Here is a 72,089-nt window from a genome sequence, read left to right as displayed (position 1 = left end):
ATACTGCTATTGGAGTAGAAGTAGCTATATAAGGCGATCGGCTATATATGTGTGCCACATCCTATAAGTTAGCGCTCGCATTCGCAGAAAGAACAATACGCCTTTGAATGAAATATTGAATCGTCGCAAATAAGAAGCTCGCGCCTATAGTATTATACGCAGTACCTTAGACAGAAGACCAGGCACCATTGGATTAATGAGAAACCCGCACTTACATCGTTTGTCGGTAGATAAACGGATGAATACGATGAGCCAAGCAGCGTCGTGACCAATCCAGCTTCTAGTCCTCCCGGCACCACTCCGATAAGGCACAAGAACAACAGCGATGCCATATGGCGCCGGCCATCGCAGCGGTCTTCCTTTTGTGAGCTCTCGTTAGATTCTCCCTGCGGAGCGCGAGAGACTTGCATATCAGGTACTTCGCAGAAATATGCAGTTGACTGCCGCTATCACTGGCTGTTAGCGCTGCCGTTTTCCATCTGACACAACCGAAGGCATGTTACTACGCTTGAATGCGTACATAGAGATGGAGCTACGCAAGCGTTGGATGGTTTGCGATCATGTTAATTTGACGTCCCTGCTCACCAAAACTGTGAACCTGTTCGTATAACGCCATGAAATGGCAGCGCCCACGAATCGAGAACAAAGCGCTTCAGTTGCACTCAGTTGTTTAGCTTTCAGTTGTTTACAGCTAAATCGAAGAAGTACACACACAGTAGCTATAACGACGACCAGCGTTGAAAAAGCTCTAACTTTAAGGCTAAGAATGAACTTGAACTGGTAAATTACGGTATTTAAAAATTATTTTCGCGTTTCGAGCTAGCATATCTTTTTCTTAGAATATTCTTAGGATAGCATATTCTTAAGATACTTCACGCACTTTCCGTTGCCTATAATTCTACCTTGTTTGTCTCGCTGTTCTGCTCGCCAATTGCTTTGGCTACCAGCTTGGGCCACTAGGCTGTCGATGGTCTAATTGGTACAGTATGTTGCTGTGCATGGAAACGCCGGTTCAAGATGCTCCAACTTGGGTGGAATGAGTATTTGATCCAACGTTTGTGCCGCTGCTCAATGAGTTTCTTAATGACCCATTGGGTCGGTGGGTACGTGCCACTAGGTATGCCTCCCTCCTCAATGCACCTTCTCGGCACCGACTTGAGTCACTGGGCATGTGCTAAAGCTTATGTGTCTCTCGTCATAGTAAAAAAAATATTTAAAACTTCTCCGGTGCTGGGGGCAATCAAACCCTTGTTATATACGGGGTATCATAACTACCATGCACCAAGAATTAAACATATGCAGATGCCACGTAGCTGGACAGAACCAAGGTGAAGTTGTTTGCCAGCGCTTGGAGATACTGATTATTTTTCGCATTCCGCTTATCTAATTAGCCTTCATAATTTAATCAACTTCTCAAACATAAGAATTAGATTAAAAGTTTCAATGAGAAAATTGTAGAGCAACATGAAAATCTCCCGATACAGCTTTCTGTTGCTCAATATGTGCTACATTCAGTGTTTTTCCAAGCCAAACAAATAAAATTGCCGCGTGACTGCCCGCTCGAGGCACATATTCCGTGTAGTCGTGGGCTTGTTTCACGCTCGAAAAAAAATTCTTATTATAGGTTGCAGATGGATCATATCAGTAGGGCAAACTTTCCTAAGTGGCACATTACCAGCGGCTTGCCGACGTCGTCGGCAGACGCTCGACCCGGTAGGCCTAGCTCAAGGCTGCCGATGCAGCAGCCGACGGCGCTGGAGATGGGAACTCTGCTGTAGGCACTGACCGTTTATTTTCGTGAGAATTTGAGCGCCTGGACAATTATGACATGGTCAAACGGTTCTCTCTATACTCTGTCGGTAGCGAAGAGCAAACCAGCTAGGTGAGCCGCGTCGCATGGTCGTCGCTGCGCGTTGGCCGTCTGCGAAACCAAGTGTGCTCACTCGGCGACAGATGACTAGTGAGTTTCGATGCCATACATTCCCCTCTTTATCAAAGGAGTGCACGTCGCTCGCACCAATCTTGTGCTGGCATCATCAATCTCCAAATCCAAATTCATGATATTCTTAACGTACTCCTGCATCTGCAGAGCCAAACCTCGATGACCCTGGAGAAGAGTGGTAGTTTTAGGCAAAGCAGATACCGCCACAGTTGAGGATCCGTGTCAAGCACGCTAAAGGGAACGAAGTGATGCTGTCCTTAGTTGTTTTTGCCGCAATGAAGAACAGACGGCGCTCCCGCGGCAGAAGAAACTCCGGAAACGCAAATCACTTTCCAACCACAAACGCTCGCACGCAGACCATAGGAACTTCGTTTGTTGTACGACAGGTGGCGCTCACTATTTCACAAATCGTCAATTACTGCAGGGAACAACCGTCAACGACATCCGTGGGAGTTGCGTCAGCCCCTGCTACCGGACGACCCCCTGACTCCTACGTCAGAGGCGGGCATATCACATCAGGAGTCCACCGAGATGGTGGGATACTGTGGGCTCTGGGCTATGAGCAGTTCGGCCATTCCGCTTGTGCGGCATAAGGATAATGAGTTTTATCGTCTAACAACCAAGAGAAAATAATATGTCTAAATGACCTCATCTTTGGGTATCGTGTGCGGTGCGTGCTATATGACGCGTAACGTGCTCTGACATGTAATGCGTTTTGATTCAGTTATGTAGACTTCTGTGACGCAGTGTGCTCCCATAACAATGGAGTTGTGTACTGTAATACCACTTGTAGATATGTAAAGTAAACACGTTCATGCATCAGCAACTTGTCGGCCTAATCGCCTAACCTGCATGCAAATCTCAGCGATTGAGATAGACAATGGCCTGGGGCCGCTTGGTGAACTTAGTACAAAGTCCCGTTACATAGCGCACGCCAGCAACCGGGTTTAAGCTCCTGATGGTGTTGCCATGCCAAGCGGACATCTGTGTGACGCCCGACTCCTAACTACAAATCTAGAACAAAAGCACTAAAGCCACAAAATTCGTTGGCTTCGCGTTTTACGAGACCAAACCTCTGTAATAGAGGTAAAATGTTGCCACAGTGTTTAGTACGCCAGTAAGCAGGTGTACCTTGCAATGTGTGAATGAATTACCCCGTTGCCATGTGCGAATGACAGCCACTTTGGCAGTTGCGACGGTGGCCCACCTCATTACCTACTTCTTGTTCTGTGTGGCAAGGGTTTTCTTTACGATAAATAAAGGTTTCGGCACGTGTTCGGCCTCTCGGGCTGCTTGAGGTTGATTTCTTTCATTTTTAGCCGTAGCTAACTACCTAGGTTCCGCTGCAAGTTGTTCTTCCTCAGCTTGTCTTATTTTCTTGTAATTCCAATGCATTATACGCTCCATTACGCGAAAATCCGACGTTGTAGTCGGCGACCAGACCAAATGATGGTGCAAAAAAAATGGCCGACGGCTAAGAGTGGAACCGCCTCAGAGATACTCGAATTGACGTCACATTTCACACCGAGGATCCTCCAAACAGAGCAAATTAATGCCTTTGAAAAAAATATTTGGTAACATTTGGTCTGGGTTGCAATGTAACCCTCGCCTCCTGGGCCCGTGACAAGCACGCTTCCCCGAAGCCACGGCGGCTCCATGGTTTTATTCGACTACAGATGTGCCTAGTGCTTGCGTCATTGCGCACGTGACGTCGCCACCATCTGGCCACACTCTAGACCACACTAAACGTGTGGTCTAGAGCGTGCGTTGTTGGCCACGTGACGGCGCAGCAAACGGGTAGGAGGTGGCACCACGTCATGATTGTAATCAATGAGTGTATAAAATAAAAACATTATAATATCCAATTGAGTGCCGCTGACCGGCCCTTCGAGTCATGAACTCCTACAGGGCAGGGCGAACAAGCGATTTGAGACGCTTGGCGTGTTTTCCTTTGCCCTTAGCGATGCGCAGGTGCAAATTTGGGGGTCGCTCAAGCTTCCCCGTTAAAAGCGGAACGCGACAGCATTCAAAGATTTGTGGCTGCTTCTCACACTTGCCGTCAACATGCTGCTTGTGTAACCGCAATGTTTGCCGGGAAACGCGGCAGTGAACGCTGTGCACGAAGGCGAGATTCCTGGTAGAAACGCGGCCTTTTGCGTGGGCCGCGGATGCGCGGAGGCGAGCGCCATCTAGACGGTGTTGCAAGTAACTGAGAGCGCAGCTCTATAAATGGTAGAAACGCTGCAAAGGGGATTTTGTTTGAGTTTCCGCGTAACAGAACTACGTTTTCTCGCATATTCAAATTACAATCTCGTACTATCATGCCTGTAGCTTGCGTGTTGGGCGTGTAAATCTTACTTCACGATTTTTTTCTGAGGCGTTTACTTTGAGACCCTCAATTGGTTCAGCAACGTCTCCCTGCCACACGGAAGACCTGCGTGGTTGGGAACGCGTGGTTCGAGTGATTTTTCTATCACAAGACTATCGGCCCAGGGCGCGTGACGCCGATGCCGGATTTTCTGGGACATGAAGCCCTTTACGCTCTTGCGTGAAAATGCAGCCGAAAGCTTGCGCGGACAAGGAACGCGCAGAAAAAGAAGACATTTCACCGAAGCGACTGTAATGCTTTGGCATTTCCAAACATAAGCAGTCCAGAGTGCCACTGCCGAATTACTTTCTTTAGAATACCCATTCCTTTTCCTCTACAACTGCTGTTTTTCCCCTTAGAAAACCCACTGCAGCCGTTTCTCTGCGGTTTCCACAAAACATATTAATCTTTTCGTGGAAACGGCAGGAAGCGCGAGCAAGCCTAAATTCAGTTGTTGGGTTTTGCGTGCCAAAACCACGATTTGATTATGAGGCACACCGTATTCGGGGGTCCCGGAATAATTTGGACCACCTGGCATTCTCTAAGTGCACCTAAGTCTTAGCACACGGGTGTCTTCGCATTTTACCCCACTGAAATGCGGCCGCCGTGATAGAGATTTGATCCCGCGGCTTCGTACTGACCGACATCATAGCCACTAAGCAACCACCGTGGGTCACGTGTAAGGTGCAAAGCTGCGACACAGAATTGGAATATTGACAAGAACTTTCGTTTTTTTTTTTTTTTTCATGTTCTACCTCTACATGCTTTGCGTGCTGGTGATTCTTTATCCTTTGTTGGGTCTGCACCAAATCATCAGTTGTGTACGAGCGCCCGTCTTGTCTTCCTTTCGTGTGGTTCTCGCTTGTGCGCGACCATAAAGATACGTCCTCGCATGTGGTTCTCGATAGAAGAAAGCTCTTGCTCAAACATACTTAGGTATAGAGACATTATTTAAATGGGAAACGATGTTATTTACCGCTATCCGTGTGCACAGTATCAAATGAGTTGTCTCACGACGGGAGCGAAATGAGCGGCCGACGCATATCTTAGGTGCGCCTAAAATGCCCGTACAACATGCAGGGTAATCACATTTAGGTTTTACAGCTTTCTTTTTTAAATCGCTTGTTCGTGATAACATAACTCTAGTCCCTGAGCTACACTTTTCCGACAGACGGATAATACTTGCGCGAGAACTAAAAAAAAACAACACATATTCAAATAAACGAAAATTTCGGCAAACACACTTAACAATACTTACGTGTAGAATGCGTCAGCATTGTAGTCGCGTTGGTGAAATGTTTTCGCTTAAGTATTCATCTGCATGTCACCGTACACGTCGTTATAAGCTTGCACGGCGTTCCTTTTGAGACATGATGGTGGTGGTACGCACCTCATTTTATACACTCATGATTTGGCGTGGAGACTGTTGTTGTTGTTGTTGTTGTTGTTGTCGTCGTCGTCGTCGTCGTCGTCGTCGTCGTCGTCGTCGTTGTTGTTGTTGTTGTTGTTGTTGTTGTTGTTGTTGTTGTTGTTGTTGTTGTTGTTGTTGTTGTTGTTGTTGTTGTTGTTGTTGTTGTTTCATGTCACGCATGTGGCTCATACCCACTATCCAGGGAAGACACGGGGAACGCGGGAGATGGAAATACAAGACGATGACCAAAATGATAAAGTAAAGCGGGAGCCGACGCTTCGGCAAGTGAAACTGAAAAAGTCAAGTCCGCTAGTCGAGATTGTTGACTCTTGCTTTTACCTTGCTCTCGTTTTGCTCATCGTCCTACCCACTATGGAGCAAAGTACAACAAATAGATTCGCAGAGCGCAGCGGTGGCATTTCGTATTTCGGCTTTAATTTCGTATTGAAGCATCACTAGCGCGTGATAGTAAATGAGAACGACAGTGAATCGCACGCCATCAAAAGTGTTGCGTGAGCTTTCGCATACAAGGAAGACATGCTGCCGGCTTCTGTGAGACACTGCACATTTGACTTCAATCCGAGAATTTCGCGACATGTTTCTACTCTTTGCGCCGTCGGTCATTTTGGTACCACGCCGTCACTGGATTTTAGCAAAATGAGGCAATAATCGTTTCTCATAATTAACAAAAATTCACTCATATCATTAGAAGCCAACAAACACTGACACCAAGGACAACATAGGGGAAATTACTTGCTCTTAATAAATGAGATAAAGGAACTATAGGTTAAAGGTAATTAAAGTGGATGAAAAAACAACTTGCCGCAGGTGGGAACCGAACCCACAGCCTTCCCATTTCGCGTGCAATGCTCTACTAATTGAGCTACCGCGGCGCTGTTCTCCCATCCATTTTCTTGGGTATTTATGTGTCCTAGTAGAACCCTGGGAGTGTTAGCAGCGCCACCACTCACAGACCTTGGGGGCGGACGTGGAACTTCATTTTTGCCGCAGGCGTCACGAGAACGTGATCTTTTTGGGTAAAGGCACTGGTCAATAAACCCACATATGCTACCTGAAGGCATCAATGTTGCCGGAGTCGAGACTCTTGTTATGTTATAAACGAGAAGAAAGGGGGTTAACCGAGGGGCTCGATTTTTATTAGTCATATTATAAGAAGTCAATAAACACTGACACCAAGGACAACATAGGGGAAATTACTTGCGCTTAATAAATGAAGTAAAGAAACAATAAGTTAAAGGTAATTAAAGTGGATGAAAAAGCAACTTCCCTTTCTCCTTGTTTATTACATAACGAGAGAGAAAAAAACAATAACGCCGTCAAGATAAGAAAGAAAGGTGGTCCCTTTGTAGCCTACCAGAAGTGAGTATATCATACGTTCAAATGTCGTAGGAGCCTTGCACAGGTCAAAACGCATGACTTTGAACTGATATGAGCCATCAGGTCTGATGAAGGCCGTATTATCGCGGTCCATTTCGTCAACTGAAATTTGGGAGTAGCCGGATCGAAGAACAATGGACAAGAAGTATTTAGCTGCGTGCAAGTAGTCCAAGGCGTCATCCATGCGTGGTACTGGGTAAACGTCTTTTCGCGTGAGCTTACTTAAACGCCGATAATCGACGTAAGAACGCAAGGTACCATTTTTTTTTGCAAGGACGACAGGAGAAGCGCAATGGCTGGCGCATGGTTCGATGACCCCTTTGCGGGGCATTTCGTTCACTTCTAATTGGATTACTATACGTTCAGCATGCGATACACGATAGGGACGCCGACGAATACGATTCGTGTCTCCAGTGTTTATATGGTGGTGAAGAACAGTTGACTGACCTAAAAGCCTGTCGCCGAAATCAAAGACGTCACTGTACCATTCGAGCAGGAGACGTATGTCCGTCGCCTGTGCAGAGGTGAGGTCAGGTGCACTCAGCGTCGAGAAGTGTTCCATTAAGGAACCAGAGCTGTGAGCTGCAATTCGCGCTGAAAAACCACTCTTGGCCTTCAAACTCTGAATGTCAAATTCGGAAGTGCTAGAACCACTGGCCAAGAACATGCCGGCCGGAACCATTTGAGGGCACAGGCTGAAATTCAGAAGCGGAAGAACGACGCCGTAGTTAGTAACCATGACCAGTGTATGCGGAAGAGCAACGTTCCGGTTCAAAAGCATGTCGACGATGGGGCGAAGCACATATTCAAGGTCAGGTTTCTGTGGCTGTGTGGTGAAAGCGACGGAAGTGACTGCCTCGGGTGACAGACGCACATCTTGAAGCGAGTACAAGTTCGGTGGGGCCGTGCTCGGAGCATCGGCAAGGTTAGGCAGTTTCAAGTAAAGAACGCCGGTTGCACTGTCGATGAGAGCAAAATGGTGGGATAAAAAGTGCAATCCAAGGATAACGTCGTGAGGGCAGTTGTCGATCGCAGCAAATAGAACAGATTTAGGGTGGCCGGCTATACTTAAAGGCGCAGTATTCCAAGAACAACCAGCACGTCACCGTCGGCCACACGGAGCACTTGTGCAGCTGCTGGGATGAGGAACTTCTTTATACGTCTACTTAGGCTAGCACTCATCACAGATACGTGGGCTCCAGTGTCGACGAGTGCTTCGACAAGTACGCCGTCTATTTTAACGTCTATTACACTTCTCTTTGTGGGCATAGACCGAGGATTTGCTGCAGTAGTAGGCAATGCAGCCCCACTTCCGAGGGCTGCATTTTTTTGCTTTCCGAAAGGGTGCGGCAGAAAGCCACAGGGGACGTAAGGCGACGTGTTTGCGGCGAACGGGACTGGTGACCGCGCGGCGATGGTGAGCGGCTGCACCACATGTACCTAGCAGAGTTGTTGGTACTGTTAGCCTGCTCGATTGGCGAATCATTGCGGGTATTTCAATCAAAAGGGCTCAGGTTGGTCTGCGTGCGAGGTCTTGAGGGCCACTAGTTGCGACAGTATCGGGCGACATGACCGACGCGGTGACAAAGGAAACATATCGGCTGGTCGTCCGCTGTTCTCTACTCATTCGGGTTGTGATAACACAGAGAAAAGCGTCGAGGTGGAGGGAAAATAGATGAATGGTGTTCGTTAGCTCTGGTATTGGCGACATCACACATAGACTGTAAGCCAATGTTTACGAGCTCCTGGCGAACGATGGCTTGTACGAGGGGAACTGAAAATGTGGTAGCATCAGGGCTACGCGAACAGAAAGCTACGGGCGCCATCGCATCCTGTTAACGTCTAACGATTCGCTCCGCGTCCTCTGATGGCAACGCATGCTGCTGTGCGGGTTGATCTTCACCTGTCGACGTTGCTGCAGCATTGGGAAGTCTGGCAAATGGTTGCGGCACGCGTCGCCTTTTGGCCTGCTCGAATTGTCGGCACTCTTTAACGATTGAGTCAACTGTAGAGCAGCTCTTGCACATGAGAAGATTAAAGGCGTTGTCAGCAGTGCCCTCAAAAACGTGCCCGACCTTCTCAGCTTCTGTCATGTCGTGGTCGGCTTTACGACAAAGTGCCAACATGTCCTGGATGTACGAGACATGGGACTCCGTGAGGGATTGGGCACAGGAGGCCGGTTCCTGCTTTGCGGCAATGTTACAGCCGGCTGCTTTGCCAAAGAACTCTTAACTTCTCTTTGCATTGGTCCCAGCTGGTTAGCTTCTCTTCGTGGTTTTCGTACCACACTTTTGCCATGCCTCTTAGGTTAAACAACAGGTTAGCTAGCATAAGCGTAGGGTCCCATCTCTTGATTCCACTCACGCGTTCGTGCATAGCCACCCGCATTTCAACATCGGCGCGATCGGTCGCGTAGGAAGTTCCGGGATCTTTGGGTTGCACAACCACAACCGAAAGGGGCAGAGACATAGCTGGCGACGGTGACGTTGGAGAAGGCAACGACGTTGATCCCGCGTGCTCAACGTCATTCATGTTGAGGACGGCGATTCGACGTCCACTGCGGAGCTTCGTTTCCAGGCGTGCTAACACGCACCTCCACCAATATGTTACGGTGATGTTGGGAGTATAGACAGAGTGTATTTACGATCTATGTACAAGCAGAGTAAATGTGGTTAAGATTAATGACGAGCAACAACACGCAGCAGCCAGCACTTCGCGATCTTCATCCTTACTGTTCTTGTATCCTGTATATATATATATATATATATATATATATATATATATATATATATATATATATATATATATAAACGAACGAGAAGAAAGGGGGTTAACCAATGCGCCCGATTTTTAATAATCATATCATAAGAAGCCAACAAACAATGACACCAAGCACAGCACAGGGGAAATTACTTGTACATACATACTAATTGAAATAAATCAATTATAAATTACTGGAACTATATGTGGATTAAAACACAAATTGCCGAGGTGGGGAACGATCCCACACCTTCGCATTACGCGTGCAATGCTATCTATCTATCTATCTATCTATCTATCTATCTATCTATCTATCTATCTATCTATCTATCTATCTATCTATCTATCTATCTATCTATCTATCTATTTATCTATCTATCTATCTATCTATCTATCTATCTATCTATCTATCTATCTATCTATCTATCTATCTATCTATCTATCTATCTATCTATCTATCTATCTATCTATCTATCACGTTAGTAGAAAGGTAAGCAACGCAGTTTTGTAAAAATGCTTTTGTTGTTAGTACGGTGAGTATGAAAACTTTGCACTTACCCCGTTTTTCGCTGGAGAGGCTGATGACTACGAGTAGCTAAGCAGCGCCGTCACCAGTCCAGCTACTAGTCCTCTATGGCGCCACTCCGATAAGGCACAAGAACAACAGCGATGCCATATAGCGCTGGTCATCGCCGCGGTCTTCCTTTTGTGAGCTCCTATTAGACTCACCCTGCGGTGAGCGGAAGAATTGCGTATCAACTATTTTGCAGAAGCATACAATTGAGTGCCATTATCATGGGCTGGTAGCACGACCGCTTTCCAACTGAAGCAACCTAATGCATTTTACTATGTCCGATTGTGCAAATGAAGGGGCTTCATCGCACAAATTCGATGCTTTATGTCCATGATAATTTGAGGTCACTATTCATAAAATACAGAACTTGCTCGTAAACAGCGAAAAGTATAGGCGCCTTTCAATGCAGAATAATGTTATCCATGGAATACAGCATCATTCGGTTGTTGTCCCGTAAACAGAAGAAGCCTACAGACAGAAGCAATAAAGACGGAACCGCAGAAGAAAGCTCTAATAAATAAGCACAAAGGATGAACAGTAAATTCATTTCAATTGAAAAATTACGCATTTCAACGTTCTCTTCGCGTTAATTTTTGAATGACATATTGATTACTTGAAGAAAAATAAGACGTGACACTTTCCTTCTTCATATTTGTGCCAAAACACCAGATTTCGGGTTTATTATAAAGATACCTTTCTTATGAAAGTTCACGCACTTCCCGCTGTCTGTTTTTCTACTTGTCTAACCCGCCGTGGTTGCTCAGTGGCTATGGTGTTGGGCTGCTGAGCACGAGGTCGCGGGATCGAATCCCGGCCACGGCGGCCGCATTTCGATGGGGGCGAGATGCGAAAACACCCGTGTGCTTAGATTTAGGTGCACGTTAAAGAACCCCAGGTGGTCGAAATTTCCGGAGTCCTCCACTACGGCGTGCCTCATAATCAGAAAGTGGTTTTGGCACGTAAAACCCCAAATATTATTATTATTATTATCTACTTGTCTATCTTTCTGTCTGCATCTATAACCATCTTCCCAGTAGCTTCGCTCGCTAGCAAGTGTACGGTGTATAGGTACACTGGGGATGCGGTACTTGGTGACCTCAATCCAAAACCAACCGTCGGACCAATTTTGATGACTAGGTATGTGACACAGCTTAAGCGCTGCTGTTCAATCAACCTCATTTATGCCAACTTGGGTCACTGAATACGTGCCGTTGGGTATGGATCACTCTTCAAGTTAAAAAGAAAAAGAAAGAACTTTAATCTTATCCGGTGTTAGGCTAGTGTAACTCGCGTTTTATGTAGCAATATCATCTTGTCCGATTATATATTCACAACCGTGCCTCGCACCCACTTCGACGCGGCGCCACTGTATAATACAGCGTATCAAGAGGGAAGCGTGACGGCGCTTTTATGCTGATAAACAACCACGGTCAAGCAAAATAGCCCACAACGTCGCGACGGCTTGATGATGTCAAGGCGGTGTCACCCTCCGTCATTGTTTATTGTTTCTTTTGTAGATTACCCGGCCTCCTCTCAAGGCCAGAGCTGTTTTTCATGCGGAAGAGTTCATTGGCCTCTTCCCTGCATTTTTCGGGCGCTTGCTGGTGTTGTCTTACGGGTCTGGCCAATAATTTCCATAGTAAAAAGCCGCCACTGGATAAATGGCGAAGCGAGGCATCCTCTGGTCGCAGGTGCTGTACATAAAAGCAACGATAGCTCCAGTGCAATGAAGCGTGATATTAGGCGGTGTCGTACGAGTCTTGTAAAATGGCACATTTGATGCTGTAGCTGTCAGTCCTCAGATAAGCAAACAGGAACACTGGCAACTCATGTAGCATGTGCGACGCTAATCTCAAGGTGTGACGGCTGACGCTGGTGGAGGCGCGCCTCATCAAGCCACCATTGCGAGACGCCTCGTATTTAGACGTCAAGGCGCTGCTTCAGCTGCGCAGCTGTTGCTGCGTCGCGTTCTCTGCGTTGCCACCGTGTTGTCACCCGCACTGTTAAACACTTTATTCAAAAATGTTGATAGAGGAGGCTGATAGAGAGCGAAAAAACGTTCACAGAGGTGAAAGAGTTTTCGACGCCGAATCAGGCGCTAATTGCTCAATGCCGCGGTCCAAGCAAAAATGCGTGACCAAGTGCTCGTTGTAGTGCGCTTGCCATTGGTTAGAGCGCCGAAGGCTATTCGGCATAATTTTTACTACAACGAGAAACAAAATCTTCAATTTGAGCAACTTGGCGCCACTCAGCAAACTACAAAAATCATAAGACTATGGATAATTATGACAAAAAAAGCATACGAAAAGTTATATGCGACTTTTAACTGTAGTTTAGAAATGATACTCTAAGTGCAAATGAAAGTGGACGAAAAAGCTAACTGACAATGGCGAGGGCCGAACGCGCAACCTACGAAATTGAGCGCCTCGAGAGAAAGGTGCTGCCGGGCGCCCCTTATAATACATTTTATGTAACTGCCGCGAATGCTTTCATTGAGGCTAGCTCATTGGGACTCAGATGATCATCGCCAGCAACACGTAGACCCCGAAAACGTGATCCAACCGCTGTCGTTCTGGCTACTGATACGTGCGCTACCCTTCAAACTACGCGACAGTCTCCCATGACATTCGATGACATAACAAACCACGTACAGGTTAAAAATACCAGAAGCCTCACTCCAACAGTTACATGCAACGAACGCGATCAGTTTGCTGGTGGCTTCAATGCCAATCACGAGCAGGTTTCTGAAGGGAGCTCAAACGTAGTCCCACCCGCTCCTACTGTGCAATATCCAAGGAAAAAAAATCACACAAAAATGAAGAAAAAAAAAATAGATTCCCATCCATTCTATGTATGTGGTTGGAGAGCGAAGCTGAATATGGCATCTAGAACGATTATCCATTGCGACGTGGCTTGAAATTATTCACATGGCGACATTCACATGCATGTAACCTAATTATTAGCCTAACGTGTTTCAAAGCCTCGAGACTAGGCTTGCGCCGCTGCTTCGTGGACCTACAAATAAGTGGATCTGAGGGGAGAGAAATGCACTTAACTAAATTTTCACTGCAACTCGTACAGCCCTCACTATATGTGGCCTCTCCAAAGCACTGTCAAAACGCATATCAATTGCTAGACGGGTTCTTCTGGGTACTAGAAGTGCAGTTACACCACTTCCTACTTTGTACGCTGCGTACATTTGCCGCCTCCCAGCAACTGCAGCCTATGCAACCGTAAGCTTTAGCAGGAAGCGTTGGCAGCGATCGCTTTGCGCGAAGGCGAGCTATCTGGTTCTTTTTTTCTCACGCCAGGTTGGCACCGCTCCTCCCGCGGATGCGCGGAGACCAGCGCCATCTGCTTGGGCTGCAAGGAACCCAGAGGCTCACGCGGCACGAGCCCCCCAAGCTTTTGCCTACGGACATGACAAACCAATTATAGCTCCCGCTCTAAAAATAAAACGAAGAAAAAGGAAAGCACGGTACCGGTCAGCAGTGCCGGTGGCTATAAATAGCGATTAGATTTACACGCGTACCACACATCCGATGCGTTCACGCTCGCAGAGCAAGCAGGCACTCACCGAGTGAAAAATTGAATATTCGCAAATCAGAAGGTAATACTTAGCACAACACGTGGTTCACTGGAAAGCAGACTTTCATCATTAAGTCCATGAAAATCCGCACTTACGTCGTCTGTCGGTAGATAAACGGATGACTACGATGGGCTAAGCAGCGTCGTGACCAATCCAGCTCCTAGTCCTCCCGGCACCACTCCGACAAGGCACAAGAGCAACGGCGATGTCCTATAGCGCCAAACAACTCTGCGGTCTTCCTTTTGTGAGCTCCTGTTAGATTCTGCCTGTGGGGCGCGGGAGACTATTATGTCACCACATAATTTCTCAATTCAAATTCGATATATTAGGTTGTACACAGTATGATTTGCCCCACTAATTATTCTTTTTATTCAGATAATATATTTCAGAAAAACTGCAAATAAACCACGAATTTCGCCAATTTTTCAATGTGGCGATCCGAGTAAAAGTGTGTTACGAAGTGCTCGTTGTACTGCATGTGCCAATGCTTTACCGGACGAAATTTAATCGGATAAATTTTTGTTTAAAGCAAAACAATTAAATCTTCAGGTTGAGCAACATATATGCAGTGCACTACATCAATCTTAATCAACTGACGATTAAGTCAGGAAGAGCGCAAGGGAAATTTTTGTAGCGTTATTGGAAGGGTAGAAATAATACGCCGGATGTAAACGAAAAAGAACGAAAAATGATGCGCATTGCCATGCCCTGTGGCAACAGTGCAGTTTTCTATGCTATTTGCTTTGATTCACGATAATTAGCGGTGACCTTCACGATGACTGTTTAGTTTCTTCACCACTTAGTACAACATGAGAGTGCTGAGTTAATCCTACCCGTTACCTTGCGTGCGATACTGCTTTTGTCTGAACGAGAAGAAAGGGAGTTAACCGAGGGGCCCGATATTTGTTAATCATATCATGAGAAGCCCCGAAACAATAACACCAAGGAACACATAGGAGAAATTACTTCTACTTGCTAATTGAATTTAAGAAATGATAAATTAATGGCAATGAAAGTGGATGAAAAAACAACTTGCCGCATGTGGGGAACGATCCCACGTCTTCAGTTACGCGTGTGATGTTCTAACCAACTCAGCTAACGCGGCGCGGTTTCCCTATCCACGTTCTTGGGTATTCATGTGTTACTAGTAGAACTAATCTTGGAAGTGGTAGCCAGCGCCACCACTCACAAACCTTGGCGGCGGATGTGGAACATCCTTTCTGCCGCAGGCGTCACGAGAACGTGATCTTTCTATGTGAAGGCAACTGGTCAATACATGCGCACATGCTACCTGAAGGTATCAATGTTTCCTCATTCGAGACCCTTGTTATGGAAGAACGAAAAGAATGGGGGGCAACTGAGGGTCCCGATGTTTATTAAACAAACCATGAGAAGCAAACAAACAAAGAGATCAAGGTTCGCTAGCTTCTTATGATTATATATATAGAAATATATATATATATATATATATATATATATATATATATATATATATATATATATATATATATATATATATATATATATATATATTTTGGTGCTTTGCCCAGCCGGAGCTGACGCGACTGCGTTTCCTCTTCTTTAAGAAATCTGCTCGGGATTTGCGTAGAAGTGTCCCGCCGCTTGAGTGCAATTATATCTGATTTACCTGTAGTTTATAAATGATACGCTAAGTGTAAATGAAAGCGCACGAAAAAAAAATTGACGATGACGGAGCCGAACGCGCAACCTCCGAAGTTGAGCGCCTCGCGAAAAAGGTGATGCCGGGCGCCCCTTCTACTGCATTCAATGTAGTTGCCGCACATGTCTTCATTGACGCTGACTTGGACATAGATGATCATCGCCAGTTACAATTAGACCCCTAAAACTTCGTCCCACCGCTGTCGTTTTGGCAACTGATATTTTTGCTACCCTTAAAACTACACGACATTCGCCGATGACACTCGCTGACATAGCAAAACACCAGGAGTTTAATATACTAGACGCTTGCATCCAACAGTTAGATGCACAGAACGCGATGAATTTGCTGGCTGCCTCAACGCAAATCACGACCGTCTTTCTGATGCGAGCTTAAACGTAGTCCCATCCACTCCTACTCTGCCACGCCACAGCACAAAAAGAAAGGAAAAAGACATCACAAAAAAAAATTGGCCTCCAATCCATGCTGTATATGTGATTGCACAGAGAAGCTGTAAACGGCCACTAGAACCATTACCCATTGCGCCGTAGCTTGAAATTATTCAGATGACGACATTCACATGCATTTTACGTGATTATTAGCCTAAGAAGTTTCAAAGGCAGGCGACTGGGCTCGCGCCGCGGCTTTACCCACGTACAAAGAGTGGATCGTAGAGGATAGAATTGCACTTAAGCAAACTTTCACCGTGACTCGATATAGCCCTCACTATACGTGGCATCTGCAGAGCACTGTCGCAACACATATCAATTGCTAGACGTGTCCTTTTACGCAAGAAAAGTGCAGTTACGTCACTCCCTCCTTCGTACGCTACGTACTGTTGCTGCCTTCCAGCAACTGCAGCTTATGCAACCGTAATCTCTATCGGGAAACGCTTGCGGCGAACTCTATGGGGGAAGGCGAGCTTTCTGGTTCTTTTTTTTTTCTTGCCTCCCCGCTGCCGGCGCCGCTTCTGCCACGGATGCGTGGAGACGATCGCCATCAGTTGGTGCGGCAAGAAACCCAGAGACGCACGCTTCGCGTGCCTCCCGAAATTTTGCCTATGGACACTACAGACCCATTGAAAGGTGGAGCTATACAGCACCTGCTCTAAAAAGAAAACAAAGAAAAAAGGAAAGCACGCTACCGGTCAGTAGTAGCGGTGGCTATAAATAACGATTAGATATACACGCGTACCAGATTCCAGGCGTTCATGTTCGCAGACCAAGCAAGCAGCCATTGAATGAAGAACTGAATATTCACAAATCAGAAGCTATTCCATAGTACGACATGTGTCAGACTGGATGGCGGGCCGGCACCATTAGGACCACGAAAAATTCGCACCTACGTCGTTTGTCGCCTGATAAACGGATGACTACGATCAGCTAAGCAGCGCCGTCACCAATCCAGCTCCTAGTCCTCCGGGCGCCACTCCGATAAGGCACAAGAACAACAGCGATGCCTTATAGCGCCGGACGACGTCGCGGTTTTCCCTTTGTGAGCTCATGTGAGATTCTGCCTGCGGAGCGCGGAAGACTTGCGTATCAGGTACTTTGCAGAAGTATGCAGCTGGTTCCTGCTACCACGGGCTGTTGGCAATGCCGTTTTCCATCTCAAACAATCTAACGTATTTTGTTACACTCGATTGTGTACAAGAAGATGGTTCTTCGCATGCGTTTGGTGCTTTACGAGCATGCGTTTTGGTGTCACTGCTCACAAAACTAAGAACATTTTCGTTAACAGCAATAAATAGCGGCGCCCATAAGTCGACAATAAAGCGCTCCAGAGAACACTGCAGCATTCGACTGTTGACCGATGAAAAGAGGAAACACAGAGACAACAGCAATAATGAAAGCACCAGCGAACACGGTATAATTTCTATGGTAGACGAATGATAAAGAAAAATTTAATTGAACTAGAAAATTACGGTATTTCAAAAGTCGGCTACCGTTTACTTCGTGATAGCATAATTTTTACAGGAGTACAAATAAAGCACGCAAGTTTCAATTTTTCGTCTTGCTGCTAAAATGCCAGCGCCGGCGCGTCCGTGCAGCGCCATAGACTTCCAGGTGAAGTTACCATTCCTAAGATACTCCACGCGCTTTCAGGCTATTCTAATACCGGTATCACACGTACGCTTCTGATCGCGATGGGGGCCGATACCGATGGTATATCTTGATCACGTTCAACAGCGGTCGCTGCTACAGGATCCAACGATCCGGATCAAGTTATCGTCTGCTGATCGTCAGGAACTCTCAGAACTGCATACTGTATTGGCTACAAATTCAGATTTGCAAAAGTGGTTAAAATGGGATAGTATTTCAATTTAGCAGCTTTTTATTGGTGGTAAAATGTTTCTTAAAGATTTATTTTTTTTCTATTCAGCTGCAATCGCTTCATGCTTTTGCGCTTTCAGAATACGGCGCTAGAGGGCGCCGACGTCAGCCTGCTATCGCGATAAGGCGCCTGATCGCGATTCATGGATCGCGATCGCCCAAATCTGGATCCCGCAGGATCGCGATCGCAAACGACAGTGACACCCGATCCGGGTCAAGCTTGATCTGGATCGGCCCCCAACACAATCAGAACTGCACCTGTGACACAAGCATAAATGTACAACGCCTGACGCAGCTGATGGCGCTCCACCTGGAGCCACTATTGAGAGACGCCAATTATGTAGATATCAAGTCGCTGAGTCTGCGGCGCAGCCTTTTCGGCCTCGCGTGCTACGTCTTAACAACAGGCCCCGCGATTTATTGAAGCCTGATCAAAATCGATTCATACAAGAGGTTCATAGAAAATTGCTGCGAGGTTTACAGCGGTCAAAGAGGTTCATAGAAGAGCTCGAATTTTCCTTTTCGAAGTGCCTTTGCTTTCGTCCGTGTTCTTAGCGTTGTTCGCACGCGAATTAAGATGAACAACCAACTGACCGATGCTATCACGATAATGGTCTTTAACACCAAGCGAAGTGCTTCACCTAAGGCAACCTTGCGCTTCGCTAGGTGACAGGAGCATTGAACGCCGGGTGTGTCTCAGAAAGCGTCTCACGCCCTCTCGCTATTGCGTCTCAATACCGCGAGATAATTTTTTTTTGTACCTCCTGCAAAGCAACCGTTTCACCGTCGCCAGCCTAGGCGAAAGTGAGTTCAACGTACGTCCTCGCGCCCGGAGCTGACTATTGACTGGAAAAGAAAGACACGGGTTTTTATGTGAAAGCAACCATCCCAGTCTGTAGAAGCGGTAAAGGCCGTCGGGGCCTCACTCCTGAAATCCCTAACAAGCCAACTTTCACAGAGCGTCCACTAATATCAGCAACGAGCCAATGTGAGCGACATCCGCATGAACGGTGTGAGCCCCTGCTTCCGGATTACCTCGAGATTGCACCGATATGTGAAAGCTGGAGACCACCGAAATTGCTGCACATTGTGGGTGGGGTGCTGCGACCAATCAAACCGTTCCGATTGTCCGGAATAAGGACATTCAGTTCCCTCGCTAGTGACTAAGGGAAAACGAAAGCTTCAATCCGGTAAAGTTGGGCTGCCGCGTGCGTTGTGTACTAAAACCTGTGAAGTGCTTCGACATTTAGTGGGATTCACTCTTGTGGGCGGCTGAGATTTCCATCACTCATTAGACTCCCATAAGTGACGAAAATGTTAAGGCCCGCCATAACCAAGAAGCTGTGCACTGTAATGCCACTACTAGATGTGTCAAATAAACCTGCTCATATATCATCAATATCCCGACTTCATCTCCTCACCAACAAGCAACTCTCACCGATAGAGATGAATGATGGCGGGGCTCTGCAGAGTCATCTTAGTGCAACGACCTGGTATATAGTACAGAGCAGCTGCCACATTAAGGCGCTCTAGTGGTGGCGCGCGACTCCGAACCACAAACCCCGATACAAAGCACTAACACCGCGTAAATTGATTTGCGTGCCGTTTGGGCGAGAACGTGCCCCAATAATACGTCCAAAATGTTGTCACAGTGTTTAATTTGCTAGTAAGCACGCGTACTTTGTAATTTGCGAATGAATTCCTCCGTTGCCATGTGTGAATGACTGGCACCGCGGCAGTGGCGGCGGCGTTGCATCTCATGAATTACTGCTCATTCTGCATCGCAAGAATTTTGTTCATGAATAATTAGGGCTTCCCGTGTGCTCTATATCTCGGCAGGTTGAATGTTCCATTTATTATTTTTTCGACCCGTATCTAAATGCCTAGACTGTAGCCACAATATTTCTTTCTTGCTTTTTCGTCTTCTATCTCTCTGCTTTGCGTGTGTTCGTTGCTTTTTCCACATTAGGTCCGCACACAATCGGCAGTTCTGCACGAGCGCTTGTCGTTTCTTCCCTGCACAGAGACATTACTGAACTAAGTTAATTCCTCAAATTAGGATACGTGAGAAAAATTGTAAAGTACAACCTAAACACAACCTACAGACGTGATAGCATAACACTGTAATTTTAATATACCAGAAAACATAATTCCCTTACGCGGCAACTCAAACATAAACCCCTTTTCCACCATTTCTGCCCCTCATAAACCTTACGGTTACATAAGCTGCAGCTGCCGGGAAGTGTGAGACGCAGTCAATGATCTTTTAATGCTATGTCGTTCCACTTTTAAAGGCGAAGCTTATGTGTAGCCCAATCTTTTTTCCGTTTCATAGGGCGATTGCGCCTTAAAACCACGGCGCTGCAAGTTTGCTTTCTTTTCCCTCCCTCTTCTCCGCCCTTAAACTGGCTCTCTTAACTACTACACGCAGAGGCAAGAAACAGCGCGCGCTTTAGATACTATATATGAGATGAATATTTACAATTATTATTAGGGTTATAATTATATTCGAGTGCTGATTGCCGTGTTATAGTTTGTTAACGGAACTACCCCTCAATTCTAAACACTTTAAGGCAGTTTTCCTAGTCTCTAAAGCCGCTCGAGTTCACGCTGCTCCTCTGGCGGCCATTTTTCCAAGAAATTATGCCTTCCAACCACTCAAAATCGACTGTCGCGGACAACACCAGCCCCTTTCCACATAAGTATGAGGCTCGGAGCAGGAGCTATAGCGCTTGAAAGTAACCGCTGGCTTGACGAACCAACCGACTGAGCTACCTTTCCGGGCAACATTGAAGGATCACGAGTTCAAATCACGTTTTTTTTTTAAAGGTATTTTCCTTCCTTTTATCACTGTACGGAAACCCTCCTAAAAAAAAATTATATATCCTCAATTATGTGTGGCCACACATGTGCAGGTCATAAATACCAGGTTCTCTAGCCGAGTGCCATCCATGCGGTATAACCGAGCTCAGATTGGTCCACCTTGACTGATCAAATAGGGCGCCACTGTAGGTTAAATGAGGCGTACAACTCCTGCGGGACCCGCCGTGGTTGCTCAGCGGTCATGGTGTTAGACTGCTGAGCACGAGGTCGCGGGATCGGACCCCGGCCACGGCGGCCGCATTTCGATGGGGGCGAAATGCGAAAACGCCCGTGTACTTAGAATTAGGTGCACGTTAAAGAACCCCAGGTGGTCGAAATTTTCGGAGTCCTCCACTACGGCGTGCATAATCAGAAAGTGGTTTTTGTCACGCAAAACACCATAATTCAATTTTTAATTTAACTCCTGCGGGGACGGTAGAGTATCCGTCTCCAGTGCAAGAGGACCGTGATTCAAATCCCGGTGCCGCGCAATTCTCCTCCGGGAAATACAAAAAAAAAAAAAACGTGTGTTGAGAAATTGCACAAACAGGCCTGGAGTGCGGCCTGATCCCGGTGACCAGAACCGGTAACGCACTCTCTCACCAGAGCAGGATTGGCCACCCTGGTGCAGTACTTGGCCACAACCTCCTATATGAATACAACAATCAAACCCCGGCCCTCAGTCCCCAGCAGCCGCGAAGCAACTGACCACGGCGGCGGTCAGATCTGTAACGCTGCAGAGGGTGCTAAGAATACCTGGCTCCGGACAGGCCGCCATTGAAATCTGAACCTGGCAACGTTTAACGTTAGAACGCTATCTAGTGAGGCGAGTCTAGCAGTATTATTGGAGGAATTAGAGGGTAGTAAACGGGATATAATAGGGCTCAGTGAGGTTAGGAGGACAAAAGAAGCATATACAGTGCTAAAAAGCGGGCATGTATTGTGTTACCGGGGCTTAGCGGAGAGACGAGAACTAGGAGTCGGATTCCTGATTAATAAGGAAATAGCTGGTAACATACAGGAATTCTATAGCATTAACGAGAGGGTGGCAGGTCTTGTTGTGAAACTTAATAAGAGGTACAAATTGAAGGTGGTACAAGTCTATGCCCCTACATGCAGTCATGATGACCAGGAAGTCGAAAGCTTTTATGAAGACGTGGAATCGGCGATGGGTAAAGTCAAAACAAAATACACTATACTGATGGGCGACTTCAATGCCAGGGTAGGCAAGAAGCAGGCTGGAGACAAGTCAGTGGGGGAATATGGCATAGGCTCTAGGAATAGCAGAGGAGAATTATTAGTAGAGTTTGCAGAACAGAATAATATGCGGATAATGAACACCTTTTTCCGCAAGCGGGTTAGTCGAAAGTGGATGTGGAGGAGCCCGAATGGTGAGACTAGAAATGAAATCGACTTCATACTCTGCGGGAACCCTGGCATCATACAAGATGTAGACGTACTCGGCAAGGTACGCTGCAGTGACCATAGGATGGTAATAACTCGAATTAGCCTAGACTTGAGGAGGGAACGGAAGAAACTGGTACACAAGAAGCCAATCAATCAATTAGCGGTAAGAGGGAAACTAGAGGAATTCCGGATCAAGCTACAGAACAGGTATTCGGCTTTAACTCAGGAAGAGGACCTTAGTGTTGAAGCAATGAACGACTATCTCATGGGAACCATTAAGGAGTGCGCAATAGAAGTCGGTGGTAACTCCGTTACACAGGAAACCAGTAAGCTATCGCAGGAGACGAAAGATCTGATCAAGAAACGCCAATGTATGAAAGCCTCTAACCCTACAGCTAGAATAGAACTGGCAGAACTTTCTAAGTTAATCAACAAGCGTAAGACAGCGGACATCAGGAACTATAATATGGATAGAATTGAACAGGCTCTCAGGAACGGAGGAAGCCTAAAAAACAGTGAAGAAGAAACTAGGAATAGGCAAGAATCAGATGTGTGCGTTAAGAGACAAAGCCGGCAATATCGTTACTAATATGGATGAGATAGTTCAAGTGGCTGAGGAGTTCTATAGAGATTTATACAGTACCAGTGGCACCCACGACGATAGTGGAAGAGAGAATAGCCTAGAGGAATTCGAAATCCCACAGGTAACGCCAGAAGAAGTAAAGAAAGCCTTAGGAGCTATGCAAAGGGGGAAGGCAGCCGGGGAGGATCAGGTAACAGCAGATTTGTTGAAGGATGGTGGTCAGATTGTTCTAGAGAAACTGGCCACCCTGTATACGCAATGCCTCATAACCTCGAGCGTACCGGAATCTTGGAAGAACACTAACATAATCCTAATCCATAAGAAAGGGGACGCCAAAGACTTGAAAAATTATAGACCGATCAGCTTACTGTCCGTTGCCTACAAAGTATTTACTAAGGTAATCGCAAATAGAATCAGGAACACCTTAGACCTCTGTCAACCAAAGGACCAGGCAGGATTCCGTAAAGGCTACTCAACAATAGACCATATTCACACTATCAATCAAGTGATAGAGAAATGTGCAGAATATAACCAACCGTTATATATAGCTTTCATTGATTACGAGAAAGTGTTTGATTCAGTCGAAACCTCAGCAGTCATGGAGGCATTACGGAATCAGGGTGTAGATGAGCCATATGTAAAGATACTGGAAGATATCTATAGCGGCTCCACAGCCACCGTAGTCCTCCACAAAGAAAGCAACAAAATCCCTATGAAGAAAGGCGTCAGACAGGGAGATACGATATCCCCAATGCTATTCACAGCATGTTTACAGGAGGTATTCAGAGGCCTGGAGTGGGAAGAATTGCGGATAAAAGTTGATGGAGAATACCTTAGCAACTTGCGATTCGCTGATGATATTACCTTGCTTAGTAACTCAGGAGACCAATTGCAATGCATGCTCGCTGACCTGGAGAGGCAAAGCAGAAGGGTGGGTCTGAAAATTAATCTGCAGAAAACTAAAGTAATGTTTAACAGGCTCGGAAGAGAACAGCAGTTTACGATAGGTAGCGAAGCACTGGAAGGGGTAAGGGACTACATCTACTTAGGGCAGGTAGTGACCACGGATCCGGATCATGAGACTGAAATAACCAGAAGAATAAGAATGGGCTGGGGTGCGTTTGGCAGGCATTCTCAAATCATGAACAGCAGGTTGCCACTATCCCTCAAAAGGAAAGTGTATAACAGCTGTGTGTTACCAGTACTCACATATGGGGCAGAAACCTGGAGACTTACGAAAAGGGTTCTGCTGAAATTGAGGACGACGCAACGAGCTATGGAGAGAAGAATGATGGGTGTGACGTTAAGGGATAAGAAAAGAGCAGATTGTGTGAGGCAACAAACGCGGGTAAACGACATCTTAGTTCAAATCAATAAAAAGAAATGGGCATGGGCCGGACTTGTAATGAGGAGGGAAGATAACCGATGGTCAGTAAGGGTTACGGACTGGATTCCAAGGGAAGGGATGCGTAGCAGGGGGCGGCAGAAAGTTAGGTGGGCGGATGACATTAAGACGTTTGCAGGGACAACATGGCCACAATTAGTACATGACCGGGGTAGTTGGAGAAGTATGGGAGAGGCCTTTGCCCTACAGTGGGCGTAACTAGGCTGATGATGATGATGATGATAGGGCCAATAATTATGTCGCCATAGTATAAACACGCACGGCGCCTATTGCCTCCCCATACAATCACGGTACCAATGCCACACCTGGGGCCCGCATGGAGGATTAGGTCTCCAAAGACGCCCAGTGCTTTGGCTGCAAAACGGGTGAAACCAAGTGGGCGCATCGTCAAGGCTCCGCTCACACATCGCTTCGAACTAGCCACGACAGCGTTTATTATTATTATGCTTGCCTTGCGGATCGCACTTGACGGGATCAAAGCGTCCGCTGTCGAGCTAGATAACGGGTCGAACGCAATTGAACATTTAAAACAAACTTTAATTACACTAATAAGGTCAGAAAAGCAAGTCAAAAATACACAATACGTTCCGTTTTAGCCCGTAAAAAAGTGGCCCGGTCTCTAGGGCCGGTGGGGCGAGTCTGCCCGTCCCGCGCTTTTCCAACCGCGGTTTTTATCCCCGTCGCCGCCCCCAGGCCCGGGAAACAACACCTGACACCCCGAAGCCTTGTCACTGGGACACTTCCAGGAACCGAACGGTGGGAGCGGGCCCTTTCTTTCGCGCACAGCTCGGAGTCCGCGGGGGGTCAGTGAAAGAGAAAGCAATAAAAGTAACGAAGGCTCGCTTCCCTCTTGAAGGAAAATTCTGGCCGTGCATTCGCGATGCGCGCAGAACAATTATAGATACACATTTCTTGCTGCTGGCGCGAGCATTTCGCGCGCTAACAATGGAGTTCCTGGTGTGCAGATGTATGCATGCTGCATCACTGCACTTGCAGCGGGCTGCTTCGACGGACGGTACACTTCAAGGCTTCAGACGCTAACGGTTTTCAGTAACCCTCGTCTCGTGGATCGTGGACCGTTGAGGTGCGTCGCCTGCAACGCCGGCGGTAGCACTTAGCATCCTGCTCGTTCTAGCAGACCCTCACAGCTGACAAGACGCCGGTATAACGTCCGACTATTCTAGCTGTTTTGATTCCAAATTGGCCATGAGCCCTCTACGATAGGTAAAAATGGTTCGGGGTTAGCCCATATGGGTGTGGCAACCGCCCATACGGGCTCAACCCGAACCATCCTGACCTATCATGCAAGGCTAATGGCCGATTTAGCACAAAAACAAATTGGGATAGTTTCACGTTTTAGGGCCCTAGCCGTCATCGCGTGTGCTTTGTCTACCAGCATGTGGCCCCACAAATGCTTAGAACATCGTCTGAGGATACGCAGTTGAACGCCAAAGCTTGCTGTCACTCTTTTATCGGGATCATTTCATAATATCACACACAATTTTCTCGGAAGTAGCGAATTAAAGAAGTATAAAACTGTCATGCAATTTCTGGGATAACTTACCGCCGCCGTTGAAGATTGCGATGAAGGCTCTGGCTTCATAATGATGTTCTCTCGTTGCCTCAACGCTGCTGTAGCTGGTTTCTTCTTCTCTTGCTTCTTCGATTGCTTCATTGCCGACTGCAGAAGGTCACGCGAGCGAAGAGGATAACGAGGACGATGATGCGCACATATTGCACGTAGTTAATGCGGGATATCAACTAAGAATCGTGGGAAGGAGTTTACCTAGCAGAAATTCTTAATCTGAGAGGAGGATCGAGAAAGAAAGCAGACAGAAAAAAATAACAAATATAGTAAGTGAATGAGCACTCAGGCTAACCAACTGCGCCTTCTGAGTTACTAATGGAGGAGGCATTGCTCCAACATTAATTAGATAGTACTGCCGGAGATAATTAAGGCATCATTATGCGTGAATGTTTAGTATTCGTTTCAGTGAAATCAATAACCATGGAAAGTCAAAGCGCTAACAAAAATGTTTGTCCTGCAAAAAAGAAGCCCTTGCCATCGACCTGCGTACGTGCCACGGGCAGCGCATCAGTGAATCAGTCAAACAAAAACGATTAAATGCTTCAATGGTATCCCATCAGAAGCATCCACAAGTGTTTGCAATAACCAGCTGCGACATATTTAGGCAAAAAGTACACCATCTCTATCCGGAAAAAAAAGACGTTCGATAATTACGATACTGCCTAATTCGCAATTTGAGCGCAACTTCATCTGCGTTTTTATTTCTCGATATACTGATACAAATAATTTCAGACCCAAATAACCGCATCGTCTGGCACAGGGCCAGTGTCGTCTGCTTTTTCGTAGAGCGAAAAGCAGTATGGGGGGGGGGGGAACTCTGGCAAGACGAGCGGCATCGCGGCCAGCATTTGAAGAAGACGATGAGGAACGCGAGAGCAGTGGCACGAGTGAGTGAGTTAGAACTTTATTTAGGTCCTGAGGGGAAATCAATCCGGCGGCTCCACCCAGGTGGGGGCCGGTAGACAGAGTCCTTCGGCGACGGCCCGGGCCCTCTGGACAGCCTTGAGCTGAGCGATGAGCTCTGTGCTGAGCGCTGATTCCCAAGAAGACTGGTCGGGAAAGTCCGTGCTCGCGTTGGCAGTGCACAGCCAGAGCATGTGTTCAGCAGTGGCACGAACGCGTTCGCGCTATAGGGTGCCTACATGTTAGCGCTGTTGTAGGGTGGTCACAACAATAAAACTTTGGTCGTTATTTACCGCCAAATTTGGTGAGTACATATTTTAGTCCACAATCTCGATAGAAGTCACAGCAGATTCCTGCATTCTTTTTTTGTCACGTGCTGATGTACCCATGTTGGCACGCGATCTACTAAATTTCTTTAATTTTGTTTTACACCAACGAGCCCACGAAACCTGCGTACGTCGCTAATACACAAAAGGGGTCTTCCTTTTCTTTTACCACATCGAAATTCTTTTTTTTTTCTATTGCATGTCTTGCGACACGTATGCAGCAACAAGTTGTAAGGCACGGTGGGCCGTTCGTGGCAGTATTATCTCACGCCAAGAACTGAAATAAACGTGGTTTCATTCATTCTTTCACGCCACGAAATTGAACTGCATTAAGCATTGTTGTTGCCCTCCGGTTTGAAGGGTGTTTCTTCGGAGTGTGCTGTAATAAAGACTGCGCTTACATAGGCTGTTCAACTAAAACATAGACGTGCCGTGTACGGCGCTCAGACACGCTATACGTATGTGGCCGCTGACGCCAAAGCTTATTAAAGGAAGTTAGTTTCACGTGACCTAGGGTTGTGGGAAACGTGGCCTGTCGGCTGGTATTTCGCCCATTTGTCTCCCACACCTTATAATTTGTCGAAAAGTTTCACCCGCCGATTCGGCTGACCGCGGCAAGTACCCTCAGAAAGGCTGTCACCACCCTTAAAGAGCGCTTCCAGGTAGGCTGACGCGCAACCCGGTGAACGGTGTCCTAAGAGATGCGGTCTAAAATTACCCCACCATGCTGCTCTGAAATTGTCACACAAATGTTTCATAATGCATGATAATTGTTTTGGAACGACGAAAACTTCAACTAAAACACATGAAACACCGTAACCACCATGCACAAAACTACATAATAAAGATGTTGCATAATTAGGTGAAGTGATTGCATGCTCGATTTGCTAAAATAGAGAAATATTCATTACTAGTTCTACTTCCCAAACTACGTCCCGAACATTTATTTATTGTCTATCAGCAGCGTTCATTGACTGATTAAAGCATAAACCACTGTAGAACTACTTCAATTACTGTCTTTACATTGGAGAAGGCAAACAGCAATCTGAAAACTGGGATCATAACAAACATGTTGTCCCGTGTGATGCGAAAGAAACTTTTTCCGTACTTCCTTTGCATACTGACACTGTTATGACGCCACGGCACGCAGCAGCGCCTACCATTTTAGTCGGATGGCAGCAGCTGCAAAACGTAACCTACGAACACGTGTTACTCTCCTAAATCAAATACCAAAATTGCGTTAACAGGTGAAATGCGCGAAAGTAGGGAAGAGGCGAAGCTACGAGAAAGGACAATTCGCTTTTACGAAAGTCGCGTGCGGAACACTGGTGCATCACATGGTATGCAATACACTCATGCTAAACAACGGAGACATCTGCCCACATCTCCCACGCAATACCCCACTGGCAGACCCATGGGTGCCGTCTACAGATGCGGGCTCGGCGGCTCGAGCCCCCTCCTCCCCAGTGACGCTAAATCGTCCCCCTCTTCCGCTGCTCACTGTACTGTGCATTTGTAGCGCGATACTTACACCACTATGTGTTCCGTCTCTGATCGCTATGTTGCCCCTAAATATTTATTGATTAAATTTTCCAATTCTCTAAAAGCTTGTCGTAATAATGTTGGTGCTGTCGTGCTTCACTTTTTATGAAAATAGACTTTTCGTTATAGTTTATGCGAGCGCTGATAACAGAAGGAAAAGGGCATGAAAAAAATTCAGCAAACTAACCTTCATTTCTAAAGGCATGCACAGGTTTTCCGTGGAGCACCAGCTTTTTTCAATTCGGTCCGTGCTGGTCTTCCCGTGAACGGCAGTGATGCCCACTTATGAAAAGCAGTGGGAGGCGTAAGGATTGTGCCTTACATCTTGTATCGACTCCTTCAAAGAACTGGTCATCCGTCAGAAGTTCTAACCAACATTCTATCACCGTTGTCGCTCCAAGGGTAGCGCATAGACGAGCACTTATAATAACGCACGATAGGAAAGGTTCCTAAGATTCCCTGCAATGAAGTTGGGAAATACTTTCTGATATTGGCATAGAACGATTAGTAGCCCTTCAGTTCGTTTTATTGCGATAGCAGGTACAGACACACCAGGCTCCTTTCTGCCGTCGCCGTGAGCTTCCGCATAAAATCCAAGGGCGATAAAATCGTGGCCGCACGCCGTGCGCCGTATTTGCGAGTGAACTGGGTGAAGGCTTGCGAGGGTGAGCCGGCGATCAAAGCTTAATCACGCGCACGCAGGCACGAAAGCGGGGAGGGTGCGCGCCATTTTCCTTTCCGCACAAGGCTCCAGGCGGAGGGCAGGGAGAGTGGGAGCGTTCTATTACGGCAGTTCGCGCGGACCGCTTTATGTCGAAAGCCATCTGCGACGGCGGAAGAGTCCGGCGCGCGCTGTGCTTTCGCGGCTTAGTTCGCGTTGGAAGCGAGACGCAGCATGAAGGTCATCTCGCTCGCTGCTGCTGCCGCGTTTCATCGCTCCAATGTTTAGACAGCGAGTTTCTGCTGCAATAGAGTGAGATGTGTTAATGTTTCTTTGTGTGAGCGTGACCCCATGCTTGTTATTTTAGTTAATATGTCAATGCTCACAGTTTTATACGGCCGACAAAACCGCTATCCTTACTTCGTATAGCTAGCTGTCCATTAATTTGCTACGGTAACGATGGTTCACCTTTAGGGCATAACTGAAACCTTTTTTTTATCAAATACGGTGCGTCACATGTCGTTGTACGAACAAAATCGTATTGCGGAGCTGTTACTTAAGGGAATGTCGCAACGCGATATACCACCTGGTAGAGAGGTCAAAGATATAAGTGAGCATAATTAAGAGGAAGCTGCAGCTCGGGTGCTCCTATCTAAATACATGTAAAAGGAGAATTCCTTATTCTCGGCAACCACTGCACCAAATTTGGCGAGGTTTGCTGTATGTAAAGGAAAAACTTAAAATCCAGTGACTGTTCGTTTCTAATTTTTGATATAGATCGTAAATGTTTCGTAAAAAAATGGCATTAAACGAAAATTTTCTGAAAGCGAAAGTATCAAGTTGAGAACTCTGTTACTCAGCAATGAAGAACCATATCACAAATCTGTACATTACATCTAATGGTATCTTTGACGCGTACAAAATTTATATGTTACACATGAATCTTGAAAAAAAATGCAGTAATATGGAAATACAGCTTTTGCAGAACCCTTGTAGACAACGTAACAAATTCACGTAAGATACAAGATGACATATCCAATTTGTTCGCTTTCAGTGATCTAATGAATGCCGTTTACAGAACCGCGATGTGTGCTCTTAATGCAGAGCTATTAATTTGTAAACTTCGTGCTTATATTTTTCTCAACCTTCCGAATACTTAAATATCTGTTTAACAAAATTCACACCCTCAATCTAAATTCTGCTTCCAACAGTCACTAGAATGTACCTTCCTCTCTCAAATGCTACAAATTTCGTTAAAATCGGTTCAGGAGTTCTCTCAGAAAATTCTTTTTGCTTTGACTCGATCTATAGAAGGCCTTCGACAGGGTCAAGCACGCGGTCATCCTCGACAGAATCGCGCAACTCGGCCTGGGCGAACGAACGTATAATTATATCCTAAATTTCCTTACGGGAAGAACGGCCAGAATTAGACTCGACAAGAAAGAGAGCATCCAGGTGGACATGGGCAGAGCTGGCACACCACAAGGGTCCGCCGTGTCACCGATGCTGTTTAACCTCGTCATGATCGGACTATCGGAAAAGCTGGAGCGAATAGAAGGCATTAATCACACCGTTTATGCAGACGACATTACGATTTGGACCACGAAGGACGCAAGCGAAGGCGACATGGAGAACAGACTTCAAGGGGCGGTGGACGCAATCGAAAATTATCTGGAGGGCAACGGACTAGAATGCTCGCGTGAGAAATCGGAACCGCAGCTCCACCGTCCCAGGAGGCTAGGCAAACAGTCCAGAGACGTAGCGGAACTGCACAAAAGGGGAATCGGATTAACCACGAGAAAAGGCACGGAGATACCCATGGTCGGAGCCATGGGTAACCAACGCGGTAACTATAACGCGCCTGGAAAAGAAAGTTACGGCGACCATTCGGCCAATACAGAGAGTCTTGAACAACAGGAGGGACATTAAAGAAAGAAACGTCGTACGGCTCGTTCAGGCCTTCGCGATCAGCCACGTCGCGTACGTGGCGGTGTTCGTCCACTGCTACAGAACAAGGCTGAGAAAGACAAGATTGACGAGCTCATTAGAAAAGCGTACAGAACGGCGCTCGGTCTCCCCTAATACACAAGAAACGAAAAGTTACTACAACTTGGGGTACATAACACGGTGAAGGAAATCGTGGAAGCACAGAGGATAGCGCAACTCGAAAGACTCGGGAAGCAAAGTGGGCCGGGAAATCATGGAAAAGATCGCCACAAATTGAATGGCCCCAAGACGCAGACTCACCCAGACGTTCGAGCCACAATAAACACGGAAAATATCCCGAAGAATATGCACCTCGTGCACAATGTCGAGAGGAGAAAATGCCGCACGAAAACGATTGTCAAGAACCACGGCGCGCAGGAGGGGATGCTCTTCGTAGACGCCGCCCGGCACCCCCGAAACCGGGACGACAATGGGGGTGTCGGCGCTGACAAAGGTAACTCCCTCTTCGCAATCGCGGTCGTATGGACGAAAGGAAAGACTGTGACTGCGGGCTCCGTAGGAGCCAGATCGTCGAAGGCAGCGGAAGAAACGCCAATCGCAGTGGCTGTAATCAACGGTCGGCAACAAGACAAAACAATAATCAGCGACTCCAAGACGGCTGTTAGGAACTTCAAAAAGGGCTGGGTCTCCACTGTTATGGCCAAAATCCTCAACAGCAGAGCAGAAGGCTTCAAGAACGGCAAAATAACACCTAAATACCTCAAATGGATCCCGCCACATATGGGAGAAGATACCACGAATGGCCTTCCCAACCTCAACGAGAAGGCCCACCGAGCCGGGCGAGAACTAACCCATCGCGGCTCGGACACTGACGGCTCAACACCTCGCAACCCCCGGGGAAGAGGGAAGGACTGCGGCGGAGGCGATGGAGAACACGGAGGAGGCAACAACGACGAAGTAGCAATGAACGACGAGAGGGACAGACTGGTCACGTACCACGACATACTGACACACCATACGAAACAAAAAGAAGCATACCCACAACCCCACAAACAACTTGACAGGTCTCAAGAAGCAGATTGGAGAAGTTTGCAAACCAGAACGTTCCGAAATCCAGTACATTTAAACAGAGTAAATTCAACACAATACCCAGACGCGAGCTGCAAGCTCTGCAAGCACGAACACGCAGATATGGCACACATCTTGTGGAAGTGCACAAAGATCAGATCGATATATGTAGAGGACAACATAGAACCGGACCTTCTCGAGGATGATAATGAAGCAACATTTATTGGGCCCGAAATAAATCGATGGTGAACGCAGGCACCAGACGAGGTGGTTCCCTAGTTACGGGACCCATATGTTTCCAGCAGCTCTTGGCCCCTGTCCGTCATTGCGAGCTGAATCGGTAGGGTGGGGCTGGATAACAAAGTCTCCCATCGCTCAAGTGGTTGGTGATTGGGGGTGTTGGTTGGAAGCGGAGGAAGGGGGGTCTTCAGTTCTGTGCACTATGCCAAGACATGCGGCAGGGTGCCCTTTTCTCTTCTCTAAAAAGGACAGAGCATATCGTATTCCGCAGGGTACACGCGGGTACACGCAGGATCGTCTGTTGTTGCCTGGTGAGTTTGGGGTGCGGTTCTGGCAGTCTGCACCTTTCCTCGCGGTACATCCGGGTAATGTCCCGAAAGCTGGTAACCGGGTGCGGTGGCTCTTCCTGCTCGTGCTCGGCCCAGATTGACATCTCTCGGGCATGGTAGTCGGCGACGGTGTTGCCTACTACCTGCGAGTGAGGCGGGACTCCCACGAGCTCTATGGCTCTTCCCGGAGGCTTGTGCTTGGCTAGAATGGTTCGGGTCGCGGAGGAAATTACCCCCCTGCAGAAGCTTCTGTAGGCTAGGATGTAACCACCACCGCTGCACGGTCACTGTGTTTTCGGAGCGAGGTGTCCGCGTAGAGAACCCTGGGGTTCTCTTCCAGCTTCCGGGCTAGGGCTTTGGCTCGCGCGGTGCGCCTCTCGTCGTCCTTGCCCGGCCTCGTCCTTGTCCTCGAGGAGCAATGACTGAGTGCTCTGACTAGCTCGGAACTACACGATAAAGCCCGGGCAGCGGTGGAAAGGCTATGCCTCACCGCACATACTGTCCGGGTGGCCTGAGCCCGGGCTGCAACCTCGCAGGTCCTTTGCTCATTAAAGTTTTTTCCGTCCGTCCGTTTTTGCGTTTTACATGTATTTGAATCGGCCGCGTTGGAGTTGGCCCCGAGCTTCCTTTTAAGGCCTACCGCAACCGCGACGGTAGACTTGCCGACAAGGAGTGGGCGACCAAGAGCAACAACTCGTCGATTCGCTCATCGTTGGCTGTGTTGCGTTGGACCCATTTACCAACGCCGACAAAATTTGCGATGAGCTTCACCTAACGGTGCCGTTCAGCACAATCTGGCGGTGACATTGAGAAGCAGTCGCCACCGGAAGCAATTACTACGCATTTCCAGCTACCACGCCAACTTTCGGTATGCGAAAACTTATTTTTACCTGCTTTTGGTATGTAATGAGGCCTGTATCTTAATGACATTTTTATCTTGGAAATATTACAACGAAAAACGCAAGTGGTCAACGAGAAATAACCGTATCCCTCTACGGGAACCTCAACGAAAATAAAAGACAACGGTTGCAAATGACAAAAGCTTGAAGGAGAAACAAAGCAACAGAAATAAAATTTATCCTTGTAAAATTCTGTGTCAATAATTTTAACAGTACCTTAAGATTTATTTTCTTGCATACATTATTAAGCCCTCGACCACTTACCTTTATTTAATACCAGCTGCGGTGTTAGAAGGTTGTCAGTCTTTCAGGAAATTAAAAAGAAAGATTAGCCGCAGGCAGAATACATTTGTCATGACTGGTTTTCAAGACGTGAATTGATTCTCCGAAATATTTTAAATACCTAATCATACGAGTGCTAGAATGCTTTCATTGCTGACGTGAACTACTTCATTGCGAATACCCGACATCGAGAAGCAGGTGTGATTACACGTCGTGAGTGTCTGCAGTGAGCACAAACTGCAGGCTCACAGTACGCCTCAGAGAACGTGCCGTGTGATAATACTCGAAGCGGTAAGTACTGCCGAAATTTATTTCTTCGCCTTCTTCCACATGTGTAAGGGCAGAAGCTACCTGCATAAACTGTGGTTTTAGTGTTCATCATCCATTGTCTCTCTTTACCATTTAAACTTATTACTCTAATATTTCGATTTCTAGGATAACCCGACAGACTCACAATTGAACGTCGGCCATCTGTTCGTGCGTGGTATTGTGCCACTTTCCTTGCTTTGCGAGAAGTTTACTCACTAAATTACATTGGAGGTTATACGTGAAACTTTACGACACGAGTATTATGCTGGTATTCTGCATTTTCGAACGCTGCGCTTGCCCTTTGCCGTAGCCATCGTCTGGCTAGACTTATATTTTCTAAAGTGGCCTCCAAATTCTTAAGCTTATAGGCGAATTTCTTTCGCCCGCATTAGAACCACAGAACGCTTCAGTTTTTTTTTTGTCTTAGACGTGACCTCACATGCTTACGCATATTATTCTTGCGGAACGTGATGTCTTCCCCCATTGAGAGCCAAACTACATCCCGCAGTTATGCTTTCCTTAATACGACTCGGAATATCGAAGTATTATCAGCGGTCAATGCTTTTTCAAAGCACTAGCATATAATGTCTCCCTTAAGTGTAAGAGTGCAAAAAATTCTCTTCATAGATTAACCGGGATTAATGCAAGAGATCTCGGTACTGTGCATTTCGGTATATACACAATCAAACAGAGAACGGAACTACAACTTATGTGAGAAATTGTTACGTTTGTGTTTTAACTTATCCATGGCTGCATATAAAGCGGGGCGCGGGGTTAGGTATGTGAGTAGTTTAATGCCCCAGCATTGGGATTCAAAGCGTTTGTGGTTCGACATTGATACTGAATTCGATATCCTGCCGGCGTGCCTTTAGAGCATACAACCCTAACAAATAATATACGGCAAGTTTTCATTGCAGTGCGCACCCTTATATATAGTTAACTTATATTCTGATATTCTAAACCTTGCAATGAAACAATTCATCCGGGGTAATAAATGTTGAAATAAGTGAAAGAAATCAGCACTTAGTTAATATTCGAAAATGATTTGCTACCGACGACGGAAACTAGATGCTCTCTCTGGTTTCTGATCATTGTAGCCACATCAGCACGTATTCGTTATTACCAACACTCATATTTTTTTTAAGACGCACCTGTTTCTAGGCGCGTACTTCCATGTGACCACTTTAAATGTTAAAACAAGCATGACCTACGGTTCAGTTGATCACGCGTTCTACCGCACACTCAAAGTAACTTTTATCACACATTTGCATTACTCGCTACAAGCTAGAGAGGCTCTTGTGGTAAGGTTTGGCAGACATTCAATTCGCTTATTATCTATGCGAGCTGATGGGGCCGAGTGCCTTGAGCCTTTGTGCCTGCACATACTGCAGCTTATAGCGGCTGTATTTCATTTAATAATAATATACAACCAGTTCTGGCGAGTGTGCGAGTACTTTTCTTGCACGTTTATTTCACGTAATGCAGCGCATTACATCCAGTGAGAATGTCTGTGTTGGTGAAATTTCATGGGAAACAAAACTTACTTCTAACGAAGAAATACAATGAGAAATACTGCTTTCCTTTTGGATATCAGCGTTAAGGGATTAAGTAAGAACACACTAGTAATTGCGGTATTACTAAAGATATACCGAAGTCAAGCCGTATTTGTACTGGTAATACCTACAAAAAATCTTCAACTGAAAATATGCTATTCTCCGTTTACAGTTTGCGCTTCACTTGTCTTGTACTTGTTTTCCACTAATTTCGTGTGTCATCCAGCCTCCCACAGCCCTAGACAGCGATGGTGCTATTCAGACAAATCGGTAATCTGTTCTCCTGCCTGACCAAAGATGAATCTTTCTTGATTGTTCCCTTCGCAAAGCTTAGATTAGGGACTCATTTATTATTTCACGATTTAACTTCGTTTTAAACTTCTCAGCTCAGATATTAATAATAGTCAGTTATTATGATTGGTGAGAGCAGGCTGTGCAAAGAAAATTTTTAAATCTGTCTGCGATTGTTCTACTATAAACTGCAACTGTAGCATCTATCATATTGCGTTCTTTATAGGTACATATGTCGAATTGTAGGCGGGCAAAATTAAGTGGTGGCTGAGAAATGCCACGCCATACGTTCTTCATTTTAAAAATGCGAACAAAAATCTACAACATAGTCAGAAATGCCGTAGCCTAGGTAGTTGACTATATAAAAACTATCTCGCATCAGACCTACAAATTTCAAATCATATGCGCCAGATGTGTCAGAGATTGCCGAGCGCTCCAAACTTTCACGTAACATACCATAAAGTTGCTTTCTGTGTTTACCCTACTTACTGATTGTTTGAGCGCGGGCTCTTCTGTGAACCGACCACATCCAAATGAAATTATCTGCCACTTCAATTTAACTTGTCATACATTGTGTAGTGCTTTTCTTGAGATTCCTTACTTTACCATGGATGGATAGAATGTACCGAGATGTGGCAATTTCATGAGTTCAAAAATCTTCGGCAGGCAATAGCTGAAAGCCTAGAACGTGGCAGGCTTACAAAGCTAAAAGTCTGCTCGTGAAATACGGAAAAACTGACGTCGGTAGTACGCTAAAGAATGTTTTCTGGGTAAGTCATTAGAACTTCGCGACATTTAAAGCTCAAGCAAAGAGCAACATGTCGCCTTTACAGTTTCTTTTTTTGCTTTGTGCTTAAGATAACATGCGACAGCGAACGCGATTTTGTACTCTCTCCCACTCCTTAGTAGTAGGGTTTAGATCGGCAATGTCTATTAAATGCACGAGAACGGAACGATGGTTGCGCTCGTCATCCATTGCGCCAAATTTTATGAATCTTCTTGCATTTAAAGGAAAACATTCATGACTGGTGACTGCAGGCGCAAATCTTTATTTAGTTTCCTAAAAAGTCGTCTACGAAATGTTTGAAAATTGCTAAATTGAAAAGAAAAACTAAGAGGGCCAAATTTCCGAATCGCAAGCTCAGCATTAATAATCGATAGCAATATTTTTGTAAACTACTCCTATTAAGACATCTAAAGCACAAAGAAATCAGATAGTTATCCGCCACCTTCAATTAGACTGATTGTTTGCTGTAGGTGCTTCGCCAACCCTCGGAAACATTGGAACAATTCAAGTGACTTATTTATTGAGAACCTTTCCGCGCAGTATAGTACACTAGCATAGGACATAAGTGACCAGAATTATCAAGGCGTACTGTAACCGCGGCGGTAGAGTTGCTGACAAAGAGTGGCCGACTAAATCTAACAACTAAACTCACCGATTCGCTCTTCGTTGCCTGTGTTGCGGTGGACCCGACAAAATTCGCGATGAGCTTAACCTAACCGTGCCGTTCCAGACAATTTGGCGGCGACTGTGATGAGCGGTCGCCACCCGAAGCAATTACAGCGCATGTATCATTCCACACCACGCCCACCGTCATATAATGTTTCACATATATTGGACAATTCCCGCCCAGGGAAGTTTGAACACTGCTTGTTTTGCAGCTACCGCGCCAACTTTAGTTATATGAAAACGTATTTTTAGGTGCTTTTCGTACATGATCAGGTCTGTATCTCAATGACATTTTACATTGGAAATATCACAACGAAAAGCGCTAGTCGTCGACGAGAAATACCCGTATCCCTTTCAAGGAGCCTAAATGAATAAAAAAGAAGACAACGGTCGCAAATTGCCAAATGCTTAAGGTGAAACAAAGCAACTGAAAGAAAATATATTCTTCTAAAACTCTATGCGCCAATAATTATAACAGTTTCTTAACAATCTTCTTGCTTGCATACTATATTAAACCCTCGACCATTTATTTCCCTTTATATCATACCAGCTGCGGTGTTTGAAGGTTGTAGTCAGTCTTTCAGCAAACATTAAAATAAAATTTAGCAGCAGGCGGAATACATTTGTGATGACTTGCTTGCAAGACGTCAGTCCAACGGAATATTTTAAATTGCTAATCATAAGAGTGCTAGAATACTTTCATTGCTGGCATTAACTGCGTCATTGTGATTGCCCGGACTCGAGAAGCAGCAGTTATACACCGGGATTGTCTGCGGTCAGCACAAATTGCAGGCTCAAAGTGTGTCTCAGAGAACGTGTCGTGTGATAAGGCTCGAGGCGGTAAGTACTGGCGAAATTTATTTCTTCACCTCCCTCCACATGTGTGAGGGCAGAAGCTACCTCCGTAAACTGTGGTTTTAATGTTCATCTTATATTGTTTCTCTTCGCCACTTAAACTTACATTATAATTTCGATTTCTATGATGATGCGACAGAGTCACCATGGACCGTCGTCCACCTGCTCGTGCATGGTATTCTGCCACTTTCCTTGCTTTGCGAGAACTTTACTCACTGAACAGCATTAGAGGGTACACATGAAACTTCACGCCACGAGTGTTATTCTAGTATTCTGCATTTTCGAACGCTGTGCTTGCCCTTTGCCGTAGTCTTCATCTGGCTAGAGATGTATGCAAAAGTGGCTCCCAAGTTCCTAAGCTTAGAGGCGAATTTCCTTCGCCCGCATATGAACTACAGAAGGCTTCAGATGTGTTTTTTTTTCATATTGTCTCAGAAGTGACCTTACGTGCTTTCGCACTATATTCATGCGGAACGGGATGTCTTCCCACATTGAGAGGCAGGCTATATACCGCAGTTATGCTTTGCTTTCATCAATACGACTCGGAATATCGACCTAATGTCCGCGGTCAATGCTTTTCCAAATTTCCAACAAACTAGCATCTAATATCTCCCTTATGTGTAAGAGTGCGAAAAAATTCTTTTCATGGCGTAGCCGGGGCGAATACAAGAGCTCTTCGTACTCTGTATTTCTGTTTATACGCAATCAAACCGAGAACGGAACGTCAACTTATGTGCGCAAATGTTACGTTTGAGTTTTACCTTTTGCATGCTGCATATACAGCGGGGCGCGAGTTTAACGCCGCAGCATGGCACTTTAAAGCGTTTGTGGTTTGACAGTGCTGCAGGATTGGATATCCCGCCGGCGTGCCTTTGCAGCACACAACCATAACGAATAGTACACAGCAACTTTTCATTGCACTGTGCACAGTAATAGTTCACTCTTATTCTGATATTCCAAATCTTGCAATGAAACGATTCCTCCAGAGTAAGTAATGTTGAAAGAAGTGAAACAAACGAGCGCTTAATTAATCTTCGCATATTATTTGCTCTCAACGACACAAATGTGGCGCTCTCTCTGGTTACTAATAATTGTAGCCACATCGGTCCGTATTCGTTCTTCTCGGCCCTTTTATTTTTTAACACGCACCTTTTGCTAGGCGCCTACTACCACGTGACCAGCTTAAATGTTAAACGAGCATGACTTACGGTTTCGTTGACCACGTGTTCTACCGCACACTATCAATAATTTTTATGACGCATTTACATTACTCGCTAGAAGCTACAGAAGTCCTTTCGGTAAGGCTTGGCTGATATTTAATTCGCTTATTATTTATGCGAGCTCAGGAAGCCGAGCGCCTTTAGCATTTCTGTCTGCACATACTGTCACTTACAGCGGCAGTATTTCATTTATTAATAATGTAGCACCAGTTTTCAGTGAGTGTGGGAGTTCTTTTCTTGCATGTTCATTTCACGTGATACAGCGCATTACAGCCAGTGAGAAAGTCTGTTGTAGACATTCCACGGGAAACAAAACTTAGGTCTTACATAGAAATACAATGAGAAATACTGCTTTTCTTGGATATCAGTGTTAAGGGATCTAGTAATACCGCATAAGTAATTGGGGTATTACTAAAAATAGATAAAAGTCAAGCCATATTTGTACTGGTAATACCTACAAAAATCTTCAACTGCAAGCATGCTATTCTCCGTTTACAGATTGCGCTTTACTTGTCTTGTCCTTGTCTTCTACTAATTTTGTGTATCATCGCGCCTCCCACAGCCCTAGAAAACGATGATGCTATTCAGACAAATCGATAATCTGTTCTCCTGCCTGACCGAAGATTAGCCTTTCTTAATTGTTGCCTTCGCAGGGCTTAGATTAAGGACGCGTTATTATTATTTCACGATTAACTTCGTTTTGAAGTTCTCAGCTAAGATAATAACAATAGTCAGTTATTATGACTGGTGAGAGCAGGCTCTGCAAAGAGAATTTTAAATCTTTCTGGGGTTGTTTTAATGTAAAATGTAAGTTTAGCATCTATCGTAATGCGTTTTTATAGGTACATATGTCAAATTGTAGGTGGTCAAAAATGAGGTGGTAGCTGAGCAATGTCACACCGTACGTTTTTCATTTTTAAAAATGCAAACAAAAATCTACAACATAACCGAAAATCCCGTAGCCTAGGTAGTTGACTATATGAAAACAATCACGCATCAGACCTATAAATTGCAAATCATACGCGCCAGATTTGTCCGACATTGCCGAGCGCACCAAACTTTCACATAACATACCATCAAGTAGCTTTTTTTTACCCTAATTACTAATTATTCGAACGCGCACTCTCCTGCGAACCGAACACATCCAAATGAAATTATCTGTCACATTCGCTGTGTAGTGCTTTTATTGAGATTCTTTACATCATAATGGTTGGATAGAACGGAGGGGATGTCACACTTTCACGAGTTTGTAAAGTTCGCCAGGGAATAGAAAAGTGCCTAGAACGTGACAGGCTTACAAAGCTAGGAGCCTGTTCGCGGAAAACGGAAGAACTGACGTCGGTACTATGCTCAAGAATGTCGTCTGCGTAAATCATTAGAACTTCGGGGCACCTAAAGATCAAGCAAAGAGCAACGTGTCCCCTTCACAGTTATTGCCTTTATGCTTAAGATAACATGTGACAACTAATGCGATTTTGTACTCTCTCGCAGTTCTTACTAGTAAGGTTTAGATCGGGAATGTCAATTAAATGCACGAGAACGGGAACGATGGTAGCACTATGCATCCATTGCGCCCAATTTCGTGAAGTTTCTTGCATTTAAATGAAAACATTAATGTCTGGTGACTGCAGAAGCAAATCTTTATGTAGTCCTCGAACGTTGTCTAAGAAATTTTTGAAAATTGCTAAATTTAATAGAAAGCCTGCAAGTGACACATTTTCGTCTCTAAAGCGAAGTATTAATCGTCCATAGCAAGTTTTTGTAAACTGCTCCAAGTAAGACATCTAAAGCACCAAAAATGAGATATTCATCCGCCACCTTCAACTACACTGGTTGGTTTCTCCAGGAGCTTCGCGAAACCCTCGAGAATAGTTGAAAAAATTCAAGTAATTTTTTTAATTGAGAACGTTTCCATGCAGTATAAAACATGTGCAGCATTTCGTTAATTCATATGTCAAATTTGACTACTTTATTTGTACTAGCGGATGGAGTTTACAGACATCTGATATCTCATTGGATGCAGAATTACGGATTTGTAAACTTCGTGCTCCCGCATCTTTCCAAATACCAATGTCGACAAGTTAAATAGTATGAGGTCCTAAGTGAGATGTTAGCTTTCTACAGTTGCTAAAGTGTAACCTTCTTTGTCAAATGGAACGCGTTTTACACGAAATTGGTACAGTGGTCCTCTCGGGGGGGGGGGGGGCGCATTTCCGCCTCTTACGTGTATTTCGGTGGGGTAATCAAAGTTTGCATTGAGCTGAAGCTCCCTCCTAAGCGGGTTGCCTAGTGACCGGCGAAGACTAGTCCAATATTGCTGAGAGCTACATTTCCGTGCGATCAAATCAAATGAATATTTTCGCAGTAAGATGGACACTTCATGCGAGCAAGAGTGCGCGGGCAAGGAAAGCCTCCTGATTCCATTTGACACGAGCGACTCTTCAGGAGCGCAAAAGCTTAAGAAGACAAGCATTGACATGACAAGTGACCCTCTTCAAGCGGTGTACCCACCCTTCTCGAGTTCGCCAGCTGTTTCTCATACAAAAAGGTTGACTCCGCTTGCACAGTCTGTGTGTAATGCATTCTACTGGCTGTGAAAAGCGATAGTTGGAGGAACGAAAAGCGAAAGATGGCTGACATGTGCTGCAATAAAGGGCAGCACAACTGCGAAATGGCAGGCGCGCTTCCATTTCGTCTTTTATAATATGACGACGCATAACGGTCATTGAAAGTTAACGTGTGATCTTAAACATTAGTGCAATACTCAAATGGTTATTTCAGGTGGCCACCCGCAGTGGCTATTTGTGCGTATGTCCTATATTGCAAAAACTCAACGTACGCATTAGTTACAGAGCCATAGCTGCGTCCACCAAACACAGCTCCTGCTGGCGCTCTGTTGGCGGGCGATTCACTAGATGGCTCATGATAGGAGTGACGCTGCTCACAATTTACTGAGGAATACCGCATTCCTCACAATTCGCGCTGTCCTTCCGGTCGATGATATGTAGATAGCGCCCCGTGAAGGCCGCAGCTAATCGTAATCTGTGCACGCAGTAGGCAACAACAAATTTTGTTAAGTGAAAGCACAGGCGCCAGACATTTCGCTTCAGAAGATGAGGCCCTAATTTTAAGCTGCTGCACCAGCATGTGAGACATTCAAATCAAAATATGTGCAGATCTTCGATGGACCTGTTTCTGCCAACTTGGGTCACTGCGTAGGGGGTCACTATGATGGGTCCCTATAAAATGCGCAGAATAATTCTCCCACCTTGACTTACTTTCGACATGGAATCTCCAGCGCATTGGGAGAAAATTGTGTAAATTTCACGCAATATTTGACAATCAATCGAAATTCCTGACGGAAAGTATTTCATAAAGATACGTGAGAAAACGGCAGTTTATTAATTATCTGCGACACTCGCATTTAAAGCAGGAAAGTCGGCGTTCTATTGCTATTGAAATGGCTTAGTGAGTTCTACCAAGGTCATTTTCACGGGCATAGATAGCTACGATAAGTCGTGATTACAAAATGAAATTGGATAGTTCTACTTGTAAGAAGTTAGATTACATTTCTGATGGTGACAAGATACTGCGACAGCAACTATGCAACGTAGAGAGATTAAATAGTTCCAGAATTTGATAATCCAATCAGATAATGGTTTAAGCTAGGCACACCAGTCGTTGGGGGCGGCCGCTTACATTATTTTATCTTGACCTCCCCTCAAACGTAGATTAACTGTAGCATGCTGATTATGTTTTAGAATACGGATACAGTGGTCCCAAGAAATTGAGCATGATGCAAGTTGCGCAAGTTGACAGTTAATGCGAGAACCACCCTGTGCCAGGAGTTGAGTTGTCCGCAATGCGAGTGTGAATGACAAATCCCGTGCGTCACCCGGTATAGGGCGTCCCGAGTAGGCACAGAAGACAATCGCCACTACCCAAACAGGAAATGCGTAGTAACGCATAACTTATCTAGTCACTCTACTAAGGAAGAAAATTTAGCTTCAGCTGTAGTTTAAATTGACTTTCCAGCGTGCAGCCGAAAGTGCAGTGCCCGTATTCAAAAGTAGGGGAGGGGGTTAAATCACACACCTTGCCCCCCACTTTTCACAGTAAGAACGGGCCCCCCACCCCACCGACCCACTCTCCCGTCGATACGCCTATCGGCTCAGGCCACCATTTTAGAAGATTATCGCATAACCACTCGAGACCCAGCCTAAGATATCGACAATATTGTTTGGTTTAAGCAAGAAAATAAACGATGGCCATCTCCATATGCTTGAAGGACCGGCTTATTGGATCCCAGCTGCAGAGATTTTTACTCAAGCGCAAATGAACCAAATGTTCGCCCAAGTTTTCGTGATGGTGTTCAGTCGAAATCACAGGGACTTTTTCAAGAAGCTGACTAGACAGGAAGAAAGCTGCGGCCATCGCTACTCTGGCGACTAAATCTTAATTGATGTAATGAATGCATCCGCGTTCACCAACTCTGAAGAAAGCACGGGCCCAACCCTCGGCAAGCCTTGCTTACAATTTTTTTAGACCAGCCCGGTGTAGACTTGGTAGATCTGCTGCAAAAGGGTAGCACGATGACTGTGACATACTATGCTTCACTAGTGAAGGAATTATTGGAGACCATCAGTAGCAAGACTTGTGGCAAGCTCACCGAAGTGTCCGTCTTCTGCAAGATAACGTCCCAATTCACAGTGCACATGTTGCCCAGATGGAGACACACTGCTGTGACCTTCAAATTCGACGGCATCAACCTACCTCACCCAACCACGCAATATGAGACTGCCAGCTGTTTCCAACAATGAAGACATTTATGAAGGACAAGCATTTTCAGATAATGAGGCTCTGATTTACGAAGTCACAATGTGGATTTTAGAGCGACTTGTTGACTTCTACAAGCGAAGCAATTAAAGTTGCATAAAAAGATAGAAGGCGTATGTGTCCCTAAATGCCACCTAGGTAGAGAAGCACTAATAACTGTGCCAAGTTTCGTCACTCAGTCTACAAAAAGTGGGTCAGGGGTAATATTTAATAAAAGTTCTTCATGCTCCACACTTCAGTAAACCTCTTTCATGCTAAATTGGGTCACTGGTTATTTGGATATAAGTTCATATGAAAGCTACAGACAGTACCCACTGCCATACGCACTTAATGCGTGACTCGTTTCGGCAGCGGCAATTCACCACATTGCTTCAGTGATCATGGCGTTATTGCCAACATTCAACGTAATATGAGGCATTGCGAAATTTTTTGGTGCCGGTTTCGCAGGTCCGCAGGTAACGGAGAAGGTATAAATTGTTAACATCAGATCGTATACATTCTAGAATATTACCACATTGATGGTTACAAAAGTGCACATTGACGTGCAAAAGATAGATTTTTAAAACTTATACTCGTAAACTGTGCCTTGTTGCCATTTTTCTAATAGTTAATTTCATCTTACCGTAGGCCCGGATTTTCACAGAAAACCATATATGCATGACCTTATTCGTAGTGCGACTACATGCAACACAAACGGAAGGGGGAACTTAGAGCATCCTAATTGTTAGGCAACTCTTTTTATTTCAGCAAAATATATTCCGTTCAAATGTCAGGGTAAAATTGCTACTTAAATCGTTAAGTGACTGCTGTTTTTATTGCGATTAGTCACCGCTTCCTTATATTTAGTGTCGGCACGCAAGAAACGAATTAAGATGAAGGGATCAGCGTGGCCTGCAACGTGTTTCATCTGGCTCGTACTTGGTAAGTTTTCTAGATACTCTTGCGTTGTGTTTGTTACTATCTTGCCAACGATGCGATAATTTATGCGGATAATATTTTTGGCTATGACAAGGTAATGAAAGGCACATTTAGGAGCGTCTTTTAAGGGGCCTGTTAGTGACTCTGGCTCAAGGGCTGGGCGATTAAATGCGTATTACGTATTTTCCAAAAAGTAAAATCAAAATTCCTGACAAAAGCTTAAGAATAGCAGAAATAAGAGCAGATAACTCGTAAACTCCTATGAGCCCGTTTGCCAGGCAGATCTTAAGCCGAGAAAATCTGTGCTGGGTACGTGCTTTGATTTCTGCATGCTGCAGCCACAATGAAGCAGGGTACCTGGAAAGACAATGAATTTGAATAATGGGCAACAACAATTAATTTGTTGCTCCACATTGCAGACTGTTCGCATCAGAAAAATTCAGGGCAAAAGAAATTCCAGAATGAAAGTTGAGAACCCGGCCACCACGTCCCACTTAAATGTTACATTACTTCATTGGTATGTCTCATATTATTGCAAAACTGGGATCTGAATAAGAGGAGCAACTTTGACATGATCATTACAAGGCTCGAAATCCTATTGTGAAGATGAGAGGAAAAGCAAAATTTTCTGAAAACAATTCAACATTAGATCAAACTGAAGCACACTGAATAACATATTAGACCACGTGATCCGTTCTGAAAAAGCTTGGCTCGGACTTGGCATGTGGCAGTTTCCTCAATTTAAACCCAACCGCATTTTTCACCTGACGTACATGACTGACCTGAAGAAAATAAAGCCACTTTCATGGAAGTTTGGGTTTTTTTACAGAAAAGCCTGGTCCACCCAACCATTGTTCTTCCGCAAGCGCTGAACTTGTTTGTGCATAAACCTGACTTACTTGAAACAAAAAATAAGCGCATCTTCAGAAATTAGACATATTTGTAAAAGGAATTGTGTAATGAATGCCGAGCAGAAGCATTTCCTATTACAAGCAAGCATTCCTCTGTTCGTCCATCTTAGCGCGTCGTTTTTCGTACAATCCATATCTGAAGTATCAGCTAAAGGCAGACTAAAGTCGTTTCCAAACAAATTAATTTCGATTAGGTTGGCGACAGCATTTACAATTCGAAAACATCGTGCGAGCTTAATAGCTGACTTAAAAAAAAGGGCGTTAACAGCGCATTCTTAGGGCAAGTACTCATTTATGCAAGCTGCGAAGACTGTCTCATACGTTCATTAACTTATACATTCATTGAGTATAGGCGAATATAGATGTGTAGCATAATCACTGGTACTGTTTACACACATAGCATAGTATGTTGTGGTATTGACATATTATTTCTGTAGAAACCCTCAAGAGAAATTATTAAAAAAGGGAACAATCAGGCATCCATCCTTTCGTAGCAATTGCTGCCAAGGAAACCCATACTGGTTCCTCGAAAGAAAATTTTCGCAGTTGAACAATATTTCGTCGTGGTCTGTGACTCGAACCCGTGACCACCGCATCTCCGGGGCAGCCGCCCTACCAACTGACCTAACCAGGCGGCTAGGAGATCGCAAGGTGAAGTCGAATTTGTCAACAGCTGAAAGCACAGGCAAGAGTTTGACGTAATAGTTCTGCGAAAACCCGTAAGGTGGAGAGAAGTAATTATTGAAGGGAAAAACCTGCTAGTCATGATGGCAGAGCGACTGCCCCGGAAAGGCGGTGGTCCCATTTTCGAGTCCCGGACCAGGACTAATTTTTCTTCAACTGCGAGGCTTTTCTTTCGAGGAACCCGTATGGATTTCCTTTGTAGGATTTGCTACGAACGGGTGGACGTCTAATTTTCCCTTTATGCAATGGTATACAGCTTATTTATTGAATTCAATAAAACAACTTTGTTTTTTTCAGCTGTGCTTGCGAATACAACGGGAATGCAGAATGAGGACCGGGACGACGACGCAACTGAAGACTATACCTACGCCACTATAATCTATGATGGTGCGTGTTTTCCCGCCATCCAAAAGACGAAACTTGTCTTTATACCTACGTTCTTTTATACCCTCGCACATATTTAAATCAATATTTCGGGCAACAGATGGCTCTGTTTCGCCTTTCATATTACTGTTTTGCAGCAGCTCGCCTCGTCGACTCCGCAAATGTATTCTCAGAGCGCGCACATTCACAAGTGCTCGGCCCCCTTTGATAGTTTCACTACATTATTATTAGCTCATGTTTTTTTTCTTTCAATTTTACTGTGGCGAAAATTTAGTACAAGGACCCTCCCTTCTATTGTAAATTATAGTACATGCGTACTTCATGTCCGTTTAAACCAATGAGTATTTAACTAGAGTGATTGTGTTTTGAAACATTTCATTAATTAAATAAACGACTGTATTTTACATACATATTACCATATATTCTAAGGGATAAGTTGTAGCATGCTTGTAGCTAATAAACTCCCAACTAAAAAAAAATCCGAGGACACCTAAGCACTTTTCATGATTGGTGAATGCGAAAGCAATAATGTTGAACTCCGCCGAGCAGTCTTTCTAGTTATGAACTCCTGAGGGGCCAAGCAAGCGGGTTGAGACACTTGGCCAGCGTTTCCTATATGGCGGATAAGTTTCTATTGCAATGAACGGAAAGTTATGGGAGCAGAGCTTCTGCACATGTGTTACCGCGCCAAGTAGTGCGCCAGTGTTTGGCAGTGCTTTTAATTGCTCGGAACAGACGCTGAATCGACGCAACTTCCACGTGCGACGGTTTCGCGTTTGCCCGGACGCGGAAGGTAAAAGCCGCAAAATAAGTAAACGTTTACATTCAGTGGTGTGTTTTATCTTATTTAACTGTTGCTAATAAGGTGTTTCTGTTTCCTCTTCCCCAGCTTAAACTAACTTGGATGAAAACATGGGACTCTTTTCAGAAGCGCTCTCGCTTGTGCGCGTTTTGCCTCCGTAGCTTTCCTGTCATTGCCACAGAATGTCGCCCGCGAGTATGGATAGCATGAGACCGGCGCACTTCGATCTGTGACGTAGTGCTACCTTGCGCGACTGCCATAGAATCTAATGGGGCCGCTTCCGAGTAAGCCGCGGTGATTTTGGAGTCACTGCTTTTGTCATTCCGTGCTTGGCAATGAAAATTTCGGTCCAAGTAACATGAATTCATGAAGAAAAATGCACAGGCCTGCTGCCTAGGAGGCGCTGGTTTAGCCCAGTGGGTAAGAAGCTCGGCCTCTGAGTGCGAGGATGTTGTTGCTGCCTCAAAACATGGCTCGTACAGATGAAGGGGATTGGCCAAACTGGATGGAGTTGAACGTACACTCAGCAACATATCAGAAGGGGTGAAGGCAAACATTATAAAAGAATCAGTTGGCAACTGAATGATAAAAGAGCTTTTGAGAGGACCTGTATATAAAGTTAGGAAAAAAATGAAGTGTCGCACGGTCAGCACCCTGGCAGCGTAACCTTCCGGACGCTTCAATGAACTCGTGCAAAGCAGCGAACGTCCACCCATGGCTTGTGCCTAATTGACTGGCACCAAAAGACAAAATGTTCGTTGTTGTAAGTGTTACACCCAGACCATCAGTTGAGAATATGAGGAAGATTCTGCGGAGGGAGGAGAAGCGGCGGCGGGAAAGAAAGTAGCGGTGAATAGCTTCTGTTTTATTACAAAAAGAGCAGAGTTTAGTTATGGATAAGCCATAATCGTGAAGGCAACAATTTAGGCGGGGAACTCTACAGCGGAAGCTTCACAACGTCACCTCGCATTGGGGTGAAAGGCATTTGCTCGTGTTCCACCGAAATTTTAGGTGACGAAAATAATCCGTGGGCCGCAACGATTATTCATCCCAGTACAGTCATAAGGAAGAAGATTTAAGACCGCAGAATTCATTCATTACCATGCGATTGAGTGAACTGAATCATTTAAAAACATTTTGCTATGTCCGTTGACCAAGACAACGCAAACTTCAAACAAATTATCCGGGTCAAGGGTCGAAAATATATTGAGCAGGTGAGCACGGTTATTACGAGTTACATGCGTACAGACCAAGAGCACATCTGTAGCAATTATTACTGTGGATTTCTGTGGACCCGATTTTCCGATGGCCAAAATAATTGCCAAAAATTTTACAAGAAATATTGGAGTGCAATCAGTAAAACAGTAAAGTAAAGAGAAATACAACTTAAGTTGATTTCGAAAGATGCCAATTCCGCCTTCTGTAAGTTTTCTGTTGCGTCCGTAGAAATAATCAAGTGAGACGGAAATCGATTAAGATGATCTTGAAAAATACCTTCAAGTATGCGCGCAGGAAAAAGTTTTGCGTGTTACAGAAAAATAACATCAAATATCGTTTCACTTTCAACGAATTAGAATTTAGAGAAATCAGGCCCAGCAGACTAACTTTTAGTTTGGATAACAGCGCCTGAACGAAAACAGCTTGTGGCTGTCGATAACGCCGCCAAATATGAATCGGGAGAATTGACGAAAACGGATTTGGAAATGCGACAGGGATGCATCGTGGAGCTGCAGAAAAGTTGGGACAGTAACAGGCTGAAATCTTTATTCAAGCAGAGTAATTCCAGACTACAGATAAAGCATGTCGTTAGCCACAAGACATGGCAGTCCAAGACAAAGACGCAGCGCTTGCCTTTCCAGTAGTATGAAAGGTCTTAGCTTGTATGCTGCACATCATGAAAAAAAGCATAGCGAAATTCCAGAACGGTGTGGACCTAAAGTTTACAAATTATCAGCAACGTAGCCCTACGCATCCCTGTTTTTATTACAAAACCATCGCAACAATACCACTGCACGTTCTCCTTTATTAGCATTTGCTTCGATTTGCTGCTGCCAGTTTAGTTTACGATCATGAGTTATCCTTAAGTACTCCGAAACCGCCACTTGCGGTAGCAGCTCATCTCGATAATGAAGAGAAATAAACGGGGATTTGACAACGGAAAGGCAAGTAAAGGTCATTTCTTGACGTTAAGTGGAAAAGACAGTCCGTGCGATCAGGACAGGAGTTCAGACAAATATGATTGTAAAATTTTGCACTACCTATTGATATCCCATGACGAGGAGAAAAATGCAATGCCTGAGAACCACCACCACCAACGTTCTTCCTTTTGAATTTATTCTGTTTATTGCATACATTAATTTCTGTATAGGGATGGCCGAAGTGAAGTTACAACGCAGGCGACAGCTTGCGCTGTCAAGTCAACGCGCGATCAACACAGGTTTCCTATGGCGAGGGTGACACGGCGTCGCGGCGATGCCCTATTCGCTCACGCCGCACATGGCGTACCAGCGCGGCAGAAGGTGTGCCTCTTCGCCCGCTCTGCTCCTTCGAGGTGCGCACGTGACTTGGCGTCGCAGCCAATGGGAATTTAGGTTTCGTTTCCCTGGAATCTGGAACACCAGCTTTTTCGCTCAGTGGGCGATTAGAGGGTTTTCCTTCTGAACCCTGCGAAACATCAGACACTGTAAAAAGTAGAGTGGTAAAGGGAAAAGCGAGACCGTGAACAAATCCCATTTTTCTACATTACAGGGAGAGCGTGTGAAGAACCAAACATGACACGCACGCGGGAGTTGGTTAAAGTCGTGTTTAGTGCGCTGCTGCGTGTTAATATCGGCATTATGCGAGACGGGTTAGAGGGGGCGGGTAGGGAGGAGGAAACAGTGCCGATAATATATGTAGTTTGCTGGAGTGACGTCACACAGATACAGCTGATTCGCTGCTACAGCAGCCGGCTTTTACAGTCGATGAAGCGTTTGATGCTTTCATATCAAAATGCTATGAAACATGAGACCCTGTAAAACATTCTATTGTTGAAGGAAAATCGAAAGCGAGACGGCAAACAAACCTCATTTTGTACCTTCCAGGAAGAGCTTGTATTTTTTGAAGGTTTTCAAATAGCCAAGGCTTTCATTTAGACGCACGTGGTATTCCTTCTTTTGAATTTGCAAGGGTGTAATAATGAGCGTTCGTGTGTTCCAAAAGTAGCTAGCCATGTTCAGTGCCGCAGTAAGAACATATTGCGTGCTGTAAGATGAACAACGACATATATATTCCAACGTTTTCTCGCGGCCGCAATTGTCACACTTAACAGAGTCAGGCATCAGAATGCGGAGGCGAGAAGTATTAGAAAAAGTACTGAGCCATAGTCGGTAGGCGACAGTTCTGTGGGCTACATTGAGCGCAGACGGGGTGCAGATACGGCGAGAAAGATCCAAGCGATGCAGAGGAGTGTGCCGCAAACCATGTTCCATTTAGAACATGTTGCATCATGCGCGAGCATGGGAAGCTTTACTAATGTGTATTTTCTTGACAGAGAGATCAGTTTGTACTCCATGATCATGCACACTGCTAGGAGTATGTTGCAGGCTGGATCGAAATACGCGCACGCGTTGTTCACTTGGACATGTAGAATTAAGCCCCAGGCCCTTCTAGCATTAGATTGCACGCAAACTACCCACTGCTACCCTGGAAAATTATTGCTCAAAGTTATACCAATGGCAGCCAAAAACAATGTCACGAAATATAAAGCTTGCAGCGGAAACGTGTTACCTCACTGTTCTCAGACTATAATATAATAATAATGCGAAACAATACCACAGATCAAACTTGAGAGTGGTGCTTTTTTACTGGATCGGCTCCGCACTATCTGAGGTGCTTGGCCACAAACGACGTTCGAAACATATCGGATACAGAAAAGTGGTGGTAAGACCGTTAACAAAGACCTTTATTGTCCAGTGGCAGGGTTCTTTAGGACCAACGGCAGGATTCGAAGGGATGACCCCGAGCACAGCAGATCTAGTTTCCAGCCATTATGCTATGGGCGCATGCCTTAATAAACAGAACAGAAGATCCTTAGGAACTTTCCGCATGCAAGCCAGCAAGCTTAGACTTCTGGCACGTTTTCTGAACAGCTCATGCAATTTTTCGCCGTCATAAATAATTACACAGAAAGATTATTTGCTTTAGTTTTATTATGCTTTCTTAAGAACAGTGTTCGCGCTAAATGTGCGATTGCGTTTTGCATCATAATTTAAACGCCAGGTGGCGAAAGCAGTCTAGGCGGGCTTATGGTCCAATCACCGATACTGGTGCAAAGAAGGAGCTGCATTTTAAAATCCCAAGTTAGACAACCTTGCTTACTGGAACGAAAACAGCCTACGCAGGCTATGCAGATCATGCAGACCCTGTCAGCTTGTGCCACTGTTTTACCACTGGCAGAAGCCAAAGTATGGTGGTTATGAAATGCCTGCCGGTGCGTGATTTTCGCAGAAAAGCACCTCGTCCTTCCCATGACGCAAGCATGTCCCCGCGTGTTGTCAGAACGCCGGCCGAGAAGCTCCAGAGAAACGCCAATCCCTATGAAGCACGGCGGGCTCGCATAACCCAAGAGATCGTTAGTCCAGATGCAGAACCAATGTGCTGTTGCTGTGCGTGCGACGCACGCTGCAGCTCAACGCCGCAGGTGGCCAGACGTGGCGCTGCGGTAAAAGGAGACCGAAGTAAAGCGACAACATTGACAAAACCCTCCACTTCAAAAGCGCGAAGCGATCGTACACATCGTTGCTGTCGTGAGCATATTGCAGTACGGGAACGCAAAGTCAACACAAGGCGACAACGTCGACAAGGCCCTGTAGTTTTACCCGACGCTGCTCGCAGTCATCACGCTCTCTCTGTTCATGTGTTTACACATGCGACATCATGCGTGTTTACTTAGCATACGTTTACTGCCACTACAACTACAAGCCTTATATTTTGTATAATGTTCCAACGTACTTCTATCGCAATCATTGCTTCGACCCTATGGTGGAACTGTTGCTTAATATTTTTCATCTTTAATCAACATTAGTAGGCTTCACCACGTTTTTCCCAGGATCTCTGAGACTACAATCATCTACGAGATATTACGTACACGGTAAGCCTATAAACGCTCATAGTGACAGCTATAGTTATCTGCGATAATGCACGCCATCGAGAGAATAGTCAATTCGCTCTCCGACAAATGGAAGAACACGTAAGCAACCTTGGTCTAAAGCAATGGCTCACGTCGTGTTTCTGGAATGAAACGTATCTTATGCAACCATGTGGAGCGACTGGTTGTCAACTATTAATACAACATAAGATCGCTTGAGTTTACCGTTGCAAACGTAAGGACTTAGTGTTAGCGTTGCGTGATACATGTTGCGCACACCCAGTACGTAAGCGATGCTGGGGCTTTTGTTAGCGTGTACTATTTTGCGGGTTTAACACTGAACGGAAGCGCACGTAAAGAAAACAGGCTGCCCTCGCCGAAGTCACTGCCGTTCTCTTTTAATTATCAATTCGCCGTCCTGCTCTGTTGGACCCATTCGTTCCCAATTGATGCATCTATTATCTCTATGTGTGCGCGTCATAATTACATACAGAAACTTTAGGCAACATGCCTATTTTTTTCCTTTTTTGTTCATCGTTGCTGTCTTTTCTCATAGGCGCATATTGCTAGTCCAGGATCATTGTGGTGTTATATTTATCGAGCCAATAAATGCATATTTCGATGTTGGTCCCTATAGGGATTGCCAGAGCCTAAGAAAGTCCTTATCGCACTTTTTCCCTGACCTTAATCTTGTTTATAATGCTGTCACCCACTGGAACTTATGAAGACACAGCGAATTACTAAAGAAATGTTTTGCTGTTAACAACCGTTCTTATAGCCTCGCAGCAGGCGAGGCTATTGCCGTGAGAAGAGCTCAAACTGCACCATACACTTGAACGTGGCCTAGTGTACTTGTGCGCTCAGCTTACCTTTATAGCCATCGTAATCTAGATTGTTGAATGCTCGGGCACAACTTCTCTCGGACGTTCAGGAATTGTTAATCAGAATCCGTATTGTACCTGTTCCTGAGAAACACATTCACGCTGCACTAAGATTCTTCATAATTTCGTATTGTACTAGGGCTATCTTACCAAAATGGTGAAACGTCTTAGCCTTGTGTATTTGTTAGGAATGAAATACTGATATTGTGCACGTTCACTGATTGTAATATGAGAGCAAAATTACCACAATATTCGTTTTAGTAGTGTTTATGATATATTCACTTCTGGTGATGAAAGGATATCTGGAAAGGGAACCTTACAAAATCGCTCCTTTTGCTCTCACCCATGATTACAAGTTTGAAGGCTTTACATAAATTCCGAGCGCTTCCTGTTCTTTACATGATCGCAGAATTCACACCAATACCAGGAGTACAGCCTCCAGGGTTAAACCTAAGCATCGAGGACTATACAGAAGGTTCGTATACTTCAAGTTTACTGATAGACAAAGCAAATTCTTTCTTATAAAACGAACAGCTCTTATCGGGTTTTTGGTCTGATTTCTTTATTGGTTGTTGGCGGTCAGTGGGTTTCCTGTGGTGTATAGTCTTTCCCCGTACGTAGGGAAGCAGCGATAAGAAGGGCACATGCTATCACGCAACTGAGCGGGAGGGCACGCCTAACGATATGCACGCCTAACGCGCTATCTCGCGCATGCGCGTGTGTACATAATAAGGCTCCCTAAGCGCGTTCGTCGCGAACGCCAACTGTGATAAAGACGTGCTGTCACGCGAGAGCATTTGAGTGTTTTAAGGTTTAAGTGCTTATGGCGATGAGTTCGACCTACACTACCACAACAGATCTTTCTGGGGCCCTATAACATAAACTTTTTCCAGACTTTTATATTCCAGTTCTGTTATCAGCCCACCATTGTTGGTCAAAAAATTTTCGGGCTAACCCCTCTTCGCCTATCTGTCACATGACGTCACGAATACAACTATAGCTCCCCATCTGATATGACGTCTCTACACAGTAATTATGCATGATTAGACCCAGCAAAACAAAACAACAAACTTGTGGGGACACTTAAGCTTCGCCTTCAAGAGTGGAACGCGATAGCGTTCCAAGATCCCTGACTACTTCTCACGCTTCCCGGCTACTGCAGCTTATGTAACCGTAATGTTTACCGGGAACGCTGGCGGTGAGCGCTATGCACGAAGGCGAGTTTTCTAAAAGAAACGAGTCTTCTTTTGTGGGTCGCAATGCGGTGGAGGCGAGCGCCATCTACAGGTTTTTCCAAGGAACCGGGCGCGCCGCTTTATGGCCTCTGAGATTGAAATCTCGGTGCCCATAGCTTCTCTATGAATGGTAGAAATGCTAGAAAAGGCGATCGTGTTTGAGTTTCTGCGTGAGAGATTTATGTTTACTGGTATCTTCAAATTGCAATCCGACGCTACCCTGTCTGTAGGTTGCATTTAGGTTGCATTTTACAATTTTTCTGAACCGTGTTACTTTGAGAAATTAGTTCAGCAACGTCTCTGCGCCGCAGGGATGGCTGGTTTGTTTGTGGTACGGAATTATATTTTTTTTTAGCAAACGGCATCCGACGCTGACATCGGATTGTTTCCGTCATGGGGCCTTTATCTCTATCGTGTTAAAAATTACTGTGGATTATGATACTCCCTAATACGAAATTTGAGCGCTGCTCTATACAATCGCTTGGTCGCTGGGGCACCGGCAAGAGCCACAGCACTCGCCAGTGCCGATGAGACCTGCTTGCGCCAACTGGTCCAATAGATTGTGCGCGAGGAAATTGAAAAGGGGAATGCTAGGCACGCACCATCAGCACATGCATCGCCGCCGCAGGAGTTCACAGTTGCCTTCGTCACTGAAGTGGTGCCCCAGGAACTCCGTCAGGCGTTTGTCCCTTCCGAGCCATGTCCCGAGATGTCATACCAGCCGACCGCCTACAGCTACGCAGACGCGGTTCGTCGTCCATCGCCTTCCGAGGTGTCATACCAAGCGAAAGCATACAGTAATGCCGACGCTGTTTCTCGTCCCTTGTCTACCATAACGACACCACAGTACCGTCAATGCCCCCCGACGCAACCTGGGTCCAACAGGAACTTGTAAGGGGACCCCAGCTATGCAAGACCAATATATTGTGCACTGCAGATCGGCCACCCCTGTGTTATAATTGTGGAGAGCCAGGAAACATGTATAGTTTTTGTCCTCGTCGTCCAGCTATGCGCCACTGGTTAGATGAGAACCGTGCCTCCTTCGGCGACAGCCATGGTGGCCGGCAAGTGGGCCCATCTAATCTACGGCCCCGCTCGCCGTCTCCAGCGCGTTTTTCCTCGCCGAGCAGCCGAAGTTTTACTAATGCCGCCAAGGCTCAGTGTCCCAGCCCACGGCGGGGAAACTGAAAGCAGCGACCTCTGGGGGAAAGTCGCAAGTCCACAAGTTCCCGGAAATCCCCTACTGTTGCCGAAAAAGGACGACGCCGACAAAACTGTGACTGCCGACCTCGCTTTAACGGTTGACAGACACGAAGTGATGGCCCTAGTTAACACCGGCGCGGACTTTTCTATAATGAGCGAGCCGTTGACAAGCTAAAGAAAGTCAGAATGGAATGAACGGGCCCTTACATTCGAAATGCTGAAGGCCAGATAATTATGCTTAGAGGCAAGTGTACTGCCAGACTCACGATCGCGTACGTAGCTTTTGTCCCCACATTCGTGATTCTACTGAAGTGCTGCAAATTACTCTTATTAGTAATGGACTTCTTAAGGGAATACGGTGCCGCAGTCAACATACGCGACGGCGTGGTAACATTTTCCCCTGAAAGAACACAACCCATGGCCCAGAACCCCAACGCCGAGCCTTACGTGTTATCGACAAGGGCGTGTCCATACCGCCGCTTTCATGCAGACTTGTTTCCCTCAGTTGCGATGCACAGTATAAGGAAGACGCAGTAGCGGACCACGTAACTGCCCTTCTATTCCGCCAACGTGTTGCCATCGCCCGTGGCATCGTCAGCTTAGTCTACGGGCGTGCAGAGGTGCTCTTGACAAATTTCACAGACGAACGTTGGCACATCAGTAAAGGCGCCGCTGTCGCACACCTAGGTGAAATCGACCGCGCTCAAGACTGTTTTGCCACGCAAGAAGCCAGCTCGTACAACACCATGTACACCCACTTTTGATGTTGGTGCCGGCTTAACGCCAGCAGTACGACACCATATTATGGAACTGCTGAAAAGTTTAAGGACTGCTTCTCATCTAGATCGCGAGTCGGTCAAACGCCGCTGACAAAACACCACATCATGGAGGAGACAGCAAGACCCATTTGACAGAACCCGTATCGTGTGGCTCAGCAAGAACGTGAGGAAGTACAGTAGCAGGTCGGGAAGATGCTACAGGATGATGTAATCTAGCCATCAAAGAACCCTTGGGCACCACCTGTAGTGCTTGTAAAAAAAGAAATATGGTACGTTGAGGTTCTGCATTGATTATCGCAAGTTCAATCACGTTATAAGGAAAGATGTTTATCCGTTGCCCCGGATCGACGACTCCTTGGACAGGCTAATGCATGAACGTTACTTCTCCGCTACGGACATTAAAAGTTGATTCTGGAAAATAAAGGTGGATGAGCGCGATCAAGAGAAGTCTGCTTTTGTGACGCCTAATGGTCTTTGCGAACTTAAGGTTCTGCTTTTTGGCCTATGCTCGGCCCCAGCCACGTGTCAAAGGCTCGTGGACACTGCCCTATCCGGTCTAAAGTGGAAGACTTGCTTGGTGTACCTCTACGACGCAATTCTTTTTTCTGCCATTTTTGAAGAACACCTAAAACAGTTGCTGTCAACTGCTGTTGTCTCGACAACAGCAAGACGACCGGGAGCTCAATTCACTCAAAGTTCTTGAAAGGGTGAACAACGAATGTGTCGAGATTATTTTCAAGGAGCGTACCTTCATTCTGTTTGCTTAACGGAATTCTCTACAGGAAGAACTTTTCTTCAACAGGAAAGAGCTATCTGCTAGAAGTTCCCAAAAATCTCCGCCAAGAAATCTTGCAAGCCTGCCATAACGAAGCCACATCAGGCCACTTTGGTTGCACGCGAACATTGGCACGAATGAAAGAAAGATACTACAGTGCAAGGCACGCAGCAGAGGTGAAACATTACGTTCGACTTTGCCTTGAGTGCCAGCGAGGCAAAGTACCACTGACTAAACCCGCTGGGATACTGCAGCCCGTAGCTGTACCGGAATAGCCGTTTACTCAAATTGGAATAGACCTTCTTGGCCCTTTTCCATTATCTGACAGCCGCAACCGATGAGTCAGAGTCGCGACAGACTATAGGAATCAAATGCGATTCCGAGCGGCACTGCAACTGAAGCGGCATGGTTATTTAACGAGCACATTGGCCTGAGGCACGGTGATCCTGCGGTCATCATCACCGACAAAGGAACGGCATTCACAACTGAGCTTTTGTGCACTGTGCTCACTCTCAGTGGTACAGCGCATAGGAGGACGATAGCCTTTAACTCTTATACGAATGGGTTTACAGAACGCCTACACAAGACCATCGCATACATGCTTTGCATGTACATCAATGTGGAGCAGACGAATTGGGACAAAATATTGCCGTACGCCCCATTCGCACATAATAAGGCACGCCGGAAAACAACCAAAATGCCGCCGTTTACTTTGATCCTGATCGAGAAGTCACTACGATGCTTGATGCTGTGCTGCCTCATGACTAGAAAGATTTACACGAAGATGCCGCAAAATTCACTGAGCGCGCCGAGGAAGCATGACAGCTCGCGCGCGTCAGAATAGCTACACAGCAAGAACGTGACGTCCGGCGATATAATCGCCACCACCAATTCGTCGCTTATGCGCCGGGGGAAAGAGTCTGGGATTGGTATCCAGTACGACGCCGAGGCATCTCTGAGAAACTTCTACCCCGATACTTCGGACCATACCGGGTTCCTCGCCGTGTTAGGTCGTGCGTTAAAGTTCATGCATCTCCAAACGCCGTCAACAGGTGCCTGAGATAGTGCACGTGGTGCGCATGAAGCCGTATCTGTCTGAATGATGTCTACACCGACAAGCTCTTTATCGAGACTAACGACTAACATTTGATGAGCATCGGGACGATGCTCGCTCTTAAGGCAAAGCAATGCCGCGTCACTATTTGTGCCAACTACACTCTGAGGGCGACAAAGACGACGACCGAGAGTTCGAGAGCTCGAGCACGATAAAAAGAAGACAAAGACGTTCTTTTGTGCTGGCCTGCATCCTGCACGTCATTTTCGAGTACAACGGTGCACTGCGACTTGCCGCAATATATAAAGCGCCTATGCTTTGTGACCGGCGACAATATTGTAATGCCAATCCATGCGTGTGTTTTGTAGATTATACGATCAATGTGCAATCGTATTTAGAATTATGCAGCTGTTAGTTGCAATCACTAATTGTATTCTTGTGCTAATAATTGGCTTGTGCTACAAGACATTCTGTTGGTGAGGAGTTTGTTGGGTGCCGTAGTTATCGCACCACGAAGTCGTAACCACCCTAAATTTCGCTTGTTTCTCGTTAACTAAGGTACATTGCTGCGGTATTTATTGTTTTCTCGGAATAATATAAAACATTTACATAGCTCGCACAAACAGTTCAGCGTCAGCGATATGTCTGACGCTGAAAATGCATTTGGTTGGTTCATTTACATAAATTTTTGTTTTTTTCAAAGACTGGACTGACCCGCCGCTGCAGCTGAGTGGCAGTGACGTTCTGACGGCAGTAGCGGGTGCCTTTCGATTCGCGTGGTATGCAAAAGTAGCCGCGCACTAACATTTAGTCATACACTAAAGCACCTCGCATAATAAAAGTGAACTTTCCCTTCCAATTACGGCATTCCTCACAGCGCACAATACAACTTCTGGGAGTTGAACCGAAATTACTATATCGCTGGTGTTGGAAATAAGGCAACAATTCGATCTTTTTTTTTCTTTTTTTAAAGTGAGACACCTGTACACCAGCGAATTATCAGAGAGACAAAGCCCCAGAGGTGATTTTGTTGAGCACAACACCTACAACCAAAAATCAATTCTTAGAAATTAATATCGGCTACTTTTTGCAAGTATGAGGATGTCAATAAACTGTTCGTCATAGCAATGTCTCACACATAATTTTTTTTTCAGGCCAATACCCAGAGCTGTGCTTAGTTCAAGGCCTAGAAACTGGCCGCGGCCTGGTTAGTAGCCCGTACTGCTATCTTATTTTTGCCTTATCCGATAGAGAGATCGAGAGAAATAATTTTTATTTAGGTAGCCGGCAGTTTGCTGGGAGCCAACCCCGCCTAGATAGCGGCCAGAATCCCTTGGACTCTGGCGGCATCCTCGGCCTGCTAGAACGTGTTTTTATCCTCTTTTCACGTTTATTAGGTTGCCAATTTCTTCATTCTGTTCAGCTGATGCCAGCTGTTATTTATAATTTCTCTGTAAATAAGCATGCTTTCCCTGAGCTTTACAATATTATAAAGTGAGAATGCGTTGTTCCAACAATATTTTAGCACAAGCAGATCGCTTTCGTTTATCGCTCAAATAGATACACCGAAGTTCTTCTGAAACAAACGCTTCAACTACGAAGTGGTCAGTACAATGAAGGATTACTTATGTCCCGGTTCTATTGTGAGCTGTGAGCTCTGCGCGGCGTGCCCTTAACACCGCAGTAACAAGTGCATATAACGAATAATTTCACAGGCCCCAGCGTAGTGATTTCGCACAATACTTTAGAGCAGACGCCACACACATTAGAATTATTTAACAGACACTGAAAAAATGGGTTTCTAGAACAAGAAGTTTTTTAAAGCGAAGCTTTCTTTGACCGTTCCTTCGACTTGCCCACTCCTGCGGCTGCTGCTCGTGTGTATACATGAGCGGCAGTCGCCACATTAGCCTCTCGACAGTTGTAATTATCCGAGACCCCCGCAAAAGTATTGCAGATATTGCAGCGCTTACCTTCTACTAACGTGCAAGTCCAGAGGTACCAAAGATAGAACGGTAGAGGGGAGGGGGAGAGGAGGCAGAGAATGGGTACAACCAACGCATTCGCGCAACGAGTGAATGACAACCTTGCCCTTCCTTCGTTGCAGTTTCCATATGAGGGGGCGGGGCAGGTGGTGACATGAGAATGCAAAGGGAACGATACTGCTATAGAGACGCCAGCCGTAGCAGGCAAACGGTATAAATTAAAATTCAAGGGACAGTGCGGTACGTTTCTACCATTTCTGAAAAGTAAACATTGTGCATATTTGTGAAGCGGAGAGCTATACGCAGGGTGTGCAGACGTAGAGCCGCGATAAAGCGCACTCTATGGTATAAACGACACTACGGAAGCTGTCACACGTCAGATCAACACTTCTGTGCCCGCCACGGTAGCTTTGTGGGTATGGCATTGCTCGAGGTCGCGGGCTTGATTCCAACCGTGGCAGCCGCATTTCAATTGGGGCGAAATAAACAACGCTTGTGCCCTTATATTTGGGGACCGTTGAAAAACAACACGGTGTCAAAATTTATCCGGAGTCCGCCATTACGACGTGCCACATAATCCAGTAGTAGTTTTGCCATGGGCCACCCCATAAATCAATCAAAGTTTCACACTTCTGCCACGATGCGTCGTGCCATCTTAGACAACGATTACGCTCGACGCATTTGGAGGTTATGAAGTATGTCTCGCAAGACCGCCTCAACCAAACACTTTCCCATGTGTGTTTTGTGCACTACGCAGACCAATATTAGTGTTGCATGCAAGGTAACATTTAACATCAACTCATCACTCTCCTATTGAACTACACATTGAAGGAATTAAACAATCGCTGTCTATATCACCGCTAATTATCGGCAGTCAAAGCAAACATCACAAGGAGGCTTCGCTTACATCGATTCGCGCAGAAGGTTGGATCCGCATTTTTTTTTCTCATCCTGGTCTTTGTATTTTGGTTCCGTGCTATAAGGGCTTTGTGTTATTGCTTTTGCACTTAGGAGACACAAAATTAATTCTAGCTGGAGATCTAAGGAGCAGTAAAGGCTTTAGTCATTCTTCTAGAAGGGTCAATACAAGAGGAAGCATAAAAGAAAGAGAGTGAGAGGAAACACATGCATATTATCACGCACAGAAAACTCAATAACATGCTACCTCAAGTAGCACATTCTCACTTAATACTATGACCTATACGGAAATGACGTTCCTATATAACGGCACGCAAGCTGACAGACACGAAGAACTTACCTGTGTTAACATTCATAGCAAGTGAAATTAAACTTCACTGTAGGGTTCTGAAGCCCACCTGAACTAATAGCAACAAAAAATAAACATGCCGCAGGATTGGGTGATAACGTAGGCTAGCTTTCATATATAGCTTTTTCGGTTACATCTACTGAGTAGGACAAAAAATAGCTGTTCAGTTTTATCCTGACCTTCTTCTTTCCTTGTGTCATGGTGCACTGAACGATTCGTGATTCAGAAAACACAATTTTGAAATCCTTACATATGTCTGTCGTTTCGTGTGCCTTCACCTCATCATCATCATCCGGGAACCGCAGCTTATGAATTCTCAGTCATTAGCTGACTAGCCCAAGCAATTGGCTCTCGTTGCATCAAGGCACCCTAAGCAAGTGCTCCATGTAGTGCCGTTCCCGTGCCTGTGCCCGAGCAGCGTCAACTATACGCCGGCTGTTAGAACTGCGCTGCGCTGGGAAGACTCACCAGCTGCACCTGGACTACTCTGTCTTCCTGAGACGTGTTTTGCGCTATAAAAGATATGAACATTGTACACTCGTTCCCCCAGCATTGTTGTCCGCTTGGCTTAATTTTCTTTTAATTTGGAACGTGTTCTTCTCTCAGCCGCCACAGTGCGTGGGTCGCGGTCGCCTTTCGTTTCTGAGCACGACTCAAGAACCGGGGGGGGGGGGTAAAATTTGGCGGCGGAGGCAACATTCGTAAAGGAACGGTATGCAAAAGTGCCGGCACACGGAGTTTTTCTCGCATATACAATGACAATACCCTATAGTCAAAATTTCTGTCCTATTCTGTAGCGTCTCACTTGGTTTCCTAACTCACGGGTTGCTTTCAGTCATTATATTGTCATTGCCACTACAACAGTCAATATGTTATTTCGGTCATTGTATTCATCTTCTTATTTGCTTAGCTTCCAATTGGGTGCAACCAGACATGCATGGAGCAAGGAAATATATCCTTGCCAAATAACAAGCTGTGCATCGTAAGTAGCCCAGAGTTTATTTGCCTCTTTCCTACAAAGCGAAAGGTATAAATTATTCCGCGTGCATGTGGAACTTGGTGGAATATATACAAGATCCTCGGTGCTTTGGGAGCTCTATAGAATTTTAGTAAATTAACACTTATGTAGCTCACCTTGATGTGTTCCCATAACTAAAACATTTTGCTGCCTGAGAAGTGCACGGAGGACTGAAAGAAGCTTCGTAGAAAACAAAATCACTTTGGGAAAAGCAAGCCGTACAATGTTCCCAGTTGTGGGCGCACTAGGTTTGCTGTCTAAAATTACTGCAATGCCGTGGGTGCACTTAAAACCCTTCTTCATGCAGCATTATACTACTACTACTACTACTACTACTACTACTACTACTACTACTAATAATAATAATAATAATAATAATAATAATAATAATAATAATAATAATAATAATAATAATAATAAATTAAAATAATAATAATAATAATCAGCTTATTTTTATGTGCACTGCATGACAAAGGCCTATCCCAGAGGAACCTGCAGGCAGAATGGACATAATATGCTTATATTTGCCCCAATATACCCGTAATTCGTAAAGGTGCCATTTCTCAAACTAATGTAAAACAAAAGGCCTTGATCTAGAGGGTATAACAACGTATTTTACTCATCCGTTTGACATGCCATGCATCGTTTGCATAACACAGGCTACTCCACACGTACAACATGTTCCGGACACCGCCGGGAAGGATACACATGCAGACCAGTGCAGGACGCGCGCAGAATGGTTGAGGGCCGCGCGGGCTCTGCGGCAGGTCTCATTGAGTTCGCTGCAGTGTCCTGACGCACACTTAATGTCTTCGACGCATACCATGGCCTTGCGATCGCAAGTTTAATTCAGTGCAACGAGAGAATTGGAATACCTTAGCGCGCTATCATACTTGCAGCTCGAAGGTGCCGATGAGAAGTCTTGACTAAAGGACCTACAACTTTGATCGAGCTTTGCAGTGTTCCGGATACACTAAAAAGGAGCAAGCATGCCAAAGAACACGGTTTGCTGAGGCACTTTTTCCATTCGAGTAAAGATATCCTGCGGTCCCCCCCCCCCCCCCCCATCTATAGCACCACCGAAGCGACCTCACAAATGCTATAGTATACGGCCTCATGATTAGTCAGCTTGTCGCCGTCAACATTGTTCTCCGTATAATCATTGGCTCAAGAATCACCTACATGGTTTCAAGCGAGTGACACCGCCTATTACGGTCGGTTGCGTAAACAACTAATGACTAGCAATGCGTGCGGTGTGTACATTTCTTTTAATATGAAGGGTATAACTGGCAAGTCAAAGTTGTTGCTACAACTATTCATTACATTCACTTCGAAATATGGACAAACAGTCGCCAAAACTGCGGAGCGGCGAAATTCACAGGTGAAGCTAGTGCTCTAGACGCCATATTGCATTTGACGCACATATGTATACGGTATGGCGGGAGCCAAACACCTAGGCACACTGTTTGCACAACGGCTCGAATCTGTATGTTTGCGTGTCAAATTCGAATGACGGAAGGCTAGAGAAGCAGCACAAGAAAATGAAGCGCGAGCTGTGCAGGCAACTGGCGAATAGTGCCTACTTAAACAAAGGTCACCTGACTGCAGCCCAAGGTTGTCGCCTCTATGTAAGTCCTCTATAGTATAGTGCTAGCCCATATCAACTTCTGAAATGTAAAACTTTTTAATTCCTATCAGTGCATTATTGTACATCCGATAATAGTACGCAGTGCTTCTGATTGATGTTTAAAATGCTCATCACAATTAACTTGCAACGATATAATATTGAGCAGTTAGATAACATATGTAAACACATAGTTACTCATCAGCGACGCTGCTCGGAAAACTTTACAAACTAGTCCTATAGAGTTGTATCGTTCAGAAGCGACATATATTTCGCGAAATTTCTTGATTTTCCTGACGCTATACAGTAGTGTAAAAGTCTTGACTACGCACTCTGCAGCTTAACAGTTGAAATATTCGCTACTAGAATGCCTAGCCTTATTTCCGCCTAACTGTTCTAACTGTTGCTGTGCTATTGCTGTTTGTTGCTCATCCTTATCCCTGTAGACTTAAGTCGATGTTGTAGCTGTTGTTCTTTTTTGTAATATACAGCTCTATATTTACACACTTAACACAGAAGTGCTCTTATAAATTGTTCCGGTAGAGTAGTCTCCAAACCCAGAAAACAACTCAGCCACTGCCACGAACAATAAGCTAAGGTGTGCTTGTAAAGAGAACCGAAAAGGCCCATTTGTTGACACTTGAAGGTCGTTCTTTAATCCCTACGCACAAGTAGTACTAAGCATGTTCTCTTACCATTTCTGTAGTAATTAACTCATCCTTTCGTGTCAGCAAATGGGAAGCCAAGACGTCTCGGAAATCGAGGACTTCCGTAATTTCTCATGTCTTTTAGGCCTATGTTCTGAGGGTGTTTGTGAAAGCTGCGACATTTGTACGTGGTGCGTGAAGCGCCCAATTATGACTATTCCAGCTTGAATTAAAACACCAATGTTCAAGAAGGAAAGAGCAGTATTTATCATTTGGTTCATCCTGAAATCTACAATAATTGGCAATGCAGCAATCGGGTTCTTACATAAAACATATTCTACGATACTTCTTCGCATCAGTCGATACACAGACGACGGTGCTTCTGTGTAGTTTTGCGCAGTTAGCGTCGTCGTTCTTTTGCTGTTATAGGTATGTTCCACTCCTCATACCCCTAATTTCTTCCACCTGATTTGTGATTACCACAGCTGGCATCCACCTGCTAACTAGGGCACTATATTCAGCCGTCATAAGATGCAACTACCTCCGCATTTTTTTTACACCCCTTGTCCATCCTACGGTGGTCAGCGGTCGCCGGCGTACTTTGAAATGTGTGCATGTTGTACTGAACAGTCAGGAGATACGGTGGGAACAGATGCAGTCGGTGGCAATTGAATAAGACGAAGAAAAATAAGGATTTCAGTGGTTGGACCACACTGTTGTGATTAAGAGACTAATAAATTTCTGTAAGTCGTACTATGGCTGGTGGCAATGCGCACATTTGACACGTACTATCGCCTGAATATTATTTGCAAGACGAGACTCCTTATTTTTTTTATGCAGGCGCTTCCATGCTGCCATAAGTGCCCATTGGTAGCATGGCAACGCCTATACAAAATAATTGCTGAACACCGTTCCGATTACTGGTAGCAGCCTGTTTACAAGAAAAATGGCACTTTTAATTCCTAATGTTGGGAGAACTGATGGGTGATAAACCTAGCATTCTCCGTGGTCCTGTTGAGCAAATAGTATGTTTTTAAATAAATATAAATTTTTAAATGAACTGACAGCACAAACTAAAATTCTTAAGTAATTAACGTTTAAATTATTACTTTGGATGCGGAGGTCCTCCAGAAGTTTGCAAGTTATTTCCTTCTATGATGACAGCTGTCCACAAAGTATTCTAAAGCACAGCATCTATAACTACGCAACAACATTTATTTGAATGTTTTCCTAGTTGCTCTATAACTCCTCGATATTAAATTGATGATTTCAAACGCAGTGAACTGATCATTTTCAAACTACCATGCAGGCTTAAAGTAAAAAATATAGCTTAAGTTGCTTGAAGCGACAGGGAAACATGCTAAGTTGGCTGCATTCTCGTATTCTAGGGATTCTTTAGGGTTTCACACAAGTTTGTTGAAAAATGCTGTATATGCAAAGTACCGTCGTATGTGGTTATTACTGGCCAGATACGATATATAAACTTTATTTGGATGCTTCTCCATGTCTCTGTAAACTTCTGTCGAACCGTAGGCGAGTTTTGCTGACTCTGCACAAATGCGAGCTTTAGGTAAAATGCGGGAAACCCCTATAATACTTATAAAAAAGACCAACATTAGAGGAAACCTGTAGGCTCGAAATGATCCTAATTCCATTACAGCTAGCGATCATTACAAGCCAACATTTCGACAAGAAGACTTCTTTTCGTGAGGACAAAAAAAAACAGTCATTTCCTTCGCGAAATAAGAAGGCCCTTCCCAAAGGCCCTTTCCTTAATGTTTGCTCTGAAGGAAGCCCTTGTGAAACCCCGGTTAATGAGTCAAGTGCAATGTTTTGAATACCAGAAGTAACTCCAAACTCGTTGCAAAGTTTGAGTGGGAAGAAAGCAGAGATAAGGGAAAATTTCAAGAATAGTAATATAGAAACCTTCTGCAGTGCATACATCCAAAGAAACACACTTGCACATATCACACGAGCACACATACCGTAAATCATTAGCTACCAGTGAACCTCTGAAAATACAGCACCATATTTATTAGGTGGATACCTTATATGACTCATCGTTCTGTATACCTTGAAAATCCTTGACTGAAAACGCGTCAAAAGCAAATTTTGAAGTGGAGAAATCAGGAACCGAAAACATGATGTGTATTCCTCTGGCAAAATATATTAGCTTTGAAATAAATACTGGGCAAAACTTCTTCGGGAAGCAAAGGTGGGCCCACCTTAAAAGACGTCAGAAACTACTAACAGAAATTCCCGCTTTAAGCCTTGATAGCCTTAATACCCATCGCATGGCTGTCATGCCTTGAAGCCTGGATAGCTATAGCAAGGCAAGTAGGCATATTTTTTCAAACAGGAGCATCCTCGTAGCAAGGATTATCACTGTGCTGAAGTTTTTCAGATGGCTACCTGAGAATACGCGGGTAGGCATCTTGTCGGGCCACAGTTGGGACAGGCAACTTCTCCAGTGCAGCCGAGAAGGCGTCTGGCCTGATATTGGCGGTATCATAACCTTAGCCTAACAAAAAGCGTGGCCGATGGGCCGCCAGTGCATCGCCAATGGCGACGCTGTGCAGGCGTCGAACTTTCGGGCTGTACAGAGGTGAAACGGAAACATTCGCAGAGTTTCACGAGTTATGCCGAAGACAACTTGAAGGCTAAAGCCCAAGTGCCGATGCATTAAAGACGGACGTATTAAGTATACATACCCCATAATGCGCTTTGTCTAGTTCGCTTAGTCATCCTTGTTAATTCGCTTACTCATCCTGTTAATTCGCTAAGTCACCTTCTTAAATTGCCAAGTCATCAATTTTAATTATATTGCCTTTAACTCGCCTGAGTCATTCGCATAAATCACTTAGTGATCCACTTAATTCGATTTCTCATCCTTCTTAACTTGCTTTACCATCAATCTTATTTCGCTTTATCATCCATCTTTCCTTGCTTACGGGGTTATAAGCCATTGATGACGATACATTTTGTACCTCTCGTGTCGTCGACGCGCTTTCGCTCAAGGACATTCAAGGACGTCTGAACAATGAGACTCGTATAAGGCTTTCGTCTTAAGAGGAAGCTTTAGCTCGAGTGCTCCTATCTAAATACATGGGGCGTTCTCTAATACATACATCTCAGAAAAACTTTTTTACATTTTACATGTATTTGAATAGGCCACGTCACGGTTGGGCACGAGCTAAAGCTTCCTCTTAAGAGGAAGCTTTAGCTCGGGTGCTCCTATGTAAGTACATGTGAAAGGAGCATTCGTTTTTCTCGGGAACCACCGCACCAAATTTGAAGAGGTTTATTGCATTTCAAAGAAAACTTAAAATCTAATTACTGTTGATTTCGAATTTTTGATTTATTGAAAACTTTTTATTAAGAATATGCAAAAATCACATTTTCAAAAACGACATAATCAAGTTTACAATTCTGTGACTCGGTAAGGAAAAATGATCTCATAATTGTGTAAATTGAATCTAGCAGTATATCTAAAGCGTACAAAATTGATATGTTCCTCATGAATCTCAAACAAGTAGGAAAAAAACAGGTTTTGCAGAATCCTCTTACATAACGTAACGAATTCACGTAAGATAAAAATTGACATGTCGAATTTGTCGGCATTGAATGATCTAATGGATGCGGTGCACAGAACTTCGATATCTGTTCTTGATGCAGAGCTATTAATTTGTAAACTTCGTGCTTCTATATTTTTTTTTCAAACTTTCCAATTTTTGAAAATTCTTTTAACAAGATTCACGCCTTAAATCGAAATGCTGCTTGCAACAGCCACTAGAACTTAATCTTTCCTCTCAAATGTAACGAATTTCATTAAAATTTGTACGGGGGTTATCTCAAAAAAGTGTTTCTGCGTTTTACACGTATTTGAATCGGCCGCGTCGGAGGTGGGCCCGTGCTAAAGCTTCCTCTTAATAAAGACCGCTACTGCGTTTAGAGTGGCCTGTCCGTTTCGATCAAGCCATTGTGTGCACCGCGGTGTGGGATGCGTTCAACTACACAGCGGGAACGCTAGCATTCCTTCGCGGATAACGTTCACGCAGGTAGCCGAGTACAGAACGCAGCCCCAGCTCCAAAGTTTAGACCATTGAACGGGTGGGTTAACTTCATGTTTTCTGCAACAACGGACAGACGCGAGCTGCAGGCCGGTGTGTTGCAACCAAACGCAACGTACGGATCTCGTTGTTCCGAAGACCTAACTCTTTACATGCGGGCGGCAAGTACGGAGTCAAAATAAAGGACACCATTAAGACAGCACGAACGCGGCTCCATTGTTGGTGTAACTGCTGTCACAATAAAACGGCTTGCACTGGGCACAAGTCGAATTTGGCTACCTCTACCACTGTGACATGAAATAGCAAAGAAAGGGAAAAAATAGAAAAGATCGCGTAACCAGTTTATGTGAACAATGCCAAGCCCTAGAACTTCCGTGGCTACATCGAACGTACAGTAAAGATGATTCCAATGCTTCTTTTTAGTTTGAACTTCCACATTTGGCTGCAATACTGTGCAAGTGATCGTGTGAAACCTGTTTAAAAATTTGAACGACGGAATGCACCCTTCGGATAGCGAAGGAACTCACTAATAAGCGCATTCTCTCAGCGGTTGAGCCCCTTCTATTTATAAAGTGACACCGCATAAAGAACCAGATTAATGAGTGTTCACCCGTGGCATCCCGCTTGTTAGCGCTAAGCCTAGTTACCGAAATTACGACATTTTCTAATCCGAAGCACCTAATCGAGGCTTGTCATTGCTCTAATGTTATTGTTATTCGTTATACAGACAAGCCGAAAATGAACTGGAAGCCTCACCTAAAAGGCAATATTAAGCAGAGGCACTTAAGGCAACTTACATGTGGAAATACGAAAGCATTCTGGCAATTGTGCACCTTGGGTCGTCACGTACGCGCTTATTTTTACACTCATCATGTGGCGCCATCTTTTCCACACTGGCTTAGCTATCACGTGCTCAATGACGCAAGCACTACGCACTCCTTCATTCAGCTGGAACCGTGAAGCCGCCATGATGTTGCGATGCGTGCTCTTGTCGCACCCAGGAGACGCAGGTTCGATTCCCACTCAGGCGTAAATGTACCATATTTTCTTTACAAAAAAGTCGTTTTGTTGCTTTTCTTACAGGAATCTCCCGGAAAAATTTGATGTAATACTAGCAATTTTCATGTGGGTTTATTCTTTCCAACACTGTCGCCAATTTTAACGCGACAGCGTTACTTGTCCGGTGTCGCCAATAATTCGGCGGCGGCGTCCCACGTCGGCGTCCAAGGTCGCATATCGTTTCGGCAAAACCGTTTTCGAACCACTTAAACACAGGCCCTCCATCTGGCGCAAGGAACTTATTGAACCAGTTGAAGTAGTCAAACTAAAGTAGGTAGAAAAATCGTAAAATAAGACTTACACGTAACCTGCAGAGAAGAAAGGGGGTTAACCGAGGGGCCCGATTTTTATTAGTCATATCATGAGAAGCCAACAAACACTGACACCAAGGACAACATAGGGGAAAGTACTTGGTCTTAATAAATGGAATGTAGAAACGATAAGTTAATGGAAATTAAAGTGGATGAAAAAACAACTTGCCGCAGGTGGGAACCGAACCCACAACCTTCGCATTTACGGTTCGGTTCGGTTCCCACCTGCGGCAAGTTGTTTTTTCATCCACTTTAATTTCCATTAACTTATCGTTTCTACATTCCATTTATTAAGCACAAGTACTTTCCCCTATGTTGTCCTTGGTGTCAGTGTTGTCAGTGTTGGCTTCTCATGATATGGCTAATAAAAATCGGGCCCCTCGGTTAACCCCCTTTCTTCTCGTTTATTACATAACGAGGGTCTCGACTCCGGCAGCATTCATGCCTTCAGATAGCATATGTGGGTTTCTAGATCAGTTGCCTTCACCCAAAAAGATCACGTTCTCGTGACGCCTGCGGCAACAAGGACGTTCCACGTCCGCCGCCAAGGTTTGTGAGTGGTGGCGCTGGCTAACACTCCCAGGGTTCTACTAGTACACATAAATACCCAAGAAAGTGGATGGAAAAACAGTGCCGCGGTAGCTCAAGTGGTAGTGCATCGCACGCGAAATGCGAAGGTTGTGGGTTCGGTTCCCACCTGCGGCAAGTTGTTTTTTCATCCACTTTAATTTCCATTAACTTA

General features: G+C 45.2%; 1 protein-coding gene and 1 long non-coding RNA gene across 3 annotated transcripts in view; one reads left to right on the top strand and one right to left on the bottom strand.

Moving 5' to 3' along the window:
• The window catches only part of LOC142574118 (uncharacterized), a 13,508-nt gene extending 13,127 nt beyond the window's left edge, over window positions 1-381 (bottom strand). For both annotated transcript variants that reach the window (XR_012826426.1, XR_012826427.1), the window contains exon 1: window positions 216-381. This is a non-coding gene — a long non-coding RNA (uncharacterized LOC142574118). The remainder of the gene's footprint in view (window positions 1-215) is intronic.
• Window positions 382-38,412: 38,031 nt separating this feature from the next.
• LOC142574117 (uncharacterized) lies at window positions 38,413-66,536 on the top strand. Its single transcript, XM_075683275.1, has 7 exons — window positions 38,413-38,541; window positions 45,459-45,533; window positions 47,423-47,512; window positions 54,730-54,795; window positions 60,521-60,573; window positions 63,529-63,600; window positions 65,992-66,536. The coding sequence occupies exons 2-7, from the start codon at window positions 45,485-45,487 to the stop codon at window positions 66,133-66,135; spliced, it is 474 nt and encodes a 157-aa protein (XP_075539390.1). The 5' UTR covers window positions 38,413-38,541; window positions 45,459-45,484; the 3' UTR covers window positions 66,136-66,536.
• The last annotated feature ends 5,553 nt before the right edge of the window (window positions 66,537-72,089 follow it).

This window comes from Dermacentor variabilis, chromosome 3 (assembly GCF_050947875.1).
Source record: "Dermacentor variabilis isolate Ectoservices chromosome 3, ASM5094787v1, whole genome shotgun sequence".
In the NCBI taxonomy this organism is placed as follows: Eukaryota; Metazoa; Arthropoda; class Arachnida; order Ixodida; family Ixodidae; genus Dermacentor; species Dermacentor variabilis.
Note: the sequence above shows the minus strand (reverse complement) of the source record. Positions and strands in the feature narration are given on the sequence as shown.

Coding starts and splice junctions, on each gene's coding strand:
- LOC142574117 (XM_075683275.1), top strand. CDS start 45,485: ATGAAGGGATCAGCGTGGCCTGCAACGTGTTTCATCTGGCTCGTACTT. Junction 47,513..54,729: donor CGCCACTATAATCTATGATG/GTGCGTGTTTTC, acceptor ACATGATCGCAG/AATTCACACCAATACCAGGA. Junction 60,574..63,528: donor TAGAAACTGGCCGCGGCCTG/GTTAGTAGCCCG, acceptor TTATTTGCTTAG/CTTCCAATTGGGTGCAACCA.